The sequence below is a fragment of the Chlamydotis macqueenii genome, chromosome 7 (genome assembly GCF_036417535.1).
Source record: "Chlamydotis macqueenii isolate bChlMac1 chromosome 7, bChlMac1.mat, whole genome shotgun sequence".
Taxonomy (NCBI): Eukaryota; Metazoa; Chordata; class Aves; order Otidiformes; family Otididae; genus Chlamydotis; species Chlamydotis macqueenii.
In genome coordinates, this window is record NC_141562.1 from 33,155,200 (window position 1) to 33,227,288 (window position 72,089).

At 39.6% G+C, this 72,089-nt stretch overlaps 1 protein-coding gene across 3 annotated transcripts; it reads right to left on the reverse strand.

The window, feature by feature from the left end:
- Positions 1-41,369: 41,369 nt before the first annotated feature.
- On the reverse strand, positions 41,370-57,726 carry FAM204A (family with sequence similarity 204 member A). Of its 3 annotated transcripts, none has more exons than XM_010119692.2 (8): positions 57,690-57,726; positions 56,749-57,036; positions 55,703-55,793; positions 55,099-55,132; positions 54,531-54,633; positions 52,649-52,738; positions 42,075-42,181; positions 41,370-41,728 (listed from the first exon to the last, which is right to left on the reverse strand). In XM_010119692.2, the coding sequence occupies exons 2-8, from the start codon at positions 56,998-57,000 to the stop codon at positions 41,677-41,679; spliced, it is 729 nt and encodes a 242-aa protein (XP_010117994.1). In that variant the 5' UTR covers positions 57,001-57,036; positions 57,690-57,726; the 3' UTR covers positions 41,370-41,676. The 3 variants fall into 3 exon arrangements, with proteins under 3 accessions (XP_010117994.1, XP_086608621.1, XP_086608622.1); XM_086752495.1 differs by lacking the exon at positions 57,690-57,726 and adding an exon at positions 57,216-57,594; XM_086752496.1 differs by lacking the exon at positions 57,690-57,726 and having other exon boundaries at positions 54,531-54,630; positions 56,749-57,061.
- Positions 57,727-72,089: the final 14,363 nt, after the last annotated feature.

The window sequence follows — 72,089 nt, forward strand, 5'->3', positions numbered from 1 at the left end:
AAAAAAAAAAAAAAAAAAAAGCAAAATGCTTATTTGAAACTGAAGTACCAAGTGTGGAGAGCTAGATCCTAAAAGCTGTAGCTTGCAACTTCTACAGCTATTCCCAGAGGCAGCCTGACCTGAATCATTTCTCGTTTTGCTCACAGCGTCAGGGCTGTCCCACTGGGGCTACCCACAAATTCCTCATCGACCCCCTCTCGGTGGGGCAGGACTGCACGTTCTCCTACAGGCGCTCCTCAATGCTGAGCTACGCTCGCTGCCACAGAAGCTTTAAAAAAAAAAAAATCAAGGCATTGAATATTCAGAAGTGCTGGAAGCCTTACATCAGCAAAAGACGGTACGACCGGGCTTTCCATCTTGGAAAGAACACTATGAAAATATCTCGGTGGGAAAATATGGCACGGTACCAGCAATGCTGAGGGGAAGGCGCTTGGTGCTTTTCCGGGAGCGAGCGATGCCAGCTCACAAGGTCAAGAACTGTAGCATCCAATCCTCCAAAATCCTTCGCTTTGTTTTGGCCACTTGGTACAACAGCAGCTGTGTTCACCTGCAGGTTATCACTGTAAAAATATGATGAAGAAAAATATTGAAAGAGTTTTGCTAGAATCGGGGAGAAATCGTCGGGCTCGGTTTTTTTAAGCCAGGAAAAGGCTTTTTGAGGGCGGCGAACAGACGTGGTTGTCAAATACCATCTAGTGGCGGCGGGGCAGAGTGCAAGTGCGCGGCACCGCGCAACCTGCGCGCATCCGGCCGCGCTCCCGGCCCCGGCTCCAGCTTCGCCGCAGGAGAGAGGGCAGCAGCCCGAGCCCGCAGGTACTGAGCGGGCCTCTCCTCCTTCTCCTCTTCTTCCTCCTCTTCTTCCTCATTCTCCTCCTCCTCGTCCCGCTGAGGGCTGGAGCGCGCTGCTCGGGGGAAAAGTCCTGCTTAAACCTGACGGCGCCGCGGGCCGAGTTGTCTCCTCACACCAACCTGCATCTGAAGCAAGTCCCCAAAGCCGCTCCTTTCTAATCTTGGGTCTAAGGAAGGACTGAACGCGCAGCGCAAAAGCATCTCTCTTGCCTACAGCACGGCAGAGCTCGCTCCTAAGGGCGGCTGCAGGACGTTTGGTGTCTCGGCGCCAGCATTTTAGGCAGAAAGCCTGAAGATTTATTAAGCCAGAGCTCTTCTTTTGTTTTCACTGCAAATCTTTTTATACTGGGAAAGGAGGGAGTGACATGAGAAACAATGCTAGCCAGTTAGCTAAATTGCTATTGCAGCTAAGTTTTACTTGAGTAATAATTTGACAAGGAGGCTCCCACAGTCTGGCTTACTCTGCATGTGAATCAATCTTCCCGGAGCCCAAACCCAGCGTGAAGATGCATCCACAGGTCCTGTGCAAAAGGGAGAGCCAGGGAAAGCTGGGCTGGCCGTCCATGAGCATTCCTGTCTGATGACCGATGGCAACTCTTGGCCACAATACGCCAACGAGAGGGCTGACAGGCCAGTCTCTGTACTCGCACGGACCTGAAGACTCATACACCTCCTGGGAACACGGGTATGCCACATTTTCAGAATGACTCAATGTGTTTTTCAACCTGCTAGGACTCTCCTAAACCAATGCATTGTTTTCCTGTTAGACTAAGACACAGGCAGCCAAGTACTCAGTGAAACCACTTGCCTGAAGCCATCCCCCATCCCATTTAGTCTCATTCATCCTATGCCGCTATTTACAGATATAGGCCCCGATCTTGCAGCTAGCTGGACCCCTGTGGATAGACCCCTGGGCCTGAGCAGAGCTCCACTGACATTAATGAGGTCCTGCTGTGCAGAGCTGGTAGCAGCATTACATCAATAACCCATAATAAAGTCTAATCAACATTAAAGCTGAGCGGCCATCTGGCCAGAATGAAGTGTTCAGTCATCCACCTGCACGAAGTGCTCCCGTGCCAAGAACGTACCGGGGGGAGAGAGTCTCCTTCCAACGGGAGACATAACCTGTGGATGTGAACAGGGGTTACAAGCATAGATCAGCAGAACAGACCCTATGGCATGCGCTGAGGTTTCAAAGATCTTAGCTCCCTACAAATCCCACGTACTGACAGCGACTGTAGGACTTCAGACTTAATGTTGACACTTCAACATTCAGCATTCAACTTGTATTTTGCCCTGTGGTTTTCTGGGTTTGGGCCACAATTCCTCATTTTAGTTTTTATATTATTTTTACTATGATAATTTTGGTCTAAGAAATCACTTTCTATTCAAAATAAATTAGATAAAACCACTCAGGACAGAGTGTCCTTGTTCCTTAGCTGCTTTTGTTTTGGCTTTATTTTAAATGCTCCGCCGGATATTGTTATTTCCACACATTTCAGAAGTACAAAAGGAACGCAGGAGTCAGACTGTTTATAGGAACTTGAAACACCGATGCGACCACAGACCTTTGCGGGAGCCCAGATACCACAATGACAGGTGCAATATAGGAACCACCTGTGTAGATTACTTCAGACTTACTTGTTGTGAGCACTGAATTCCTTGTGTTTTGCATTCAGAAGGAACTCTCGGGCTCTAATCCAGTATTCATTTGTGAAGCTGATAATTATGGCATAGTTAGGGAAAGGAATTATTCCACACAAGTGCAAGGTCACCGCTGCAGATCTGGCTGTCTTCAACGCCAGCACGGCAAGATAAGCGGCCTTAGCGGTATGACCAAGCAGTGCACCTGCTAACAGGAGCTAATGCACGAGAGCAGAGACAAACTCAAGGTTTTTTTTATGGAGTATTTTGTATTGAATGTCTCTTCCACAAAGAAACCAAGATCTCTATTTTAGGATCACCTTTATACAAAGGGAAGCTGGTGGGAAAATCATCGGCAAACAAAAATGAGTATGAAAAAACTTTAATTTGCTCATTTGTGTTCAGTTCCTTGCAGTACTTTGGTTTGGAATCTCTAAAAGGCACATTAAACCATACTTCACAGCTTGCAAATCAAGTGCTAATTAAAACTGCATTAACCCTAATGGATTGGAAAGAAGAAATCTAATTGAGAAAACTTCTGTTTACCTAAGACATGCTGGAAAAACAAACCATCCCATATTTCTCTTCAGTCTTCTTTTTCTCCTTTCTCTCAGCACGCACACACAGAATTGCCTCCTCTTACTCGATAATTTACTGAATCAACCTTTTGGGGGAGGTTTAAAGCATGCCAAACCTCTCTCACAGCACTTTGCAACCAACCTTGTACTATCTGTTACTTCAAAATACGTGCCGCCACTCTCAAAATCATGCCTGAAACGGGCTTGTGCTAATCAGCGGCACAGGTGCTTGCTGCTGTCTACCCAATTACTTCATTATCTTCTCCCACTCCGAGCACCAGTCTGTATTTCCTGTACTGAGTGTAGCTATTGCTCTCACTTACTGGGACCAGTCCAGCCATTCCATAAATTCCCTCTAGGTTAGGGCAAGTCTTGTCTTGTCTTCCTTGATTTCCCACATGGATGGGGCAGAAGGAGCACTGTGGAATCTACTTAATGAGAAGAGTTCCTAGAAGCACTAGTGACAAATGACCTTTTGTTTGAGGTGGGAGGAAGCAACCATGTATTTTTGGTGCTGTTTTTTCTGTTTGTTTTCCTTTTATGTCCTCATACACACCTCCATGGGATAGGGACGTATCTAAAACCGAATTTCCAAAGCTGTGCACCCATCCTCAAAATCAGAAGAACCTGAGCTTGCAATCTGATGGGGAGGGGGGAGTTAAGCTGTAAGTAGCCCCCCAAGGCTTGTTGTCCTAATGAATACCAGGCCACAAATCAGTGAAGGAGTTTTTAGGAAAACGTTGTGATTTTTAGTCCTTCAAGTATCAGCAAATCTGCCAGAAGTTCAGACAGCTGTTTATAGCTTGTTAAGATGTTGCTTGTTTACAAATTAGATTTTTGCTTTGAAAGCCCTGCACCTATCAGCTTGCTAGTGTCACTCATCGATAGAGAGGGTGCTTTCCCTGCCAGCGAAGAAAGGCTGACGTTAGGTGGTCTAGTCTGTAGTGAGCTTAGTTGGTTTTACCCCCTACCATTAGAAATATTCTGCATTTTTCTAACCTCCCTATTTCAGATGGTTTTGCCCTCGCTTTTCTTCGGTGTTCACAAATTCATTTGCTCATAACTGAAACTGTTTCAATACAGAGCAAATGTATTGCCTTTGCATTTTGGATATGCAAAATACTTTTTGGCTTTTTTCTAGAAACAAAGGCTAGTGTCTGGAAAAAAAAAAAGAAAGGAATATGATATAAAAGAGGAGTTTCTGTTTGAGAAGATTTGTTTTCTCACTGACAGCTGTAAAGCCCCACAGGCAGCACAAATTGGCAAGGTTGTGAAGTCAAGGCCAGTGCCTACAGCATTCGGCAGCTTCCTGTGTCTTAATCTTTCTGTTTGGGGAATGAACTGTAATTTGTTTTCATTGACCCATAGCTTCAGTTGCAGAGTGTAGGATTACCTTAATGGACCAAAACTTGAGAGACATCAACTTTCTTTTTAGTCCTTCCAGTGCTGCGTCTTTTCTTGTGCCATTCAGTCCCCTGGGAGTTAGCAGTGTGTATGGTGCTTGCTGTCTGCCCGGCGGCTCTAGAGGAGAGAAGGGATGCTCTGGGGCTGTCTGCATGGCTTTGGGCTGGCCAAGGGGCCCACAAGTGTCCCCACTGCCATTCTCCTGCGCCTCTTGCTCTCAAACGCAGTTCCCCCACCCCCAGTCCATCTCAGGAGCCTGTTTCAATAACAATTAGGAATCCTGGCTAAGTTAAGGGCACCATAAATCAAACCATGAGCCGCCAGCAAGACCAATTTCCTGGCTGCAACTGAATGTGCTCCATAATTTTCTGTGCACCATTCAGACGTGCCATTTACCAAAGGCTGAAGAATTTTCTTTTTCATCAAGGAGTGCTACTGTGCATCCCTTCATACCATATCACTGTGTGCTTACTCTGAACACGGACAACAGATAGCCATGTGGGTTGGCCAGCTCATGTGAGACTCTCAGAGCAACGTTAGTCCATGGTAAGAAAGATGCTGTTTTGGTTAAAATGACAGACCTGAGGAACCAGTTTTGCTGTAGATCTTGGCCATATTACTTCATCTCTTTGTGCCTCAGTTACTACAATGGAGATAAAACTTTCTTTTTTTTATTAGATTAGCATCTTCAGGGCATAGATCGTATACTCAGATTCTGCTAAATAGGCCATAATCCCTAGAGCCTCTGAATTATCCCACCAATAATGCTACCTTTTCAAAAATCGATATATATTGCACAGAATAAGGAAAAGAAGTAGAATATTTTTCTTGATTTTGAAGCTCAAAGTATTAACAACAGGTGTAACACCATGTAGTACACCAACGAAACCTTGATTTTTTCCTTAAGATACAACCTCTAGCCCTGGCTCTCCATTACGGTTAGACAGCAGCTGGACATGTTACAGACAGCCCTGATGCAGCTTCTTGATGTCCTGGCAGAGGGAGCTTACAGGCAGATTTGCAAAGGTCTTTGAAAACCTACAGGTATCAATAAGTTCTTTAGAAAAATATACTACACACTTGTGGGAATCTGAAATACTCTGAGTCCTCTCCAAAAACTCATGAAACTCCCACAAGGCAGCAAACACAGACTCAGGGGAAGCTGCTATGCAACACTGAAACTAAGCCTGAAGCTTTTTTAAGGCATCCATGAGTCACTAGATTTGCACCGACTCTGTTTCATGCTCAATACAAACCAGGAAAGTAATTAACAAGTAAATCAAAGTCTTCACTCAGACATTTTAATTCACTTGAAAACTGAAGTCTCTTATAACTGTACCTGTCAGTTGTATGGGGCTTTTCAAAGAATCACACAAAAATTAACTAACTGATTTCCAGATCCCTTGCCCATCTGCCATTGAAATCATTATGGCATTGGTCCAGCAGACAGTAGAAATTTGTACTGCTTTATTCCAAAAATTCAGGAGCCAAAAGAAATGCTTTTTTATAATGAGTCATCCTGGGACTTTATCAAATCTTCTCACCTGGAGAGAATTTTCTGTCTTGCATGGGAAGTTCCTCTGGCAGAAGGAGAGATGTCTTCTGCCATTTTGGTGTGGAGTCCAAATGATAAAAATTATCAACACAATTAGCATATCAACATGCAAATCCCTATTGAAGAATGCACTGTTGACAAAAACAGCTAGAAGGCAGCTCATCATAATACTGAAAATGGAAGGAAAAAAAAACCAAAACAAACCGCAGCAACTTCTATCCCACCAGTGACTGTGTTGGAGAGAGACCACGGAGGCCAAGATCCACAGGATTTTGGACAATCTTCAGTCAGAGTTGCAAAACAAAAATCAAGGGTGATAGGAACCAGATTACCTTGGATATAAACCATGATAAGAGTTCTCAATTTCTGTTTATTCCTTGCATTATCATATTTAACGTCACATTTAAGTGGCACCCATAACTTAAGCCAATCCACATCTTTCAAACAACTAAACAAAGCCCCTCCCGAGAAATTATGGCAGTGGGCAATAACTTCAAATTAAAGGAAACAATAATCAAGATGTCCTTGTTTGCTGCCTGTCTTCTAAACAAGAAACATTCACTTCCCTTTGCAGGTTTTTCTTTTACCATGCAGGCAAATATGAGAACTGACGTCACATAGTCAAATATCTCTGAGATTAGCAGCTGTAAGAAAAACTCAGAGATCACAGGGCTTGTCATCAAGAAAGAAAAATTTATTTGAGATCCACCGTCTATTATTTACAAAGGGAGAACTGGTTGTTCTTTCGCTTGTCAGACAACAGAAGAAAGCTTTCTGTGTTTAGTTTCTTCCATTATGTTGTTCCCATACAATCAGCACAGTGGATGAAACAAGCTCCTGGAGTAAGCCCCACCAGGAGCAGGTGGCTTAGGAATGACAAATACTTTGAGACCTACTAACTGCCACAGAGGAAGAAGTGCTCTTCTCTCTCCAGTTGGGGCAGAAGAGGGGAACACTGCCTGTTCTCCACCTCCACGGTTCTAAGAAACTTTTTTTTTTTTCAGTCAGTATTAAAGTCCCCAGTAGAAAATTGATTTCTTTTTTTCCCCTCACTTCCAGTGATGTAGGAAACTCCAAGTGGAATATATAAAATTTCAGCAAGAGTTAAGATCAAAATTTCCCAAAATGGCCAGTGACTTCAGATGTTTCTAATTGCTCCCCAAACTCTTAGCTATTTTTGAGGCATCAGATGATGAGTCAGAATGAAATATTCACACTAAGACTGCTAGCAGGCCTCCTGGCATTCAAACTATTTGAATATGCCTTCAGGAAAAGGAAGAGTTAATGGAGTTACCTTGCATTTAGTATTCATCTTTTTTCAGCTTTGTCAGGTAGCAGACAACAAGCCCAGACTTGACTTGGAGCATCAGCTCTGTACTAGCATAGTCTTGTGGGTAGCCTAATGTAATATTAATTGACTTGACATCTCTGTTGAGATCAGTTACACATGTAGGATCCAAGTTATTTAACAGTTTGTGCAACTGTATTTGGATTTTGATCACAAAGACACATGCTGGGTTAACAGGGCCAGAGGCAGAGCCAGAATCATGTAGAGCAGAAGCGACCTGGGACTCGTACTTTAAGGCATGATTTGTACAGGGGAGAAAACAGACTATTCCCTTACAGTGTTCCAGAACAGGTATTTCTTTATAGTGACTTTATAGTGACTATGCATGTTGCATAGTCAACATGTAATCTTAAACTGACCCTAATTTGACTCGTTAAAAGACCAGGGAGCATGAACAGCAAAGAAACCTCTCTGAGTATCTTGTACCAGCTGACCGAATTGTGTCTTCCTCCCCAGAAAAAGACTTGGACCCTGGGCAGATCTGGGTGGGCTGGAGGTCTCTGGAAGGGAAAGACAGTTTAAATTATCTTAAAGTACAAAGCTCCAGGGACTGAATCATTGAGAATTCACTGGAAAAGGGATTTTGTTTCTCTCCAAAATGAGTTGCTTCAAATCTTTCCAGATTTTGCTGCATGCGCAAAACCAGAATTGAACTTTCTTGTCTGAAAGGGAAACAATCTCTCCATACTCTTCATAAAACATAAAAAAAACCAACCCTGCACATTTCTCATGGAAATTTCGGTTTCAGTAGGAACCCCCCCCACACACCCTACACTTTCCCTTAGATTACATTTTTAACCAAATATGCTAAGAACCTCTGTCTGCCCTGGGTTTCACTAAGCCCTGTGCTCTTTGCCCCTACATCTTGGTCTCTGGAAGAGACTTCCACTGTCAGCTGAGGTTCAGCCTTCCTGGACTGCTCAGGACCCTCATCCTTATTCACAGAGAGAAAACTTAATCACCTGAGAATTTGTTTGCTTGCTTAGCTGTGCAAGTAAAAGTGAATCATGTGAAAAAAAAAGAAAATCAGGCTGCAGACTTAGAAAGATAGGTCATTTTTACCTAAACTGGTTCACCCTGGTAGGAAACTTTGCTGTATATGTCATGGGTATGGGTTTTTTTTAAAAGGAACTCCTTAAAAAAATCTGAACAAAACTGAATTAAACCCATTTGCTCTGAAGTGGGTAGAGTGAAAAAACATGGCAGAGTGAAGCAGAATAGGAGCACTGAAAAATTAATTCCTTGTGCTGCTTGCTTCCCTGCTTTCTGTGCCTTATGCCAAACTCCCATGCATTTAAAATCCAATCCACTGCAATTACATCAGTCCTCAGCCACGCACCACGCATCTGTAGGAGCATAGTGAGCAAGAAATGGACTTCCCTCAGTTAAGGTGTCAAGGGAACAGCCAGCAGGTTGGAATTGTGTCCAGCCATTTGCTCAGATAGCACTGAAATTAAAAATACTTTCCACCCTTCACCAAGATCCAACTCACAAAGCTTTGTGATATTTTATCCTGATACCATTAAAACACTAAAACTTACAAAGAGATAGTATGCTGCTATACAAATTCACAAAATTTACCTGTGGGAGCACCTTTTTACTGGAGTAAAAACCTCCACACAATCATGTTGCTGTACCTTGGCGAGACAAGTGTCTCATGCTGAGATGAACCCTTAGAGCGTAAGTCTATGGAAGCGTGAAAGCTTTTGAAGTTGCATCTTCAGACCAGAGGCAAGCAAAGCTCTTGGAGACCCCACCAGCTCAGTAACTGCAATAGATTTAGACATATTGTTTGCTAAAAGAAGCCTACAGCTGGCTGGTTCTCACTGAAATCACAGAGCAGGGCCTCCAAAGGTCTGGTATCAAATGAAGATACTCTCGTGCTGGCCCCCAGGAGCCTGAGAAGCTCAGCCCCCACAAGTAGAGAGCAGCTGGCAGCAGCAGGTAAATCACTGTCAAATTGCTACAGCGGATGTTGCAGCCATCACGTCTGCCAATAAGTAAATAATTGTGGGGGAACACCTGGTTTTCATACCACCTAACATACCTGCCACCAGCGCTCAGAACACAGAGGCACATGTGGAAAGCAGAGCAAACATTTATTTAAAATCACTACAGAAAACATGAAAATATCTGGAGGCAGGGGAGCCTATGGTGCAGAGAGACCTGAAGGTAGCTATTTATTTTATGAACTAAAATGCTTTTGCACAGGAGAGAATGGAATAGAAGCAGGTGGTCTGGCAAGGCAAGAATCCAAAAGCTTTATTTCCAATCATTAGTTTGAGATTTAAATATAATGATCCATTTCAGTCAGTTGCTGTAGCTATCCAAGGTGCATGTGTAAGGAATAAACAACTACCCTCTATGTCCAAAAATCCCCCATTTCAAAGTCTTCAAGGGTCATTTAAGTCCCAGTATCTAATACTGTGGTTCGTAGTTGCGATAAGTATACATTGGGAAAGCACAGTCATGCTGCTGAGGCTGCATCATAGATTTCTGTAATTTGTTTCGCAGCAGCTTCTAGGTGATCCAGTGAGATCAGGCCTGTGTTATCCAAATACACACACAGAGGTTCATCACTTCCCGTCTTGTCATATCGGAGCATGCCTGCACTTTTTGCGTAGTAATATCCTTGCAGATACACCACTTCTGGTGGGAGAGCCTGGATGCTTGGGCCACTGCTGGCTGCAAGGGTTTGTGAGCCTCACCAGGGAACTGGCATGATCATGATGGTTTTCAGCTTGAGAATTGTAATTATCCGAACTGTCATCTACTGAACAAATCTGTAACCTTTTGTATGAGAAATGTGGCAGGAAAATCTTAAGTTTTGTAACTAAGATGAAAGGGAAATATTCCTCATATTACATTACAAACACAGCTGCTGCCAGCACACATCTCTGCAAGCAATGAGGATATTTTTGCCCTGTCAGGATTCAGTGGAAATATATCTCATACATAGCATATTTGCAGAGTATCTGTAGCTTTTGTTATCGTAGCCCCTCATAGTAAAAGCCCTAAGGTCATCCCACAAACATCTTCAGTATTATCTTGAGGTCCTTTTTCATCTACAGACGAAAGCATGAGAAATTTTGGGCCAACATTCGACTTCTTTGGTTCGCAGTACAGATGTAGTATCTTTGCTGAGGACTGTATTGTCATACCAGATACTCAAACCCTTTGAAAAGCTCTTGCTGCCCAAAGGGAGAATGAAGCTTAGTTTACAGCTAATTTGCCACCCTAATCTCCAAGCCCACATAACCTGCTGTAGCTCCACTGACTTCTGTGGACTGGCAACCATTCACATGTGGCAAAAACATAGAGCAGGACTTTGTTTTAAAGGGCTGAGACGTTGATTGCACCAGGGAGTTAAGCACCTAGCTGACCACTAGAACCACTTTTAATATCTTCTGATAAGCAAACATAAGTTGAGACAACAAAATAAATCACACTTATTTCCAGATACTCAAACTATATTAGCAAGACTGTATATCATCCTTTATCCAACTGACAACTGTTGTTTGGAAATTATTAACAGCTTAGCTGCAGGGAGGGTACCTTAGTCGAGGATCATCTTCGGTTACGGATAAATGAGGGAGTGGAGATGCCAAAGTAGTCTGCAGCTTAACTTTTCAAAGAAGGCTATCACAAGACTAAAGTTGAAGGAAAACTCAACAAGTGAAGGCACATGCATTTCTGTACTTTAATGTGGACTACGTTTATTCTTTTACATGACCCAGATAAAAATCACACTCAATTCTCACTGTGTCTTCTTTTCTAATGCTCATAAACAGAGCTTTTACAGTGCTTTGAATTAGATCTGTGATTTGTGAGCGACATGTATAATAATTAGACTGTGAAGATGTACAGTTAATCCATTTAAAGGTGTAAAGAAGTCCATTTAATGAACATTATAGTCACATTAGACTTGGAAACATCTAACTCTTTTGTTGAATAAAAAGAAGTTCAATGAGATTAACTTCTCTTAGTTGGTTTTAAAGAATACTCAAACATGTCCTACTCTGATAGTGTACTATTCCTTGGTGCATGGTTTCTGCATACCAATGTCTTCAGTGTGGAAGAGTAAGAATGAGACTGGGAGACATTCTATTTCAGTTAAATAATTACAAATTAAAGAGGATCACTTCTACTTTCTATACTTACTGTAGTACGATAAGAAGCTGAACTCCTTGAACTTGTAATTATATAACAGAAATGTTAATCTCCTGGTTCGGTATTCAGTTCTACTGCATTAAATGTATTCTTACAATTATCAAGTTTACTACATGGCACATAGACATTTCTATTGGGAAACCTATTATTTGATCATATCAGATTTTGACCATAAATACTGTAATGGAATTCTGTTTTCAAATCTCTCACTGCCACAAAATGACTAATGAGGGTTAATACACCTGTGTAGCTTGAGAACCTGAAAAAAAAATTCGTATAATTTCTGATTTTCAATTTATAATGCTAACTGAGTTTCCGATTATTTTCCACAGCTTTGTGCAATTAAAAAGAAAGATTTAAGCTAGAGAACATATAAGTCCAAAATACGCTAAGTAACTTGTAATAAAGAAATTTAATTTTAAATATATGTACTTTAAGCAGCTGTTCTCCTCTTAGGAAAAACTCATTTAGGCTTAAGAGTTACTGGCCGAAGCTATCTTTATTCCACAGCGTATTATAATGTGTGCTATTGGCTTTAATAGTTTCGAAGCACAATTTATATCCTCGTCCATTTAACTATATAAAACTATTTCAAGGGGTAGGGTAGCCAGTTAGAAAATAAAACAAGATCATTCTCTCACTGCCACTTGCATTTTTTTAATGAAGAAAAACTATCTTTCCAGCAAAATTCTGGCTCCCAACACTTGAATGAAGCTATACCTCTGTTAAAAACTGAAGAGAAATTCTGTAGAGAGTCACTTTGGAGAGATTTTAGCCAGTGAAATGCTTGCTTTCAGCAGAGATACATGGCTTGTTGCATACATCAGGCTACACTCTTTTGTAGTTTGCAGAGCAAAACATGATAAGATCAACAGACAACATAATCCTGGCTAATGCAGAGTGACTTTTCATGTACTGTATGGGACGCAGCTGAACATTAGAAATGCAATCCTTCCACCTGGGGAGGTTTGGGCAGGGGAAGTATCCTCTTGAGGGCTAACCCTACACCTAAACAGCATACACAGGTTTTGCCTACTGAGCACGTTGAGCCTTCCGGTCATTGCCTAAAAAGAGGGATTTTACCCTGTCCCAGGGAGCTGTGTATTGGCATCCTGTAGCTGCCATCATTATCCCCTACTCAAAACTCTCACAGCACCATTTGCAAAGCGCAGTCATGAACAGATGAAAAAAAAAAACATTTTAATTCCTAAATGTGTTAGTTTGAGTTTTATTAGTCAGACATTTCAGCAGAAGATTCTACAGGCAAAAAGGACAGGAGAAAAGAGAAGAACAAATGAAGAGCAGCCCATTCGGGACAAGATTTGTTGCTAAGGTTCTCTGAAGCTAATGCTGCTTTTGTCATACCCTGGATGTTAGGCAGTCTGGGGAGTCTGCAGGCACCTGACATTGAGATAACTGGGTTCTCACTGTAAAGGTCAACCTTAAGGTGCCTGTGCAGTGCCCCGATTCTTTGACTTACCGAGGAACAAGCACCCACAGGCCACAGGGACGGGGCTGTGCCCGACAGTTACCAGGGCTAGCTTCTGCTAACCCTGGCACCACCCCCGTGTCCCCTTTAGACCTCAGATTTCTCAACAACCATGTTCTCCTGTGGCATTTGATGCTCACTGGAGCAAACAAGTGAGATAAGGATAAAATCAACTTTGATTGCTCTGCATAGAAAATATACTTCCCTTTAAATTTCCTGCCTGCCTGAGTTATTGGATACACACACAATGCCCGGTCTAATGACTCAATCATGCAAGGCAAGCTACCCAGGCTGACCCGCAGAGCCTCTCGCCACAGCCTGACCTGCCTTCTGACAGAGTGTGCTTTGCAACGGTAGAGCTCACTCCATGTTTTTAAAGAGAATAACCGTCATCTAAAACATCGGCTGAGATCCTAAACCACTGGCAGTTTGAAATTCTCTTCTTTTTGGTATTTCCATCTTAGCTAGGCATATTAGTCCAGTATTTCATTATCCTCTTATTGTTAGCAAGTTTCAGCTACTCTCTAAACTAAACCTTCCCCATTTCAGCTGAAACATCCATGTCGTATGCACTGTGGTTCTGGAGGATAAGTTACTACCGATCTCCTTACACACACACCCCTCTGCATTTCACATGCATGCTTACGTAAGTTGGCATGTCTAACACAGACTAACCAGAACATTTCCCTTTTCTTTAACATTACTTCTTTAGTGATTTTTTTCTGGATTCCTGATCATCCATGCTCCTTTTCTCCCTCCCTACCTTTTTGAAGTGTGGGGCCTCTAAACAGCCGAGGCTTTATTCCCACTGAACAGAACTGAAGGATTACTTCTTGTGTCCTGCAGCCTCTTCTTCCGATTAGTAAACCAACAACAGTCGTTGGCATTTCCACAAGGCATTTTTACTTCCCTTCAATGAGTAAGCTGAGGAACATCAGATCTTTTTCTGGAAGATACTAAATAGTTTTAGTAACTAGTTAAGATCAGTATCCATATCACGAGTTGTAAATGTCAGTCTGTTTTCTCAGCAAATGCACGTGTATGATGCCAAGGTGTGGCATCTTCTAGCACCCTCCCTTGTTCTGATTACACCTGAAAAACTCATTGACTTTTATTCTAGGACAAGTCCAGTTTGTCCGAGTCACCGTATTGAGCCAGCTTGGGAAACTTGTCTCTTTGCTGCTGGGTCTGCCTGTTTTGCAAATAGCACACTTCATTCTTTGGGGCCAAGTGAATTCACAGGTCTGAGGAGGCCACGGCAAGTCAGAGAGACCACAGGGACAGGAACACGCTGAGGTAGCTGAGACAGTGCTGTGGCCATGAGTAAGAAAAAAAAAAGTGTTCTGGCAGTGACTGGGGATGATTCAGCTTCACTGTGAAGGGCAGAGGTTCTCACCAAGTTCCCAAGGTGAAGTCAGTCCCATGCCAGGGGGAGAGCAGGCAGGGAGCAGAACCTGCCCTCTCCCATGACAAATGCTTCCCTTCCTGGTCAACAAAGATACATCAGTAAAGAGACAGAAAATGTCACCACTCCAGGTTACCAGAGTCATATCTGGCTACAGCACTGTGAAACTGCGTTTCTTCTGTGACAGCAGAGCCCCACGCGCTGAACAAAGAGCAGCAAACAGGCAGCAACAGCGAAGCAGTAGATATTTGTTTTTAAAATACAGCTAGCAAATACTTGGAGAAAGTATTCCAGTCTCATTATCTTGTAATAAAAATCATATTTCCCTCATACATACATTCTTACTGTAACATCAATATATCTCGATGAGGTTACAAGGCTGTTCAGATAATGAAACAGTAGACATAAATGTGAACTGGCACATTGGGAAATATACTGCACTGCTGCTTAAATATAGCAGACAAAGCCATGCGAAAGAGGCAACAGAATATAGCGCTGTAAGATTATCAAGATATAAATCCAAGTACGCTGCCGTGGTGCTGCTAGAATATGGGGAGAAAGTTATTAGAAACAAAATGAATTCAGTAGCGCCTTGAACTCACTATCATAGTCTGGGGCAAGTTAATCACTTCATCCTCATCCACTAACACATTTATCCACCTACTAATTCTCCACCTAATTAGAGAGAAATTCAGAGCTCTACTGGTCAGGGAGGCAGGGATTAGGGTTAAGAAAACACTTGTATTTGAAACCCCCTACCTCTGCTGGTTAGTGTGAAAGATCCTATAAGAAACTCCCACCCTAGCTAATCCATGACCCTCAGCAGGGAGGAGTGTTAACAATTTGGTTTAAAACTCACACTCTCAGACAAATGCATCAAAAACGGCTTTTCTTCTTTGATTTATAGGTATTACTTGTTTTTCCAAGCTCCATTAAGGACTCTTCATCATGTACTGCAAGGGGCATTAAGCACTGAAAGTTGTTCCCAGCTCTGTATTATTCAAAGGCAATTTACACTAATTATTGGAGTCCATGGTGTTACCCATACTCATAGAATGATCCATCTCAGCAGGCTAAAGTACTTTTGAAATGTTAATTTATTACTGAGGTATAAAAACGTCCTTACATTAAAGCACAATTCTTTCTTAAATGCCAAGGGTTTTCTATTACTGATATATTACGTACTTACTGTTTATCTTAGATACAAGAATAAAGATATAATTTAATTTACTATATAATAGTGCCTATAAAAGCCACTATTAACACAAATTGCACTGCACTTAAACTCAGTTACGACACTGATATTATTCTTGTTTTTCTTGTTTAGCGATATTCTCAACGCCCATGCAAACAGAGCACGCAGAGCTACTTCATGGAGGAAAGCTTTTCAGACACACAGCTGAATGGCAAAGTGAAAAAAGTGTTTCACCGATTCAAAAATTCTCTCATTCACATTAAATTACAGATATTAGTCTGATACCACTACTCCGAGGGCAATCAGGGAAAATGCATTCATAAACCGGCATGAAAGAGCTCCCATGCGTCAAATGCCAACAAATAAAAATCCACTGAAAGTACCCAGTATTCAGTTAAATTCTGGCACAAAACCCACTGATTTTAGCAAGAAGATTTTGGCCAGCGCTGAGCACCCTGCCTCTTACAGGTTTTGTTTTTCTTGGTTGCAATGTGTAAAAATACAGCCATACAAATAAAAATTTATTTGACCTTGTGTTGACAAAAGCCTTTGAACAATCAAGGGGATTATTTCTTAACTAGCTCAGCCAACAACTTTTACTTTACTTGAAAAGCCGTCAGATTGCATTCAGTGGTAAGAGGAAACCCTGCCCTGGAAGCGTCAGAGTCTTGAGATGCATATGAAGTTTGTGGCAAATGAAAAAAAAGGCCCCTTTGCTTTCCTAAGTCCTATCCAAGGGCCCAAAGACAGTCCTCACCCATGAAATGTACACTGTAATGAATTAAGACCATCTGCTTTACATCCGAAATATCTAAATAACATCACATAAACAAAGCTTGCCGTGACAGGCTCAAATCTTTTTTATCCAAAAATTATTGGCAACCTAGAATTTGTTTGTGTAGCTGAAATACAAGACACAGCTTTGGAACAGCAATACTCTTATTCCCAAACTCTGTCAAGATTTCATATGATCTTGCCTCAGATTTCATTTACCTCTCCAGGTCTCTGTCTGACCACCGGAGATACACTTCCTTATAAACAGTAGTTCCTGAAATGAAACGACTTATGAAATAAAGTGTTATGCCAACATAAATCTTCATCACCTCTAACACAGTCTGTTTACACAAAGAAATCCAAATTCCAGAGTGACGGCTTGGACTCTGAGGCTGGTCAGCCTACTGCAGGTACTCAGGAGTCAGGTGGTTTGCAGATGAGTCAGGCAATTACATGTGGGAAGTATTGTGCTCACTCGCATGCCTAAATTCCACACACAGGACTATAATTTGCATGCACAAGAGTTTGCATACATTAGGAAAGGGGTTTTTTTGCATAAAAGGGCTGCTAGGTGCCAAAGTAATGTCTTGTGTACAAAACCACAGTAATCCTACCTGCAAGTCAGACCTTTAGATAAACAAACTTGACATAAAAAGCAACTCTTAGGCTATGAAAATCTGCTTTAGAGGAACATATGTTCTCACGAAACATGTAATCATCAGGAAAATTATTCACATCACAAAACACAACACCTCACAAATTTCTCCTATAAAATTTATGTAATGAATTAGAAGTGAGGCATATTACTGTTTTGCAGCAGAATCGGGAAAACAAGTGACACCAGCGTTCATCTGATCAGTCATGTTTAATCTTCATTTAGTCACAAGCCATGCATTATTTATGCTATATATTTTATTTTAGGAATAGGTGAGCACAGCTAATCCTAGACTACTGAGGCGTGGACCGCTGTAAGTTCTCTGGAAAGATGCCATCCTGATGTAAACACTGATCTTAGAGAATAATCCCATCTATCTGTAACAAACTGACTTTTTGGTTTGCAGATAAGCCTGCAAGTTTTTCAAATTTTTATTTTAGTCTTCACTGAAAGTTAGACAGCCTTTAACAACTGTGAAAAAATCAACCCGATTTCTCTTTTGCTAAGGTAGCCAAGTCCCCAGCTTCTGGGAGGAAGGATGGATGATGCTGATGAGCAGCAGCTCAGAAGCAGGGACTCAGATGGGCAGCAGCAGCACACGGTAGTTTCAGTTTTAGCTGAAGTCCAACTAGGGAGAAACACACTGAAGCAGAGAATGTAAACACTAGTCTTGTCTGAAAATCTTACGGTATGTCACACTGTAGTTTGCTTCTGCATTTTAGTCCAAGCAATTAGTAGAAACCCCATGTCTCACAGAGACCTACTAATTGTCTTGAACAAAGGAATGGTTTGAGAGATAAATATAGCTCAGGTGTCATTTTAGGCAATGAAGTAAATTGCACGTTGTTCCAGATTCAGCTTTATCCAGATGGAAGTCTAGAAAAATAATACTCTGATGTTCTGCAGACTGTTAGTAGTCACTGACGTTGGCTCAGCGGTTCAACTCAAGCACAAAAGGTCAAACTGAAGCAATTTGGGATGAAGGGATTAGGAATTAGAAGAAGAATTTAGGATCTATGGAAACCATGTGCAGATCTCTCTGTAGGAAATACTTTCTATGTTTGAAGTAGTGGAAATTCCCTCAGAAAATAACACATGAACAATGTCCAACCAAATCCTCAGCTTGTCTTCTAAAAGCCCTAATTTAAAGATATGGGGATACTGGGAACACACCTAGGACGTTCTACACATCTCGAGCTGACTAAACATTGAGCAAATGGTGACATTTGGGACTTAGGAAACTAGAAATCAATATTCTGTTTCCCCTTATAATTCTTCAATTCTTCTCCATAGTTCAATGCCCCCTGGCTTTTTTTTTTTTTAATGTCAGCAATGGATTAGACTTTTCTGAGGAAACAGGGTTCAAGCTAAACAAAAGGGAAAATTCTCCTTATTTCTCAAGAAAGACAAGCAGCTTCTCCCAGACCTCAGGTTTATGCACTCACTAAAAGCACTGGCCCATCGGTTTTCAGTGGCTGTAGCTCAGTACAGAGCAAAGATTTCATCGTAGGGCCATATGAAACATTTCAGGTTGCTGGAGAGAACAGATACAGATATCAGGCTCTCACTTACATTCCAGTCAATCAAATGGCTGCCAGATCAGGTACTTAATGAAAATGTTTTGTCTTATTATGCAGAAATAGTTTTTACAAATAAAGTAATGAGAAAAAAATGTTAGTGATTTTAGTTGTATTCATTTGATTTTCAGCCATAGTAATATATTTTATTAAAAGAATACGTTTGCCTCAGAAAATATCAACAGGTTTGCCTAAAAGCATCAGGCCAGATATCCTGTGTTTTGTAAATTCATCAGGATATTGCTGTGCTGCCATCCAGATCACATAGCAGCTATGCATTATATATGCAAGACCAGAGGCACCAGGCAGCTCTTTTTCTAATTAATACGAGTCAGAGCGAATTGTTAGGAGGAGGGAAATAGACTGAAAATGAAAGAAAAGGAGATTTCCGCACAATTGCCTATTGCAACATGAATACTCAGCTCATCTGCATAATATTAATGATACCAAATATGCAAACAGATGTTTCTCTCATTAAATGCTGTATGCAAATAACACTAGGAGGAGTGGTAATGTTGTTTCAGGGTTGAGAGATCACGGGGGGTAATTAAAGGTTAATCCAGTTTTCAGTTCACAGACTGTAAGACTTGAGTGGTTGTAAAGAAAAATTGTCACTTAACCTTCAATTCATTACCCGCAGCACATGGATCTTTCTTCTAAAATAACAAAAACATATATGTATTTATCTGCACTCTAGTGCCAAGGTATGGTGCATATCATTAGAGAAGAACAGAAATTATTTGTTGCTATGAATGCCATTAAGTAGCTGCTGGAATGCATTAATTAGGGAAAGCAGAATTTGATCAGAAGTTCTTAGAGCACAATCTAAACGCTGTAATCTCACTAAACATATTTCAATTGCTGAGATATTGTCAATTGCTAATAGAAAACCATCTCAAGTACTCATGGAACAAGTCCCCTACAATAATTAAAAACCTAATGTTTGAGATTCCACGCGAGTTTTGCTGTAAGCCCTGTGAGTTGGATGGTACCATCAGCAGCAGGCTGCCAACCGTCACTTTTGCTTGGAGTATCCCGCTGGGCGGATTGAAAGCGGTAAACATTTTAGCACTTAGATCTGAGTTCAACACGCCAGATGAGACATTCCCACTCCTTGCTCATAGGAGAAAATAAAGTGATAAGTGTCTGCGCTGCAGTCTAGCCATGTTCTTCAGCAGCAAGATTTTGTGCTGAGAGGAAGGCAAGGCCAGTGTGAACTACAGTAGCCACAGGTGGGAAGAAGTAGAAAGAAGCAAAGAAATATCTTGATTTGTGCAACTCTCTCTATATAATATCTGGGTGAAAATCGATGTGGGCCTGGGATAGCGAGAGTGAGAAATCAAAGAGGAGATGACAGATGGCTCCGTTTGGCCTTGGATCCATGGTCCATAGCGTTCTCTGCTTCCATGGCTGCATGGCATGTTTCACTATTTTAGTGTTTTACTTACAATTCTGCTTCCAGAAAACTTGCAAATTATTTCTTTTAAATATGGAACAAGAACAAGGGCTTATGTGTGTCTCTCCGGTGTGTCTCTCACCATCTGGCTGTCCCCACTGCTTCTCTCACTCCTCCCCCAGTAACACACACCACTAGACTTTCCATCTGTGCCTCACCAATTCTTCGGGTCTGAAAACCAGTTTCCTTCCCCTCTGGCCTCTCAAGTTCCCATTTGTGCAGTACATCGCTTTAGAGCCTCACACACCAAGAACCATGACCACAGCAGCCTAGCCTCAAACTTTACCTTGGTTTGCAGGGCTGAATAGCTCAGATTTGGCCCAAAAGCTTTCAAAAAGCACTGCATATGATACACTCTCAACTTAAGCTATCATGACTCTTCTAGCTCTAGAATTTCATTATGGAATTCAGTTTTAAAACTTCTTGTACCAAAAAAGACATTTAAAGTATATAATAAGAGATAAAAATAATCAAATTTATATATCTTTGTCTGCATTCACATGGCATCCTGTGGCATAAACTGTATTTCATAAAAATTCCCTTTCTCAATGATTTTCACAGCTGTTTACAGCCTGCTTCCATTTGAAAATGGTCTCATAGCCAAGAAAAAAAAGCCTGTGAAAATGTAACTTTTTCTGAAGTTGAGCAGTGCAGAAGGATTTTTCTGTACTTTATTTTGTCTTGAATGGCTGCAGTAAAACAGAAGCATTATCTTTCTCGCCTGGAGTGCGCCAGAGCTGTACTTTCCCTTGGATAGAATACTTTGTAAGGTTACTATAATTAGCTAGTCGTGAATTTCAGAGCAACACAGGGGTCGTCTACAGCACCACAGAAAAGATTTTTAAACATCGAAAACTCCACTTGCTCTGCATACCTCATCCGGCGACACGAGCTTGGTATGAGACCCATGGCAGAAACAGCGCACAGGGGGAAAACCCTGCCTACAGCTGCCCATCCTTTCCCGTGGCCACCAGCCCACCTCCGCAGCAGATCGGCAGCTGCTGCCCCTTCCGAGCCGCCTGAATAAACAGCTGAGGATTACCCTCTTCTGAGAGAACACCCTCTGGCGCGGTCGGTTCTGTGTCACCCCCGGGTAAAGGGAGCGTAGGGCAGAATGTGGCACAAGCATAAAGGAGAGGCGGCCGGCAGGTGCAGGGGTCCCGCGGGGGCCTGTTACAGGCTGATAGCATTGAAGCAGCCTTCAGCCCCCCTGCTTTGATCACTTCAGCACAAAGGTGGCTTCCACGCTCGTTCCTCGCCCAGCATCAAGACCTGGAGAAAAAATTCGGACTGGAAATCTCCCAGTCACTTATCTCCAGACTCCATCAGAAAAGGGGCCTGTCAAAATCTCATCTCTGGCTTATCGCCCACAAGTGCTGTCAAAGCCCTCTGGCTCCACAAGCAGGTGAAGATTTAAAGTTGTATCTGTGAGTTCTGGTAAATGCCACCTGATCCCTATTAAAGCAGATTACAAGTATCCTCTTGAAACCTCACAATGCATTTACAAGGAGAACCATACAAAAAAAATTCAGCCATTAAATTTTTCCTTATCGTGCTCAAAATGTATTTTCAGGGCAAGTGAATGCAGGTAACCGTGCAAGCAAATCAAACTGCTGAGGATTTGGTCCAAAGTTCACAAGACTGTAAGAAAACGTCTAACGAATTTAGTGGGTAAATGGATGCGTGCAACGCTGAACGGCGAAGGGCACTCACACACGCATGTGTGCGCACACAGGTCCTGACGGCTGGAATCACATTCCTACATCTCTGGTTACCTGGGAGAACGTTTGGCTGAAGGACGTAAGCCCTGGGATTTTGGCATACACAAAGAGAATAAATAGCTATTAAAATCTATTTATCACGAGCAGAGTTTTGAACGTCTAATTGCTGCAGTTTGTTAGAGGAACAAAAAGATCTTCCCTGGCTTCAGCCATATCCAAGGGGATTAATTTGTCACTCTTCAAAAACAACTCATTGGAGGAATACCCTCTTTGATTCTTTATTCTCACATTAATTAGGAGTAATAAGTACACTAGATACACTTGGTACTTAAAAAATTAGTAGAAATAAATCTGCCAAACATCTCAAGAGGGCAACGAACATCTGGCTGTGCGGGGCGAGAGACTCGGAAGCGAATCTCGTTTGCGGGACAGCCCAGCCACGCCGGGCCGCACCAGGGCACTGGCCTGGGGCAGCCCCGGCGCCTCCGGCCGCCCGCCCGCCGGGACAGGCCGGGGCTGAGGCCGCCGCCATCCCGCCGCCTCAGCGGCCGCCGGCGCGCGCCCTCTCCGGCCCGCGGCGGGAATCGCAACGGCCGCCCCCGACGGCCGCCCTTTGCGGTGCAGGCTCCCGCACCGTCCCCTCCAGCCCAGCCAGTGCACATCTCACCTGCAGTGGCCTCAGCACGGCGTCCCTGCGCGTCCTCCTGAGACACCAGAAGGCACCTGTGCAGAAGGGCTGGTGGTGGAGGGGGGGCTGCCAGAGGCACGCAAGGCCACACGTGGAACCCAGCTGGTGTCTTCACCTTTTTTTAAGGCACATATAATGTTCTGCAGTAAGGCCAGGAGCACCACATCCTCCATGTTGTACCTCCCAGCCTGTCCCTCAGGTCCTTTGTGGTGGCTTTCCTCTTGTCAGCAAAGTTTCCCTGATTCACTGTAGTGGAGAAGCTGGCTTTAGGAGCACAGGGGAAAAACAAACAAACAAACAAACCAAAACAGAATATTTCATGCTGAAATATAAAGTAAAAGTCAATTTGATACTTATTTAAAAAAAAACCAAACATAATAACATGAGGTGGTTGAAAATATCTTCTCCAGAGAATAATTCTGACAGGATTGAACCAAACCGTCTTTTCTGTCGTTGGTTTTCAAATGGAAAACCCCTTGATGCTTTGGATGTCTCTGAGTCCCCCTCATAAGCAATTCCTCTCACGCGAGGACGCCCTTTCCGTCGGTGGGACCGTTCGCCCGAAGCCAGCCATCCCCTGGCTCTGGGGCCCAGCGCTGCTCCCCCAGCTGCCCAGCCCGGCCAGTCAGGACCCCTGCCCACGGGAGAAGGCCGGAGGAGAGTGGGGATGCCGGATTTCCAGCCAGTTTTTCCAGGCTGTGAGTGCTGACACCTCCACCTTTCATCGTGTCCTTAAACCACATGGTTTGAGAGGCGGCAGCCTTTATTGCCTGCTTGTTTAAGGTAATTACTACATGTATTTCCTCCCTGCTGGTTCTGCTGAAGCAGAAAAGGCTTTGGCCTTCACTTCACTATACATAATAAAGAAAAAAAATCTGGTTTATAAACACCACTTTTTCTATACTTTCAAAGGCAGGTTGTAGGGTGAGAGTCAGGAGAATGGTCCCTATTTGGCAAGCAAGCTAATAACGACGGAGTTGCTGGAGGGAAATCTCTTGTCGAGTCTCCCTGAGCTGGAAGGACGCAGAGGACTCTTTGTTCCCCTGGTAGGAAACAATAAACCTTTAAAGATACTCTGCTGTCCCCACCACTCACTCTCCTATAGAATATTAAAAAAAAAAAAAAAAACAAAACCAAAAAGCAGCCCAACTGAGTGTAAAGAGTAGATTTAACTTCAGAGAGGATGAGAATTTGTGACTTTTAAAAGACACTTAGTGTTAATTAAAATCTATGCAACCCAAAGAGATATATGGCACTGTTTTTCAAAGAGTGATGAAGTCAGTCTGATTAGCAAGTGTTTTATTACCATAGTAAAATATGCTTTTTAGTTCTTACAATTCAGTGCTTAGCACTGATGGAAAACAATTGTTTGTGCTCTATCTAGCCAGGAAGGTTCAAGTGACTTTAAAATACGAAAAAAAAAAAAACCCTTGATATGCTAAAAAAATACACATTTATGTTTGAAAGGGAAATCTTAAAAATAAGACTTTTTTTAAAAGTACATTGTGGAGGAAGACATATAAGCAATATGGAAATCTCTGTTTAAAACGTACCTCACAGTCAGCAGTGTGTTGATTTGAAATGCCTTGCCTTTCTAACTGTTCCCCTCCTCCTAATAAGCACTGCATCCAATTTGTATGTTATTCTGATGAAATGGTTTAAGCGAGAGAAAATGAGTAGTTTGAAAAATAAAGGAAAGTTCTACAGAAGAAATGAAGTGCTATCATTGAAATCTTTATTTATGTGAAAAGAAAGGGCTAAAACATTACCTCAGAATTCAAGATTACAACATCAGTAGGATATAAAGTAAATCCATTCTAGTAGTGAAACATCAGAAACCATAATCCTTTTTCAAAGACCTTTTGTTATTTTAATGTCTGACAAATTATGCTTTTTTAAAAGAAGAAAAACACTTAGATTTAAGAGGTTTCTTTTACTTCAGTAAAAGTAGTTTCACTATTTAAAAGTTTTAATTTTCTGTAACCAATAGTATTTACTATTCTGGCTAAGTATTAACACAAGAGTAAGGTTATTTTAGCCTCAATAGGACCAAGTACAAAGTTGCCACCAAAGACTTTTGCATCAAGTTGTTATGGCAACTTAGTGTTCTAAAAAGTATTAAGTTTTAGCAATGGGTTTTGTTTTGTTAATTTGGTTGCTTTTCCCTTCAAGTTTTGAAGTTGTGAAGTGTTATGAAAATGTTACATCATTATCATTCAAATGATGGGAGGTCTCAGAACATATTTAAAAGTTGCTTATGTTGCAAGACATTCCAGAATGATGTCCAAGGACCCCCATCCCTGCCTTTAGGGAGACCCCCCCCCCCCCGACCTCTGTATGAGCGCAGGAATCATTCCACAGTGTTCCTAGCATGAAGAAACAAGGACAAAAAGAAAAAAACTTCCTCTTTACCTCCAATGCACTAAGGGAGAGACAGGATGGGTCAAGGGCTGGAAGAAGGGACCTTTCTGTTGTGCATGCAGCATCCCTCTTTCATGTGTTCATGCTGAAAAGCATCCAGAACAGGATTTCTATTGGTATTCTGGACCCTTGACACCACATGAAGAACTGGAAGAGTGAAATAAGCTCCTGAGAGCTCTGCAGCCAAAGGGCGGGTTTTGACTGGTGCAGAAATTATTCCAGGAAGCCCATTTTAGGTCCTGTGCTACAGGTAAGGAAGAGACAGAATTATAGGCTTGAAAATCCACAATGGACAAGAGCTCAGGATCACAGATTGTCACAAGCCATTTGCAACAGCCCTCCTGAAATGTCCCCAATGCTGCAAGTTCCAACATTGAAGGCCCTCAGGTCCCTAACCCTAACTCCACCCCTGACCCCAACCCTACTCCATAGCACAGCCTCTCCCATCTGCAAATGCATTGCAAGCTACAGCTTCATCCTGACGCCAGTGCTTGTGTCACCTTGCCAGTTTGGGCAGGGGAGCACTGGAGCTCAGCCCAAATGAGTAGGAACCATTAGTCATGGAAACTGAGCTGAGTGTAACCTGGGCTGGCTTCCCCAGGCAGCCTCACAGGTGTACGGCCACATGTCTCTGATAGCTTCATCTCAGTTTGGGTTTGGGGGCTTGAATGTGTGTGGTGAAAGAGGAGGAAATAAGAGAGTAAATTAATTGTGTCTCTTGTGAAAAGGAGCCCTTTTTTTCCATATTGACAAATTTTCAGATTTTTTTTTAGTGAAGTTAGAAACTATGGGGAGATTGTGTTGGTTTTTTTTACCAAAATTTTGGCTTATTGTTTTTCCTCACCAGGTCTCTCAACTCTTTCCTGGGTTTTTTTTTTTTTCCTACTAGCCTCTTTTTAAATAGAAAGATGGATGGAAATAAACCAGGGCAACTGAAAAAAAAATCCAAACATTTTCAAAATTGTGCATTTAATAGATTTAGAAAGTAACAAAAAATAATTTATTTTTCAAATCTGAAATTCTTTTTACATTTAAAACAATATTTTCTTTCTTTTTTTTAAGGAGGTTCAATACCTACTTTGTAGTCATTTTCCTAGAAGGCAAGCAAAACAAGAAGCTTTGTCTACCAAATTCTGCCAAAGACTTCTTGTATGAACTTGGGCAAATCGTTTAATTTGCCAGTTTCTCAGTGCACTGTTTGTACAATGAGAACAATACTACTTCCTTTTTCTCATCCTTTGTCTTGTTTATTGAGATAGTCACTACTCCAGGGAGTACACAATCTCTAATTATGAACAACGAGCATAATAGCACCCTGATCTCTAGGACCTACCGCAATACAAAGAACTAATAATCATCCCAAGTCTTCTGTTCTGATGCCTGATCTGCAAGAGCTATGAATACTAACATATGCTGGAAAGTTCTGTTTAATTTTAATGTCTTTGAAATAAAATAAAAGCCTATTTTTTCCCATTAATGCCATTTATACAGGCTTACACTTTCCAGGAAGCTTCTGCCTTTACATGTCTTCCTTCACCTTTTCAGAACAGAAATAAAAGTCTCACTAAATAAAATAAAGATTATGAATGGCCAGTCTTTTCCTTCGTACCAGTTATTGTCACTCAGGAACATGCAGCAAAGGATGTCTATGTTATCATTTAGTTTCACAGAGATCCGCAGAGATCTGCCAGCTGCTGGCCATATGCTTAATCCTAAAAGGAATTATCTATGTTCTCTGTTGCCTGTACGTGTCTGATTCCCTGTTTATGTATTTTTACTTGATTATGGCATATTATAAATCCAGCTAGCTTAACTTTTATGGTTAGAATACAAATCCTCCAGTTTTTGAGGGTGTTTTTTATTGCAAATGAATTTCCCCTGCCATTGTGGAAAATTCATGCAGCAACAAATGGGATGAAAACAGTAAGATTTCAAGATGAAAACAAATGTATCCAACAGAAAACAAAAGGTCTGTGGAATTTAATTTACAATGACATCCCTTCTGTAGAGTTTGTCTTTTAACGATCTGATAGCCTTTCATAGCAGACAGAATTTCCCATCAGCTTCCACGGCTCTGTCCAGAACCTCTGCCCACCAAGTGACGTGTGTGGTTTCCACCGCAGAGATCTGTGGCCACCCCAGCCATCGCAAGGGTGGGAATGTCTTCCTTCACTCCTCTTGCCACCCTTTACGCGATAGGACTGCGAAGCAGGGAATGATGAAGTGAACTGCTCACAGTCAGAGGAAATAGCCGACCTGGGAATTGAGTTCCAGTTGCTCAACTCTCCAGCAGGAGCCAAACCACAGGCTATTGTTTGCTATTGAAGCCTGTGGACATCTCCAGATATTTGAAGTCAGATTTTATGAGCAGTCTCGCTATGCACATACCCATGTTAAAATGATACAACACTGTACGACAACAAGGCAGGCTTTTATACTTTGAGGCCATGATAAATCTTCACCACAAAAGCATACTAAAATGCCTTTTACATAGCAGGCTTATTTTTCAGAACGCAGGAACATATCCCTTGGGGATGAAGATTGTTTCCTTAGGACTCAACTTAAACATTCCCATGTGGTAAAATGAAGTAGGAGGATCCAGTGAAAGGAGCTCTCAGTTCTCATTTAATTTACTACCTAATACTCAGCAGCCCAAGATTTATAAGACACTACAGAACTGTCTACATGTTTCCCCTTGTGGCAGATAGCAGATAACTGTTAATAGACTTGCTGAGAAAGTTTATTTAAAGGAAGAACTTAACTGTATTATTTTTCATGGAGGTGTGAACATTGCTTAAGGAGCTTAAGTCTCCATGTGTAAGTATTATCAGATAGGTTCATGAGGATGCTAATGTGCATTAATAGGAAACTCCAAAACCAGCTTTCACTGGTATACGTAGATAGGGCCATTTTGTAAATAATGCCCTTTCTGATATTGCAGAGTTCTGGGATTGCTGAATATATTACTATTTCCAAGCATAATAATATTAACCCATGATACACATCCTCTCTATCCTCTTTCTGTAGCTTCTATAAAATCAACAACAAAACCACTCATGCAGAATCCGCTCTTCTCTACAGCTGCACCTGGCACCTGCCTCAGTAAGATCTTGTCCGCCCTTCTAGACAGGACCCTGCAGCCATTGTGGGAAAGTGAAGGTGCTGGGGGGCTCCAAAACAATTCTCATTTCCAGTTGTCAGATGTACCCACATACTTTCAAACACTGCTCTGGTTCTAACTTAAATCTTTACTGCTCCCTGTGAGGACAAGAGCAAGGAGCTCACTGGATGGGAGTGGGCTCCTGCGTTTCTTTGCGCTTAGCTGTGTGACCCCTTTCGTGCTATTGAGCAACCTTAGCATCTTCGGCCTTCAGCGAGAGGGAAAGGTGCACACACAACACTTCTCAGCACTTTAAAGGATTTAACCCGCACTGCACATGCTGTGTGGCAATGAAAACATGATTAGAGGAGCATATATTACATTATGTCCAGCTTTAGAGAAATATTTTAATAGAAGAAAAAGCCATACATTTTCTTTTCTTTTCTTTTTTTTTTTTTTTTGAATGTAAGCTTCACCTCCTGGTATTTACAACCTAAAGCCCTCCAATATTGGGTCAGTTAATAGGATCCAGACAATGAAGCTGACTGCAGGGAAAAGCAAGAGACTGTTAGAGCGAAGGAGAAGAAAAGACATAGCTTGATAAATGGTGATAAGTATATTAGATGTTAAAAAATATTTCATTTTTAATAATCCTAGGTGTTACTGACAACCCAGGTAAAAAGCAAAGTTCATTTCTTCAAAATATATTTAATCTGACAGTATCCCTTTAATTAAGTAGCAATTTAGATTTTCCTCTCTTCCACATACAAAGCTTTAATGAAACATGAAAGCCACAAAAGAAATTTGTGTGTGTTTCATGGCAAGGCATGAGGAATGATTTTCTGTTTAAATTCACAGACAGTAGCTATACAAATAACATTTAATATTTGTCAGAAGTATTATCTGCCTTTTTCCCTCACAGCATTACATTACTAAGGTAATAAGTGCATGAGAATACATGATTTCCTGGCTACTGTATTGAATATGCACCTTTAAACAAAGTTAGACTTGGGAATTTACCCATATCTTAAAATGCTAATCTAGCACTAATTAAAAGGCCAGTGAATAAGCTTTGATGGATTCTAGTTCATAGAATATGACAAATGAATTCAGATGGCATGCACGACTGCAGCAGAATTACAATATCGGAGCTGCAGCGAGCCGGGGGAAGCCAGGCAAGCCGTTCTCCGCACTGGTACGGGGGCAAGGAGGAGGGAGAGCTGGAGCTTGCCACGGCTTCTGTGGGTGCTGCCGTCCTCTCAAGGTGTGGCCAGCCACAGTCTTTGTTTCTCCTTTCACAGCTGCTTTCCAGGCTATGCAGAAGCAAAAATTTGGTTGCTTCTGCATCCCACCCATCCACCCTGTAATATATCCACCTCCTTGCTATTCACTGTGCAATGCTGAGTTCTTCAGAAGGGACTACAGCCACCTCGGGGAAGAAAAGCCAAATTGTACCATTTCCTTTCTCCCCCAAAAGCAGGTCATTTCATAGGCTTCTTCAACCCCTTCAGCCCCACACGTATCTATTGTTAAAAAAGCAAAAAGAGATCAGATAAATATTTCTAAATGAGATTCTGTGTCCAATATCTCCTGCAAAGGACTCTGTCTTGTCGATCTTCCTCTCTTAGAATCGGGACAAAATTCAAACCCAGCTTGTTACATGATTCGGAAGTATGCCCTGTGAGCTCTCACTTGCATGCCTCTTTTGAGCCGACTGCATGGTCTTCTTAGATCTCATTTAAAAATGATTTGGAGGTTGGGGTTTTTATGTACCATTACTTACCTGCCTGTGTAAAACAGATTCTGTGCTTGTTTCTTACACAGATTTTTATACTAATCATGGCAGAATTCATCATGTTTCTTCATCCCTTTTGGCCTTATAACCCCTTACAATTGCTTTCAGAGTGCTAAACACAAGTGAGGCTGACCTGCCATTTGAGAAACCTGGAATAAGATGAACACTTACTGTCCTGGAAAAAGAAAGCAGTAGCAAGCACCAATACAACAAAAACAGTTTGCCAAAGGAACCAGGCTGTATGATTTGGATTTAAAGTAGCAGGTTTAGAGAGCCATTCTGAAAAAAAAGAAAAAAAAAATTCTAAGAAGAGAATTGTAGAGTGGGAGGAGGTAGAAGCAACTATGGTTGGACAGTGAAAGCCTTTATTCTTCTGACAACATAGAGCTCTGTCCGGAGTATTTTCAATCAGAAAGAGTTGAGAGTTTAGGCATTGGTTAGAGCCACAGTATTCTCAAAAATACCCTGCAGCCCATGGAGGCTCCTCCATAGAGTCCTTCATGGGATCAACCACCACCTGCATGCCCGTGTCAAGTCTTTTTCCCTTTCTCTCCCCTTCAACAATGACAAAGGAAAGCTGTTCCCCTCTGCAACATAAGGCACTGTCAAGATCAGATTTCTGTTTATTATCTGGTCTGAACATAGTAGCAAACACAGCAAAGAGCTTAGCTATAAGCAGGTAACACAAGCAAAAGGTTAGAGAACAAAAATATTCTTTTTTTTTCCTGATTAAAAAACAAAAGTGAGAACATCATGGCTGTGTCCCCTGAAGAATTCAGGTATTGCAATGTTGAGAGGTTGAGTCTGGACGCGTGAGGTCACTGCACAGGGATACTGTGTCCCTGCGGTACTGCCCGTGCGCCACTATTGCTTAAGGGGGACCTCAGCAGCTGAACTGTGCAGGCAACAGCTTGAGATTACACCAATAAACCTAAAAACAGGCATGTCCCTCAGACCAGACAGGAGGTCCTTCCTTGGGGTTCTCCTTATAGCTAGAAGTTGAACTTTGCGCATCCCGTATGTGATAATACAGACAGAAAGCAATCAGCCTCTCACCAGGGACTAACTTTTAACCAAAGCAGGCATCAGAGTAGTTAAAGATTTTAATTTTATTATTTTTATCAAATTTGGACTAGAGTCTGGCGGACACCCTTCTCACAGCTGAGGAAATAGTCCAGCTACTGAGGAACTTGGTGTCTCGGGGTTGACTGATCCTCCCTAAAAGTATCATGTTGGTTTGTATAAATAATTCAATTTCCACTGGATCAAAAAGAGAGTGCCTGGACTTAGGAGTTAATGCACAAGTTCATTCACAGCCTCCCTGTGAGGCAGTGTCAAAGTTTGAGTGGCGTTATATATATCCTCTGGCAAAACCAGAGACTGCAACTGAGCAGTGTCTTTTAAAAGATCAGCAGCGTTTTAACAGTGGGCTCTGGGATGGCTCTGCATGTTTAAAAATCTGGCTCGGAGCACTTTTTCCAGGGTCTCACAGTGAAATGGTGCCAGTGCTGGATATTGAACTATGATCTTCTGAGGAATGTCTCTCCAGATTTTTACAAACAAGGCTTAAGGACTCTCAGAAGATTTAATGGAGTGGACACAGCACTGCACTAATAGGGCTGCACAGATTTGGGATTGGAGCTGGCTGGTTGCTAGCCAGCTTGGATTGAGGACAGGATGATCTTGGTCTGGCCTGCAAAAGACCATGGAAAAATATCCAGAGTCCAGATCTGTACCTTAAAAACAAGATCAGACTGTCCTTTCAAGGGGGTGGGGTGCAGGAGAGGGTTTTTTCCAGACTGTTCTTTTTCCTTTGTGAGGGTGGATCTTATTAAAAGCAAAGCTGAATTTCTAGATGAAGAAAATTCTCCCTCTCACAAGTTCTGCTTGATCTCACTATCACAAACTGTGTATGCACCCCTAATATGTTCCTTGACTGCCACTTCTATGTTCCCCTGCTCTTCGATCAGAGATAAATAAACCAAAGACAGCATGATGCCTGTTATCTAAAAAGATTCAGGTAGAGCAAGTATCATAGCACAGTCAGGGTACTTGAAAATTGTGTTTTCCTGGAAAGGGCTTTTGCTCGCCTTCTTGGATCATACACAGAGGAAGTCCAAGGTCTAGGGGGAGAAAATAACTCTTAGTAACAGAATGTTTGAACGTTCATACAGGATTAATTACTTGTTTTATTTTTTTCTTTAATTTTAAATGATTGTACTGCTAGCAAAAGTGAAAAGTAAAGACTCTGATCTATGCCAGGCACTCAGTACATGCAAATACTCTGCAAGTTTTTCCTATCTTGAAGAATTTCAGCATAGACTACAAAGGCAAAGTGGACTGAACCGATCCCCGGAGAAAACATGTGCAACTCCGCTTATGTAAAAAGACTGCTTGCTTCAATAGATCTGTACCCATTTATCCTCAGGATGAATTCACACATTTTTTCATTATTAGACGGACACCTTATTTCTAATGGAGACTATGTGATCTAAGCACTCACACTTATTTTTCTAAAAGTAAAATCCCATGCTTATATGATGAATTGCATTGCTGAGCAGTGCTGTAAATATCAACATTAACATTTGCAATGCCATTATGCTAAACCTGAAATACTGGGCTATAGAAGAGATTTCAAACAAAGCTTCTGTTCAGTCTTGGTACGGAAAATCTTTTGTCTGGCATATCGCACTAGCAAATTAGTGCAACAAGGATTATACGGCTCTTGATATTCATCAAAATTAATGAATTTCACAACAAATAAACAACACGGGAAGAATTGTGAATTTCTAACACTTATTCCCAAAAACCTATTTAAACAAAAATTTGCATCCTAGATGTGATAATGCCTCATAAATTTCTAGTTAACATTTACTTATGGCAATAATTAAGTCAATTGAAAATACTCAATCTGGGACAAAGGCAAAATATGTAAGACCTAAGGGTTATGAGCAGTGGAAAATAGGTGCTTCTAGCACACTACTTGTGAATCACAAGGGTTGCTGCCAGGTTCCCACTGTATAAAAGTCAAATGTCAGGTTGTCTGTGCTTGCTATGATTAATGTGAGATCAAGTCTTTGTATCCTGTGAGTCACATTCTCCACAGCCTTCACCAACTTTCCTAACCTGCCTGTGCTCTTTTTGGTAAAAAAAAAAAAATTAAAAAAAAATGTATTTACCCAAATACTTTGGCCCTTGTGAGTTAGCAATCCTAGCTCTGCGTGCATGGTCAGTGCAGTAGGAATGAAGCACGTTTGACTAAGGGGCAACACAACTCAAGTTGTATTTTGTTCACGTTGGGTGAGCAGTACACGTTCTGTCTACACCAGGGGGAGCTCAGATACGACAAGCAGAGGTTATGCTGTAGCTTTATTTTCCACATCTCGTGACCACAGGGAGACATTTTCAGTATATATTCAGGATTACAGAAACATTCTCACTTGATAACTCTGCTAACTGATGACCTGATCAGTTTGCACAATGCATGAACAACTTCTTTCTAAACTAAGGAACTCTGTTGATGAAGGTGCGCGCACTCACAACTGGCACTGAAGATGTGTCGTACGGGGTCTATTTGGTAGTTTTTCCAGTTCTTACCAGTCTATCTACACTATCAGCGATGGTGATTGGTGCACCTCTGGGACCAGTCATCTGATTATCATATGGGAGAGCAATGAAAGCAACATGCCAGCTGTGATAAGCTCTCACTGGACAATATAAAAACATTCCTGGGAAAGTCTTTTTTGTTGTTACAGCAGTAATTGTGTTGAAATTCACAGAGCTCAGATGCTGAAATATAAACAACATCCAGGCAGCCTTGAGTGAGTTGTTTAGCACCTCCCTGTACCTAAATAACAGCAAGTCATGCACTCTCAACTTGTGTAAGCCAAGCATCTGGTTTTTAATAGACAGAAACTATCTCACCAGTGACATCAGCGGAGCTGGAAGAGTTTCCACCAAACATCTGCCTTTTTTTGTTTCTGGTCCTCCAGTCTTTTCTGCTCTCAATTCTTTTTCTAAGGCTTCTTTCTTTTTTTTCCCCAGCTTCAATATACCCTTTTCCTTGCATCAAAGTAGTAGGGTCTGAAGCCTGGACGTCTCACAACACTCCCTGTTAGTTAAAAACTCCTCCGCAACCTGTTCCACTTCACCTTACTCAAGACTGTGAGAAAGCCGATATTCCAGAAACCTCAGAGCCAAGGCCCAGATCTTTTGATGGAGCCCATTAAATCCACTGGGAATCACATTTGGAGGATCTGTAAACATCTGATAGAACTCTGGCAACATGCAGGTGCTAGGACCAATGAATATTAATGCAGAAAAAAAGAGCTCAGGCACCTGCAAGGCAGTTAACATGTAGGAGAGCTCTTTCTATACAGGCTGCGCCAGCATTTCTGTGCTAGATTATGTTTAGCAGCACCAAACACAGCAGCGCCTGCTTCATTTTCTCCACTTAACAGTTGCCTTTAGAGTTTAAAGATTTATACACCCTTCTCCACTCAGCACTGAAACAGGAGCTAATATTCATTCCCCTTAGCAGACGCAGGTCCATGGCTCCAGTCCAGATTTGTTTTCATACAAATTTTGTCACCCTTATTTGTTCCAGTGTGCCAGTTTTGGAGTAAAGGCTCTTCTTGATTGAGGGCAGCAGAATACGATCCCCAGAGATTAGTCTGTGGCTAAATTGTGCCACTCATAATGAAAGAGTCTAGTAATACATTCCTAGAGCACAGGCTTTTTGTATGAATCAGGAAAAAAAGAAAATTAATTACATCAAATAATTATGTGCTTCAAATTCATAATTATATTTAACAACAATGTCCAGCACTATCATCAGACATCAAAATCAATGAAGGTTGATTCCAATGGAAGCCCTGCCAGACTAAAACTGAGTGCAGGGTCCTTGAGTACACTATGACCTGAGATAGCATCACGATAAGAGGTTTATTCCCTCCCTCTTTCCTCTTCTACAGAGACCTCATGCTTCCTTTTGCTCCCACCTCCCTGCCCCGTTCTGCCACTCCCGCAATTAGCCCTACACAACCATTTGTGGAGTTCCACTCTAAATGGGATCACAGAAAGGAACTGCTTTAAAAATAAGACACTTTCTCCTTTAGGAAGAAGAGATTGGAAAGGAAAGAGCAACTGCTCAAACACACCAGAGATGGGTAACGTGAAGTCCCAACCCCAATGGCAGGCAGTGCACTCCGGGGTGTGAGACGGGACGCAGGTATTTTTAAAAGCCTGCTAAAGGTATGACAGGGAACAGCAGCCCCATGGAGCCTGGAAAAATGTGCTGTTGCTTGACAAAGTGCACCCAAATCCCTTCTCTGAGCTGCTCTCTAAAAATTAAAGTGACCTAAAGCAAAGCTTATTTTAAAATGTTTTTTGTTAGAATAAACAAAAAAAAAACATAACGTGAGAAGCAAAGGAAATAATTCTTAACGCAGAGTATTCTGTGATGTCTGTATTTCTACAGGAAAGGCCCTTGGCACTGCCGTGGTGAGAGTGGAAGACATTTTATAAACATATTTCTGTAAAGAGAAAAGTATTCAAATTGGAAATGCCCGTTTGGCTGACTCTCCCACTTTGCAGCTTGTGTACTCCTTCAGCAGATAACAGGACAGCGCTCGCTAGCAGGCTGCTCTCAATGTTCTCTTCATTAACTCTGGGAAAAATAAAAGCTCCATGCTACATTCTTTGATGGTAATTAGAAGCTGAATCATGCAATGCGTCAACCCTCCCATGTTCTTTGGGTGTTTACAGTTTATACTACTGTATTATACCTAGTTTTATTTAGAGCTTTCTTAGAAACCTATGCTATTACAGAGAGTGTAGTATGGGGAGCTGGTGACAAAATATAATTGTGGAAAAGGTGTTTTTAGAAATTCCACAGAAGAGGAATCAATGTTAAAAAAAATAATAATCTCAATGCTGCTTGGTTATGTTGGGAATCATTTCAGTTCACAAAAGACTGAGGATTTTTTGTCACAGATGCAGAAGATGCAGATGATTTTTCACAGGATCATCACAGTAATCACAGAAGATGCAGATTATTTTTCCTTCTCTCATTGAACAGTTTGGTAAATTCAGGGGCTGCTAGTTCAGAATTAATGGTCTCTAGCAGCGGAGGCCAACTAGCACTTCAGTATTAAGGAAGATCCCACAAAGTCAGCAACCAATTATCTACAGTGAATACCTTAAAATACTATAAATACCACCTAGCTAAGAGATTCCACAGGCAGCATTACACTATACTCGATATCTAGATAGGCCATTTCAGATAGGTTGCCAGAAAGGATGAACAAAACTCCCTCATTGGCTATCAGAAAGAAGTCAGTTCTCATTTGGGTAAGAATCCATGTTTCCGTATCGATCTTTTCTTTTACATCACATGAATTGTATTCAGCTACAGCAAGAGTTGGAAAAAGCTAGTTCATTGAGATACACAACAGAGAAATACAAGAGGTCATTTCAGTCTGTGGTCACTTTATGTTGACTTGAAGTCACTTCATCTGTATGAGCCAAGCAGTCAGCATACACAGGAAACTCCAAGAGAAATGAATGTACTAAAGATGATGATTCAATAACTGACCTGCGTCTCTGATTTGGAACTCAACCAATGTCGTGGCAGGATGTTGTCTTTTCACTGCAAATAGCTTTCTCCTTCCTCAGATGGTGCCAGTCGCATTTATGAACATAATCAAAGAATAAGCGTGGTAAGAACCATCATATGCAAAGCCTGTACAACTCATTTCACATATAAAGTTGGCTGTTTGAGATTCTTAGTATTCATTTAACTCATCTGCTTTTTGAGGAGAAAATGTTATATTCCAGGCCTGATTCTAAGCAAAGAAATAGAACTCTCAACTCTGTTACACGCAATCTGACGGAAACTGGGAAGACAAGATTTGATGGTATAACAAACACAGCTGGAGGCAGATCAAAGCAATGCAGGCATTTTCCAACATGAATGATGACTTTTTTTTCAAATGGAATTATGGCTTCCACTTACTCTTGTGATGCTTGGAGCACCTGCATTCAATATCCCAGTTCACACTCTCAGTAGGACAGATGGTAATGAGGCACCCAGCTCCCAAAGGCTTTCAAAGAGATTTAGGCACCTGCCTCACATTTGCTCAAGACTTCTCACTCCATGTTATTTCCAGCTATGACAAACTGCACACAAACCAGATCTCATTTGCCACTTTGCTGCCAGCTTGCAGTTTGCCCTCAAATAAATTGCTCAATCTTTGTATTCCTCTTCTTAGCCACACCATTTGTGTAGTAAGAAACCCCACTCTATTATGAATATATTTAGTACTATTAAAAATGCTTTGAACTTACACTAGAGGTACATTATAAATACATGCATATCTAAATTTCCAAAATTCAAAAATAACAGGAAAAATACTTGGTGGTGGATTAACTACATTTGATCAATGCCAAAGAAAAATCTACTCTGGTTTTGCCGAGGTCATTTAGCGCTGCACAATTCTCATGAAGTAAATATTTTTGGAAGTGGGGAAATGCTCTGAGATTAAGCAATACATTACATTTTTTGATCGAATGCCAGAAGCCATAGGTGAATAGGAAACAGACATCAGTAATTACAGTTCGTACTTCAGCTATTTCAAAACCCCTTGCTTCAATGAGCAAGTATTAACTGGACAGACACTCCTTCACAAATTAGAGGTTGCAAAGGCTTATTACACACCATATTTATCTTTGAAACTCGTCCAACAGAATTAAACTAAAAAAAAATAATTATACAGATTATGGTTGCAGGCAAAAAAACTATTAAAACGCTAACAACTATATATATGTTTTTATCTGTCAAACTGTCCCTGCAGCCACTCTTTTGTTTAGGAGCTCAGGAATGCAGTATTAAGAAATAGTAGTAATTGTTTTAGTATACTCTTGTCAAACTTCAAACTGGCTGTATTTTATCACAGGAGTTGATAAACAATTTATTTCTTGATTTTATAGGCCTTTGAATGCAATAGAATTGCAAGAACATGAGTCTGGACTATCCCCAGATGCAAGCAGAAATGAAAAAGTATGACACTGACATGAGAAACGTACATTGATGAGTGCCTACACGGCTTAGTGAAACAGTGCACAGAGCGATCCACTTGACATCAACCAAGTCTACTGTACAACCAGAGGCAACCTAACCACCTCACCGTGTTACAGTACCTGAGTAACAAACTTTGTTAAGAGGCTTTACTGGCACATAACAGTGAGATAAGACTACACTGGCTACCCAAGATAGTACCATTATTACAGCTGGAAGAAATATGAGATTGTGGTGGAGAAAAGATCGGAGCAAAACTTCAGGTTTTCCAAGGCTTCTGAGGGGTACGAAGGAGCTTAAGCAAGGCTTTTAACTGTTGCCCAACTCAAGATATCAAATGAGCTCCTAATAAATATTTGGCTTCACAACAGATTTGTACTGAAATTAATGATGTAAGTACATTCCTCTAGATACATAATGTCAGACACGGAGATAGTGCAAACTTTTCATTTGCTGAAAGAATTATTATTACATCTCAAATTTAGTTCCCTATAAGAGATTATATATTTAAGCTGATTAAAAAGGTTTCAGTTAACTGGAACAAGCATTTGCATTGTTTTAACACTGTTAGAAACCAGGCAAAGTTAAATCTCAGAATGCAGTTTTACATGTTTGGCCAAAATTCACAGCACAGAGCAAAACTACTTCACAAAAGGAAGTGGCAGGAATACAAGACATCTTAGAATTAGACCAGCAATTTAGAATCATAGAATCATAGAATGGTTAGGGTTGGAAGGGACCTTCAAAGGTCATCTAGTCCAACCCCCCTGCAAGGAGCAGGGACATCCCTGACTAGGTCAGGTTGCTCAGAGCCTCATCCAGCCTGGCCTTGAACGCTTCCAGAGGTGGGGCCTCCACCACCTTTCTGGGCAACCTGTTCCAGTGTTCTATAACCCGCATCGTAAAAAAATTTTTCCTAATTTCTAATCTAAATCTACCCCCCTCTATTTTAAAACCATTACCTCTCGTCCTATCGCAACAGGCCCTACTGAACAGCCTTTCCCCATCTTTCTTGTAGGCCCCCTTGAGGTACTGGAAGACCGCTATCAGGTCTCCCCAGAGCCTCCTCTTCTCCACGCTGAACAGCCCCAACTCTCTCAGCCTGTCCTCATAAGAGAGGTGCTCCAGCCCTTTTATCATCTTCGTGGCCCTCCTCTGGACCTTCTCCAACTGGTTCATGTCCTTCTTGTGCTGGGGGCTCCAGAACTGGACACAGTACTCCAGGTGGGGTCTCACCAGGGCAGAGTAGAGGGGGAGAATCACCTCCCTCGACCTGCTGGCCACGCTTCTCTTGATGCGGCCCAGGATGCGGTTGGCCTTCTGGGCCGCAAGGGCGCATTGCCTGCTCATGTTAAGCTTCTCATCCACCAGCACTCCCAAGTCCTTCTCCTCAGGGCTGCTCTCAATCCATTCCCCGCCCAGCCTGTATTTGTGCCTGGGATTGCCATGACCCAGGTGCAGGACCTTGCACTTGGCCTGGTTGAACTTCATGAGGTTAGCATGGCCCACCTCTCCAGCCTGTTAAGGTCCCTCTGGATGGCATCCCTCCCTTCCAGCACGTCGACGGCACCACACAACTTGGTGTCGTCGGCGAACTTGCTGAGGGTGCACTCTATCCCACTGTCCATGTCGCCGACAAAGATGTTTATTTAGGAGGATGTTTATTAGGAGGATGTTTATTAAATGCACAGTTATGTGTTCATTTATTATGTATTCAGAGGATCTCTATAAAGCTGTATTAGGCTTTTGTATATTCCCCATTAATGAGATTTTTTTTTTTTTAACATGCTGTAATTCTGGGAATTAACTAATATTCTAAGCAAATACTTTAGGTAGATCAAAATACTTGAAATGTGATCATTTTTAAATTCAAACAAGTAACTCAATGCAAATATTCTCCATGCTTCCTAAATAGTTACATTATTAATAGCCTAATATAAAACTAATTGGTTATTTTAAGTGAAAAAATATTACAGGTGGCTGGATACACACTGGTGCGACAAATACAGTGTGCCAAGTTCTCAGACAATAGTTGTTTTTTGACGGTTTGAATTTCTTTTAAAGCACATTTTCGTGTCAAACAGCACTGATCCTTACAATTAGATCAAGATCTTTATTTGACTAATAAATACTGTTAATATTAAGTGCAACTACTACAAGAAAATGTATAGCATCATTCTGCTTTCCAGTATAAAACAAGAAGGAAGGTCAACTGTATCAAATACTAATCTGCCAGTTGCTTAAAAACACCCCAGAAGTTAGGACACAGAGTGCCTGTAAGTTTTGGACAGGAACATTTGGAACTGAGAAAAATCTTGATGAAGGTTCATGAGGTAATCTGTTTGTTTATGCAAGTAAACATGCAATTTACCTTGATAATCACTTGCTTCCTTCCACACCAAAGTTTCTAAAGCTAATACAGTTTGTAAACCATACTGTGAGATTTATGGTGTTATACTGCAGAAACCTGTTTAGTCCCTGATTTACAATCCTGGCAATTGTATTAAACTCTGTCATCGTAACCAATTACAGCTAACTGCAGATTACCATATTGCAGGCTCTCATCTTTGTGAAAGAAATACGATGTTCTGCTAAAAAATAAAAAGAATCAAACATCCTGAGGGCTAATGAACAAAAATGCACTATTCCATGTTGGATTGAAAATCTAAACTCTTCGAATCGGTGCAGTAAAACTTCCAATTGCTATTTGTTGGCAAGTTGTTTTAGCCTCAAGTACTTACATAGTAAATCACCATTACGCTAATACCATACCTTTGGCCTGAAACATATTAATCTTGGTGAACAATAACTGACATTTACATTACCAATTCAATTCAGGCATTGTGGTGACTAAACATATACGCAAGAGCTTCAGGGAGAGAAGTTCTTAGTTCTGAATGCGTCCTTACTTTTCACCGAGAACAATTTTGAAGAAACATTATCATAAATTCTTGTTATAATCTTATAACATAAACATTCAAATCCTAATTATCTGTAAAACATTCGACTTGGAATAAAATCTGCATTTGTGTCTTGGGTGCAGCTAACTGCACAAGATAATGTATTTCAGGTATTTTTCAGGAAAGATATTTCTATACTTTATCTGCTTTAAGAAACTGTGACTTTTAGAACTTGAGTTCTTGGGAAGGAAAGGAAAACAGGAATTTGAAATATTCTGAAGAATATGGCAGCAGGACATGACAAATAGTACCAGATCTTCCCAGGAGAGGGAGGATGGACCTTTTCAGTCATTTTTTTCTGTTTCCATTTACTAAGCCCATAAATGCATGCATACATAACAGTTTTAAACAGGTAGGGTGTTTTTTCTTCTCTTTACTTAGTATCACTCCCCCTCCAACTTTCAAGCAGTCAAAGACATAGTACTTGCTGCACTAAGTCTGCATAACCTTAACAGGAAACCTTCTCCTTATACCCACACATTGTAACTGCTGTGCAGCACAGAACACGTTTGGTCAAAGCATTTTATTCCAGCTGCAGACAGTTCTGTACAAGACTCCAAATGCATTATCTTGGATTTTTGTATTTTGGAGAAAAATATTATATTTAACATAATATTGATGTTTAAATAGTATTTTTGCTACATCATAAGAGAGAGGCAAAGCAAGATATTGCAGTCTAACAGCATTAAGAAAAACACAAGGAATTTGATATGTTAGGTTTTGGTCGGGTTTTTTTTTTGTGTTTAGATTTAAGAAGTTGCCCACAAAAATTCAAGTAAAAACAGGTACTTGACTCGTGAGAAAAACAGGATGAATTACATGTATCCCATGTTGCTTTTTGTTTCCCATCTTTTCTTGGCTTCAAATCTAAAAAAGAGGACAAAAACCACATTAGGAATCGTAAGTCCGTGTGTTTCATGTAATCAACCACACTATTAATAACAATAAAAGAGTATTTTTATACTGTAATAAAGATATGAAGGCAAACGTAGCCATATAACCAATACACTAATTCTGGTAAAGCGTCTGTATGTAAGTCTGATACACTGCTAACCACCCACGCCCCCCCCCCCCAAATCCAACAAGGTCAAACTAAACAAATAAGATTAGCACAAGCCTATTTCAACTAAGAAAACATTTAACTGAGATTGTATTGTATACATGTAGTGCCAAAGAAACCACAAATGTTTAATTCCATACTCAAATGACTTACCCCCAAGCAAGCTTCTTTTTCTTTCTAGCTTCTTGGGCAGCCTCCGCTTCTTGCTTGGCTTTTACAAAGTTGCGGCAAGCAGCAGCTTTGGCAATTTTCACACCAAGCTACGATATAAAAAGGAACAAAGGAAAATTGAATAGATGCAAATGGCTCATACGAAAGTTAAGCCTCACAAATTACTTGGTCTTCTATTGTTTCTCCAAAGTCAATAGATATTAAAATATATTTCAAATATTAGGCTGATGCTGTACTATTAGATCAGACAAGCAAGAATGTCTCTTGAGAGAAATACAAAGGAGTGGGATCCTGGGGCATGCAATCCTTTTCACCCAGTCCTTCTTTTTCAAGAACAAAGGCAAAGGGCAATAGCCCACTACATCCTTTTGTTTGTTTGTTTAGATAAATATATACGCATAGAAATACACACACAGGGCAGTCTCAGCTGTGTTAACACAATAGTATCCGGTCCTACCAATACAAAAACCCAATGGTTTTATACATGAAGAACAGCTACTATCACACATTTTCCAGTAATACCAGTAGTCATGTTTTAATCAGTCTCTCCAGAAAGTAAATGAAATGGTATCCTTAGAGTCCATCCGGAATTTAGTCTTCATATTACCAGCTTTTAGATTATTAGGGTGACAATATGCATGCTTTTCAAATAAGGTCATAACACGCCACAGGTGAATACTACTTTACTTTCATGGAATCACAGAATAGTTTGGGTTGGAAGGGACCTTTAAAGGTCATCTAGTCCAATCCCCTTAAGTTTCATAAACTTATTCACACTGTGAGAACTAAGTTCACTTTAGTGAATATCAAGGGAGGGGAAAAAAGAAAAAAAGAAAAAAAGAAAAAAGATGGAAAATGGTACTGTGAACTATGACTTGATTATTTTCCTGAATCAGCATTCATAACTTGTTCATTGTAGTTACATTTTGTGATTGCTGTCACGACTTGACATTACTTGCAACTAAATTATGAATTACAGAGGAATTCTGTCTCAAAAGTTACCATTCTTCTCCAAGACAAACAAGTAATTCATTTAAACAGAACTACTACAAGCAGATGTGGACGAACACGATATCTTCCTATCCAGTCCAATACCTACTGAAGTCAGATAACATGGTTCTGACTGGGTATTCTAAATTTCCCAGAAATGTCATGGGAGCATCAAACAAGAGAGGTATGGGAGATCCAAGTGCAAGAACACTCCTTAACACTTTGGTTAAAGTTCCATTATTAATGGTAATATATTTCAATAATCTGCAGCACCTATACAGGTAATTCCTATTTACTCTGAAAAATGTTTTATCCAGGTAAGATGGGAGAGAACTCAAGAATGCATCTTCAGGTGTACAGGCACTGACACATCTTCTACAACTCTCCCATCTAACACCTACCCTGTACGTAGGTTGATACTCTGATCACTTTGTTAACAAAGCAAAACATAGCAGCATCAGGACAAGCTATTCTACCTCACAATCCTTCCAGGGTTCAAGAGTCAAGGAAGCAGCCTTTCTGCAGAAGGCTTTGAGAGTCTACATACGTGTAAGGCGATAAGCACAACATCAGTTCATGCTTTGTTTGAGGCTCTAAGCACTGGCAACACAAACACTTCACAGGGTAGCATAATATTCAAAAAGGAGAATATGCAAAATAAATAGTGCTAAACAAGTTTTTCATCTACTATTTGCACATGTTATAAGGTCATAAATATGCACCTATGGAATCATCCTAATGCACAAAATTCATGTGAGCAGATATTTCAAAACTTTGATATTATTAGCTACATCCCTTTTCCCCTGAGCATTAACATTTTATATAATCAGTAATTCAGTGCCAACATCTGAACTGCCAAATCTCAAGTCAAAGACCAGAATATAACATTCTCTTATTTGCATTGTCACTTAGTATTTAAGGGCAGCTATTAGCTTTAATAGACGTGCAGTATAAAAATGCTTGAGAAAACTCACTTAAAATATTCAAAAAATGTTTACTTGTCCATTGAAACAGGACTAATTATTAACTCAAAAGTAAAGCAATCTGATAGCTGAAGTCAGTCAATCACCAGAACCATGCCTTTGTTTTTGAACTGTATTTTACCGCCTAAAATACCTGAAAATTAACTCTCACTATGTGATGAATAATGGCATCTCCTTAAAATACATTCTAGTAGCCCATTGAACACTTATACATATACAAATATACACAAGTGCTGCAGAAAAATCTTTTGATCTGTATTTCTCGGAAGACAGAATGAATTCTTCCGTCTTTGAAAAGTACAGAAAAAAGGGGATAATAATATCCTCTGTAGTCTACATGGAAGTAAAAGGAGAAACATTTTGCAGCATTAATATTATAATTCCTAGGCTAGAGTCGAATTTTCAAGACCAAAAAAAAAAAATCACATATAAACACACACAAATATTTTAGTCAGATTAAACGCCTTCTGCTCCCACCCACACCCAGACATACATCTTCGCTCCCCCTCCCGCCCCCCGCAAAAGAAATCCATAAAAGCTTGGTCAATGGGTTTTACATTTAAAAAAAAAAACATTTCAGGTCATCAGATAACTCAATAAAATACAATCTTAAAAGAAGTAAGAAAGCATGAATAAAAATATATACAACAATTTCTTGTGTAGTCAAAGTATCAGCATTTTCCATATAGAACATCCAATATTTTGCTGCATTTTAATTAAGGTGTCTAAACATTATCACAAAGAACTGCAAATTGGTCAGAGCACGCAGTAAGGAAAATTAAGCTCTAAAGGCTTTTTATCACCATATTTCAGGAACCAAGGGTGTAAAATGTTCTAATTTGGGATATATTAAAAGCCATAAAAGGTCTTTCAAAAAGATTAATGGTACTTTGCTTGGATTTAAGATAAGGGCTTTAGCTGGTTGGAAAAGCAGGGCCCTGGCTAGACCCTTGAGGCATTCATCTTTACAGCCACTTGGAAGATTTGTAAAAGCGTCTGCATAACCTCAAGCAAACGCACTGCGACATTTTTTTTAAATTCCTTTCAATTTTTCAGGTTTAAAGTGTGTAAATCATATTGGGTAGTAAAGCTAATATAATGGTTCATCCTTGTAACACTATATATATATATATTTTTTTTTTTTAAGACAAACTTAAAAAACAACTTAGTTTCTACAGGACAAAGCCCCCTTTCCATTTTGAAGTTGACCAAGAATCATGTCAAATATCTTACTCTAGATGTTTAATGTGGCATAAATGAAAATTCCTTATCGGTTATTTTTCATAAATTTTCTACTCATCAGAAATTGTTACCTTGTAACAAATTTCTGAAGCTTTACTTCTTTTTGAACAGTTTCAAGGCATTTATTTAAAGATACCAATTATCATACTTTAACTTTTTATGGAATAACAGGTCTCTATGAAAAATATTTATGCCATTCTCTTTTGTTCTTTAATTAAATGAAAACAGATGTTTTCTGAAGTAAAGCGAAACCATTACTGGAGTACTTAAAGTGTTAAGGTCTTTAATTTTTATATCAGTTTGGTCTACAATTCCTGATTGTCTTTACTCAAGCTCAACATTAATGTCAAGCAAGTTACCTAGGAGACGAAAGAGATCAAAGAGACAAAAACCCCTCAAATGTCTGATTAATCAAGCCTGCAAACAGCTTATTTCTTTTAGCCTGCATGCAAGTATGAAAATGAGATTCTGGGAGCCGTACATTGTGCAGATTTGTTCATTCTTATCAGAACAAAGCCAGCGGCAGCTTATTTCATGGATCATTGGCACTGTCATCAGTGCTACACAGAACGGGTGACAGCTCCTCATTTTGAGGCTTGAACAAAATTAGCAAAAAGTCGGCACAAATTAGCCTCTCATCTTTTTAGTAATATGACATTATTCATTTACTTTTTATCCAATTTTTAATTTTTTCCTTGTCAGCTATCCCTTTCTAGTGTTTCTTGCACAGCATCATAAAACACTTTTAAAACAAGCAAAGAAATGGCTGAAGTTGAAATAGTACGTAAAGTGCAAGCAGAAGAGTAAACATTTTTATTAAGTTGCAGCAGAATCTACTGTAACTTCCAGAAAACTTCCTTGAAAAAATCAAGGCATTTAGCATTAAACATCATAAAGCAAAGACGTTTCATTAAGATAGGACTCTGCAATGTAAACGCTGAGTGATGCAAGTAATAAGACAACAGATTCAAGAACTGCTCCAGAAACATTTGGGCATGATACACAAAATGCTAAACCTACAGACGCCCTAACAAAACATCTATATTCAAACAGGTCCGGAAATATCCTATGATCATACCGGAGAAGCCAAACAGCCTTTTAATACAGTGTTACAGTTTCTCATCCAATATGAATCTAGTTTTCTCAGGCTTGCCTTCAGCAATGATTTTCTCCTTTTATGTTATGGAATGTTATCCATTGCTGACGTATATAAAATATATAAAGCAAACAAGAATACTGAGTGGATTTTGCAGTGAAAATTGTCCCCTTTCAATGATGTGCTCAACTTCCACTGTAAAATACTTTGTAATACCTTTGTTGTATTTTTATGCTGTGTGCTACAACATCAAATTATATTTGGATGACACAGTAATGGAGGAAGGACAGAAAACTGTTCTGATATTAAGCTCTTTGCTAGATTTAAACATTTAAATGCAAGTAACTTCTTCCATTCATGAGAAAACACAGCATTAAAAAATTAACTATAAGCTGTTAGATGCTTTACATAGCCCCCTTATAAGAAAGGCAGTTTTAAAAAAAGAACTGTAGTACTGTTTTCAGCAATTTCTTTATCTCTGTTCTTCTAAGTAAGAAAGCTTATTAACAAGCTTTGAACTTAAAATCACATTTACAATAATGTGCCATCAACAGTTTTATAAGCTAATTAGAAAAAAAGATTAATTAATGACTGGCTGCTAATAAAATGGCAATCATGAAGAAAGAAACCAAGGGTGCTAAGCTTCAACTACCACCAATTAAGAGCTAATTACAAACAAATTATATATGTGTTTTGCTGTGGGCTTTAATTTACTAAAATGGTTTTAATTAAAAGAGAAAACATGCTGATTAATTGAACTGCAGAAAAAATCTACAGTATAAACTGTGCTTTGTCTGTCTCTTTAATTAGACTTGTAACATCTGAAATCTTTTTTTAAGGTTTGTTAAGGAAAAGATATACATAATTAAGGAAGCATAAGAATGTAATTCTAGGTGATAACCCTGCCATGTTCCAAAGGTTAAAAGGAAACAACCTCAATGAAGAGAGATATTTGGAAGCACCTCCACTAAGTGTTAGTAAGAAAATCTTTCAGAGATAAAGAAGAAACTCTTCTCTTTTTTTTTTTCTCTCCCCAGGTCCTTCAACAGGGAAGACTTCCAAGTTAATTGGTGCTTGGTTACATTCCATGTAAAATTGCATCCATCTCTTCAGGTACCTAAAAGCATTATGATAAATTGTGAACGTTGCACAGAATTTAGAAACTAAACTCTATTTTACCGATAGAAGAACATCAAGCACTATAACCTGTCCATCTGGAACAGTAACGTGTGTGAGATCTCTTGTTCAACCACATCCTACACAGAACTTCAAATGGAAAACCAGTTCCAGAAGGGTTCTCAATGGTTATGACATACAGCATTGCTCGTGCACTTCCCATTCTACGGCTAGAAGGTACGGACAACAGACACTAATTTGATCATGAGGAAATGGTCAAAACTGATGCAACAAATTTTGAAGACAACAGCAGGACTGATCTTCCTGTAACATAAGAATGATCTCCCAGTGAACAGCAAATTAATGTTGTCAATTACAATGCAGATCTTTCATTTAAGCTTGATTGCAATACCATAGTTTCCCTATAAATTGCAGGTTTTTTCAAGTCTTTCACCAAAATGCCAGAAGCCACTAAGCTAAGTACTTAGGAACAGTGCTGTCAAAACGCCTGCGCTATTTAGAGATTGACAACTACTCCAGTAATTTAGCAGACTAAATTACAAAATATTTTAGAAGTGCCTTTTGACAGGTAAGTCTAACATGGTTGAGATAGTTTTATCGCATTCAAGTTACAGTCCTCAGGCTAATGCAGTCTTCGACAATGTGGCACCTACCTACCAGGCAGTTAACACAAAACCCACAAGCAAACACAAAGTTTGAGGTTTAGTCAGATTAGTTCTCAGAATATTGGAGCCATAGAAATCTGTATTCTGCTTCTGAGACACTGCACAATGATTTGAACACAAAAACACTATGAAAAATTCTCTCTAGGGGAAAAAAGCTCGGAAAATATTTTCAGGTTTATGTATTAGGGGTGGTGGTGGGGAGAATCTTTAAAAATTATTTGGTTTAATTAAAAAAAAAAAGAACTTTTGCAAGTATCACTCCAAATTGAAACTGATTTGCAAAGCAAAATTACCAGATATCTCCACATACCATCCTTACTCAAAAGGATAAACATCTCCAACCACAGACAGTCACAGTGCTCTAGTTTATCAACATTTGCTCTTCAAAAAAAAAAAATCTAGGCAGACTCCCACAAACACAGTAGAAACATTTAAAGTACATTTCGGACATTATTCCAAAGAGGTTTTCCAAAAGCATTAGAAACGCTGACATAACTCCAAGTGTCTGTTCCCAGCTACATACCCAGGTACTTGCTACTATTAAATCTCAACTACCCTACCCGATAGCATCATCAAAAAAACCACTTTATCTCAGCCTAGCTAAGTATCCACAAACTTCATTCTCTCAACAACTTTCATCCGAGGTTCAGAATTTTTGGGGTAACTCCTATGTTAACATTGACATCTCTGTTGGCATCTCCCAAGTTAAGTCATCAATAAATGCCGTGTTCGAACAACAGCTTTGGGTATGCCATTCTACATTTGAAAAAAAGAAACGTTAAAACATGAAGGACTCTACCAGTGCTGAAAGCCCTGGAATGTTACAACAAAGACAGCAACTGGACTACAACAGTAAACCTTAACTGTGCATATTATATCGTGCACACTGCAATGAATTGCTAGTTACTCAACAGCCCTACGTTGTAGATATTAAAGAAATAATTCAGTCTAACAGCATTTAAAAATCTACAGTGAATTAAGATGAAGCAGTATGACCCACCTGATGCTCAACGCAAATTTATCAAAGGAGTGCTGGTCTATGTACTGTCACTGCATCATAGCACTGAGATGCGCAAGCTCGACTGGATTCTAGAAGCAGTCAAGCTAAAGAAGCCAAGTTACTCTGTACAACATAACACAGACATGCCCGTATCCTGCGGGAAGATTTTCACTCTTATAAAAAATAATGCAATCAAGATTTTCAGGATCACTAGAACTCTTAGTGAAGCAGAACACCTCACAAAAGAATATGCTGTGGGGATTGCCAAGGATGCTGCATTTAAAGATCTGCTACCCTGGTAACTCCCAAACTAACTACAGTCACTTTGCTAGTCTACAAACTAGGGTGCCAACAGGAGACAAGGGGTAATACTTTGTAGTGGGGTTTGCCAAGAGATTAGAGTGAATATCATCATCATGCAGGTATTTTTTTTTAATAGAAATGCAACTGCCAATAAAAAAGTCACATTTTTAGTCAGTCTCAAAAGCTACATATGAATCCACACATGCAGTTATTAGTAACTAATTACAGAGCCTCATGCATAAAGTATCCGAGTTCTAACTTCTAACTCTCAGTCTAAAATCTTAAAAGCTACTAGGTTAAGAAGTTTTAAAATCAGCACTTGTGCATATTCATCAAAACAGAAGAAAGTTAACAAATAACATACTCCCCATCGCCTCCCTGACAGCAGTACAGTCACATTTTCCTTAAAGAACCTGCAAGACCACCACATGGAAATCAAAAGACCCAAAACACAGAAGTATCATTTAGTTTTTAGGATGTAGGTTTCAGTGATCCACTCACAGCTGCTAGATTACGCATACTGCCTAAATAATAACTGATTTAAAAAAGAATCTTAAATTTAAAAAGCCTTTTCTCACTGGGTCATAATGATAGCATATTGACAGCATCACTTTGGCGTTCCTTTGCTTTTTAGGACATGTTTTTACTGCCTATTCTCATCATCTGTTTATTTTTTTGCTTCATTTTTCTAAATACTGAAGCTGCCCTATCAGTTTCACAGGCTTATAAATGTTATACATCAAAAATTAGTTTCACTTATTAAGGCAGGAAACGGCTTTAAGAACTCTGGGATCTGTGCCTCAAAGCAAAAGCTTTATCAGCAGGTTCCAGTCACTGCTTCTTGCAAAAGAAAATGGTGCCGATTAAAACCTCATACACCTGATTTCAAAAAAGAACACCTACCCACTGAACATTTTTCACATGGCTGCAAGAGGGGCTGTACCCCAAACAGAAGGCAGCTGGTTCTCATACGCTCCCTGCCCCCAACCCCACAACACTGCTCAAGAAAATTGAAAACTATACATAAAAAGATGGAGTTGAGATAAAAGAACAATAATTCATCCACTTATTTTTCTAGACTTCAGAAGTGGTGTACTTCAATACAGTCATAGTATAGTTCCATGCCTGACTTGCTCACAGTGCTGTGTTGCGTTTGGAAGTTAGAGAAACACAAATAACCACATACTTTACTTAACTTCTAAGCGGTATTATGTAAAATGCATTTTAAAAGGGACATTTCTTTGAACTGCAAACAGAAGGAAAATAGAGATGGAGTCAATACTACACAATACGAGAGCAATGTTTTATTAATTGCACTTGCATACAGAACAATGATTTTTGAATCAATCTCTTCCATAATAAAATAATTTTCTACAGCTCTTCACTGAATCAGAATTAGTCACTGTTAGAATAATTTCCTTAGAACAAAAAGTATTTTAAAACATCCATTAAAAATACAGCTTCTTTAAATCACCAAGAAAAATGAATCTTGCAGTGGGTAGTGTAGCACAGCTTTACAACAGTAGAGAACCCCAGTGAATTTACATGGATTCTGCCTCGACCAAACTCCTCATGAGATCAAGCCAGAGTCATCTGCGTTTTCCTTCTTTCAACACACTATTTATTCAGATAAACCCACTTAACCAAAACCAAGTCAAGGCTGTGAATACTAATAATGTTTCAAGCATTTTGTTTTCAGAATTACAACATGCTAATATTTGAAAGTCAACAATTTGGAGCTAATGTTGCACAAATAATAATACATTGCTGTAGCACCTGGGATATGCTAGATGTCGTACAATCCCATGGCTACCGAAATCGGATAACAGTTTATCATAAATATTACAAAACCTTAAAACTTCTTACATTAATTTGTTTTTATAGTCAAACAATTTGCAGTAGAACCTCAGTATGTTTTATTGATTATGATACTCTAACCGCTTTAGAGTAGATGGGATAATGACATTTGTGAAGGAGAACAGCAAGTATTTTTCACGTCGTACACATGAGAGGTAATGTAACAGTACCACAGCGAGAAGCTGGCCAGACTGAAAGGGAACATTAGGACACATTCCTATCACTGTCAATAGCTGTTATCTTTGCGGATTGAAGTTTTGTGATTACTGGTGAAAAGGTAGATAGGAGTCTAGTTATTAGAAACCGCCCCCAGTCACTACATGTAGGAGTTTAATGGTTGTGTAAGAACACCACCCACCGAGGAACAGTTAGTTTTACCTAACCATACTTAGAGAACCTTAAGAACTCTATTTCCCATTTCAAAAGCCATTTGTTTTTAAAGCCATCACAACACTGTATTAGATTCATTAAAAAGATTTAAATCTGCCATTTTATATTAAAGCTCAGCTTGAAACCTTGTACTTAAGAAACATTTTAAGTATTTGTATGAGAATGAGAAGTACTCAGAATTTGTCTTTTTCTTAATGCTTTTCTAACACTTTTGAATTTTGCTAGTACATACAGTGAACAGTATACACAGTTTTATATACTAAAAATGATGACAAGGAGAAAAAAAATCCATTTGTTTATTTTATAAACATAATTCTAAGGCTACAGCAAGATGTTTGACATCCACCTACTCTCATTCTTCTTTAGAATTCTTCCAGTCATCAATTCCTGAGCACATGAATAGACAGCAAAAAAAAGGACTGGTACACAAGTTTGGGTGTATCTGTCCTTATTTGGGTATGCCTTGCTCTAAGCTTGCTAAATCTCTGCTTTTCTTTCTCCAGGCTTCTCAAGCTTATTGTGGAGGGAAAACAAAAATCTGAGGTACAGGAAACTTCCTACTCCTGTTTTCTTGGCTTGCCACATGCAGAAAAATCAAGAGCTCAATACAGATGACTAGTTAGCGACTCCTCTGACTTGTGGAATCGGCGTGAAGGCTTTAAAGCAAAGTTACTTGGGACTGTTCATGGTTGTATTTTCAATGCATATATATATATATAGCTACGGTTGTCCAAGCATTACTAGATCAGCAGCAAAATCCTCCAATCACTGACAGAAATCTGCTTAGGAAAGATGCCCCAAACAACCTTCAATGCCATTTTAGTTATGACACTTTTTGTACAGATGTACAAAACTAAAAGTTTTGTCAGAGCTTTTGTGAATAGCCCACTTACCTCGCGAGTGGCTAATCTATCACTCAGCTCCTCAGCCTTATCAATGTCACCTTCAGCCACAGACTTCTCCATGCTAAGTTCAAGGCCAGACTAGAAAAAGAAAAGCAAATATCTTTAGGACAAATAAGAACCAACACACTTAAGGAGTGTCTCTCCTTTCTAAAAATATTTATTTCAGAAAGTTCTTTTAGACACCACACAAACCTATAATTTCTATATAACACAAATCACTTTGTCTATGTATTGTAATGGACAGTATAATTAAGAATTCACTGAAAGGCTGCCTGAGCACAAATCATTGCATTAGTTCCACCTTATGTGCAGGATAATACTGCAGGTTAAAAAAATTACACGGACTAGTTTATGCCTGTCACAATAAAAATTGATCTGAAGATCTGGCTTATCTCTTCCATCCCTGGAGCTTTCTAAACAAAATGGGAAATATATGTGTCAGGTAACATGAAGAATGGCAATTACCACTGTATCGTTACAGTTCTAAGATCTTATCTTTATCCAAAAACTGAGTTCTGGCATGGTGCCACGCCACTGTGCTAATAAATTAAAAATTCTAGCAGTCCTATGGAAAACAATGAAAAAGCTTCTGAGTTTAACCTCTGAAAATCAGAAAATAATCTTTATGATCAACATACCACAACTTGTTTAACAACAACATTTACAAATAATATAACAATAAAAAGTAAATATTTACTGGAAATTATAGGTGGAAACTTCTGAAGGACTACAGAACAGCAGCACAGCAGTAGGCACTGACTTCAAAATTTCGCAAAAAAATTCTCTCTTATAACAAAAGGCAATTTATAGCCTCATTGTTTTTAAACATTAGTGATGCTAAAGAAAACACATTTGAGAGTTTCATAACATATACTTTTTTAACAGATAAAAGCTAAAAAGTAAAACAAATTATTGAGAAACACTGATCTGCAAACACTGCACTTGAATTATTCAAGTGGGAGTTGAGAGAAAAAAAAGTACACAATTGCAAGTTGCAGTGATAGCCAGTTCTGTTAGCTGTCTTTTCAGAGCTTTTTTTCGATAGTGGAACATACATCTTATTAAATCCAGAACTTACATGGCGAGCCTCTGCATTTTAACTCTTTAGGCCTCATTCCAGATCTATCCTGAGCAGCTTAATGACAACTAATTACCCACCAAAAGTAAGAACTCAGACAGAAGCAAACAATATATCAACAGTATCTCATGACTTGCATGCAGAAACTTACTTTAGGCAAATAAAAAAAAAAAATTTATCATAGAGGAGGCTAACTGAAGATTTTATGTCATAGAACTTATACAGGCCTTCACTAGAAAAACTACAGAACAAACAGTGCTATGAGGAACTCACAATATAATGAGTTTCTTAACTTGTTCGGCATGTTGTACTAGTTGTTTCAAGTGTAACTAGTTACACAATAATATTTATGAGCAGAATGTGTTATAAATCCAGTAAAACTGTATGGTAGGTTTGGTTCTCAAATTCCTATAGCCACTGGTGTCAACTAAAGGATTTACTTGACACATTTTAAAGTCAAAACATGACTAAAAATCAAAGTAAAACAAACAAACAAGAAGTCAAACAATGCATATAAAGTCTTCTCTCTCTCTCACAATAATAGAAAACAAAACCAGACAGGAAATAAGCATGGATACTGCCTCAAAAGAACACACAGCACACTTTCAATCCAAGTATGATTCATGTCATATCTCAAAGGCAATTCATTAAGAATGTGCACAAAATTATCCTTCTTCAGAGTGACCTGATCATTTACTCACTTTCAAATAGTCTCAGTTTTGTTCCTATCTCAGTTAAGGCTGAGTTCTTTTACTGCCAAGTACAAGCTGACATCGCTTTGTATCAAGTCACCTTTTGTGGAGCTCTGCTAGCCACAGGTGATTCAAATCTGTCATTGATTCCGAAGTATTGTGTAAGTTCTTTCCATTTTTCTTCATTTGCCAACTGCTGACTACTAAAAATAACAAAAAAAAAAGTCATTAATAGAATCCATTCCCTTCCCACAACTTACAATATTCTTTTCAACACTAAAATAAATTCTTCTACTGGGCAGACATGCTTTTTTCACCCATTTAGTTTTTAATGGAAGTAAAATTAATTATTCCTTCCCCTCTGTAAGTGTAACTCCACAATCTTGAAAGCAAGCTTACAGAATCATGCAATCATTCAGGCTGGAAAAGACTTTTTAAGATCATCGAGTCTAACTATTAACCTGACACTGATTTTCAAAATCAAACCATAAACTTTACCAATCACCGGTATCAAATTCAGCCTCCCCAACACAGACACTGAACAGCTTCAGCAGGTACTTTACACGATGTTCAAAGCTAGGCTTTGGCCATGATCATGGTCAAGCTCTTTACAAGTTTGCCGGATATTAAAAAAGAGACCTCAGATGATCACATTGACCTGGTTATACCTCTTAGTCACTTCATCGTTCTTTTTCTGTTTTTCTAGGAGGGGAAAAAAAAAAAAAATCCAAGATTACACAGTAATACCCTACAGCATGCAACAAAGTTAATAGAACTCTAATTGGTCGTATTTCCTTTGAAAGATTGACACACCAGGATTTTTACCCAGTGATCATGTGGATTTAAACCACTGAGCTGTAAGATTTTTCATACAAAGAACCTCCTACAATATCTGTGAAGAAGTTTAACCACAATACACAAAAATACATTTTATAGAACTTTTGAAATACCCAGTTAATATTGATTTATAATGGCTAAGTGTAAGTTCTACCTTCTTTTTAAAGAGAGGACAAATCTATTACTTGAACTTTAAGTAGCAGTTTACAACCTAGTCCTACAAATGAAGTACCAAACTGGAAAAAAACCTACATAATAGCTAGAATACAACTACTCAGTCATTCAATTCTTGTTAAAAGAAGAAAAAAAAAAAATAAACCACACACAAAAAAACCCCAACAAAACAAAAAAACCCCAAACCAGCAAATCCCACTTGCAATGTATTTGATACTAATTCCACTTAGAGCAAATAAATTCTGTCATTATATAAAACACCTTTTCTGTGGCGCTTTCTTTTTCGGCTTTTGTTTCCTTCATTTGCTTGGGTTTTCATTTCATGGTTTTTCTTCTGAAGCTCCAAAAATTTCTACAAAATTAAGAAAAGGCAAATCAGTATTTTAATTTTTTTTTCCCATTTAAAAAAAAAAATACATGATGTGCTCAGAAGTGTCCCAGGATCTATTACATTAGAATTTATGCATTGAGAGCATCCAACCCTGATGGTGTTAAACTAGAATCAGCTCTAACCTTTCCTCACCTCTACCTTTCTGTCCTCCCTAAATCCCAGGACTATCCAAACCCAACAGTTTTCTCACGGGACGTGGCACTGAATACACTTATGCTGGTTGTGCACTCCTGAGCTGTTCAATGTATTGCTACTGCCTAGCTGGTAGTTAAGCAATACTTAATCCAAGTATTACTGGCAGCATAGTCCTTGCACAGCAGGCTACCTACATGGATCAATGGATGGAGAAAGCTAGCTATATTTTTTAACCAATTTTAACTCAAAAGTCTAAACCATAGATTGCTTTGTTTGTATTTTTTTTTTCCAGTCTTTACATGCAACACAAAAATCAGGAGATTATAAGCAACTATGAGTGTGAAGGCCTACAGTGAACCCCTACAGAAAGCAGAAGGGTACACCTCCACTTCACAGATACACATCACCAGTACAGTGGCCAGTCTACTCAGCTGTAATTCCTTATCAACGCTAAAAGGAGTTATGAAGAAGCTCAGAGCCCATACACTACCCAAAACACAAGTCTTTAGTTATCAAACCATCTCCCTGCTGTGCTTTCAATCACCACTGCACTGGGGAGAAAAAAAAAGTTACACTCATTTCCTGTCTTAATTCCTGCCCACCCTACTTGAAACGATCTAATGTATACTACAATGAGCGCACTTTCACCATATTTTATTTAGTGCCAGATTTGTACACTAAATATTCAACAGTATGCTATTTTAATTTAAAAATTAGCCATTCAACTTTGGGCACCTTGCTTTTATGCTCTGGATATTTGCAGACCTGCAATGATACCCACGTTCCACATATTTAAAGAAATTCCAGAAGGGCACGTTTGAGATTCATTTTCTCCATCTGTCACTGATATCATAACAGGTTCACTGACAGCATTACTTTCAGGTCCATTCTCCTGGGATTCAGAAAGCTGAACTCTTTCAGTATCTTCTTTTGCATTGTCCTTCGAAAAGGAGCTATGAGATTCATCTCCCTCATCAGAGCTTAAGTCAACATCACTTTCATTCAGTCCTGGAGGTAACAGTCCACTCCACATCGTCCAGTTTAAACAAGTCCAAGCCACTTCAAATCACTGCAAAGACACCAGAGTTGTGTGAGCTTACCCATTCTGAGATAAAAACACAGTTAGCCTGCAAAAGAGAGAAGCAGAAATAGCAAAATGCATAATCAGAAATATTTTAATTTCTCTTGAGAACAAAAACTATCATTAGATATTTTAGACAAGCACATTAAAAAGCTTCTAATACTTACTATTTCAGAGAGAAGCAGACGATTTAAGCACACAGGTTGATGCTATTGACTTTTTTTTTTTCCCTTCGTTGTTTCAAGTTTTGTCCCTTTGCACGTGTTTATCGCTGCTTGCAGTTTAAGGGCGATACCGCAGGAAACCCCTCCTGCCTCTGACCGCGGGCAGCGGGGGAGCACGTCCAGCCCTTCCCAGGACAGCGCAACCGCCTCCCCCGGCCCGCTGGGCACGGCCGCGTACGAGCGAGCTCCGCCAGCCCCGGGGAGGGAGGACGGAGGGAAGAGCCCGCTCGGGGAAGGCGGCAGGCCGGGAAAAGGAGGGCAGCCCGCTCCGTGCGAAACGAAGCGCCGCTCCAAAGCGAGGTGGGGGACCGCCAGCCCCCCCGCAAACCGGACAGCACTACCGAACAACCCGCGCACCCCCCGCCGTCCCTCACCACAACCCCAGCGCCGAGATTCCGCCCCCCCAGCCCTGTTTACCTGTCCGCCATCTTGGCACCTACGGAACACCTCGCCCGCCTATTGGACTCTGCCCCGCAGCCAATCAATGGGCGCTTTGCTACCTCAGGCCCGGCCCCTCTGGTCTCCATGACAACCGGGCAGGGCGGGCGGCTGGCGAGGGAGCCGGCTCAGGGCTTGCGGGCAAAGGGTGCTGCCTTCCCGGCCGAGGGGTCCTCCCCGGGGGGAACAGAGCCGCTTCCTCACACTCAGGAGGGCTCCCGAAGGGTCTGACGGCCCAACGTGTGCGGGTGAGGTGGTTTTGTGAGAATTAACAGCAGTGCTGTGGGAGAAAGACAGGCGACAAGTTTTACAGCAGTCCTAGTTGCCATAAAGGGGTATGGCGTCTATTCCAAAAGTAAACCTTGTAATTTATACAATGCTGAAGTGTTTATGCTGAAGCAGAATGACTCAGGTCAGCAACCTCATTCTTCAAGGATGGAAAAAATCCTTTTAAAGTTCCCACAAGTGTCTTGGATTCATGTGGTAAAGAGAAAACATCAAAAATGCCAGTCCCAGATCTCGCAAGGTTGTTTGTTGTGGATTGTCTTCCAGCATCAGAGCTCATGTTTTCCTTAAACTGTTCCAAGAATGTGGAAAAGCTCTTAGAAACTCCTAAGGAATTCTGAGCCAAATAGCACTGGGCTAGATGCTTCAAAGGTGAACAGCAAGTCTGTGCAGAGCATTCAGTAAAACTTCTTTTGAAGATTCTCTTAGGCCTTGTCCCTTCAGCTTTCGTAGGTGAGACAGATGAAACAAACAAGTATTTAGGAGCAGCCTGAGGATGATTCAGCAACAACATCTTGCATATAAGGAGAAACAGGAAGAGAGGCACAGAGGAACTGCGATAAAAAGGTGAAGGGATAAGGCTGACCGCTAGCACTGAAACGTGTCTGAAAGATGTGAGGGTTCGTTATTGAAGATGGATTTCTGAGTGATGATCTGACAGGTTGAAAACTAAATCTCAGTATCAAGACTTCTGAGAAAGGAATTGCTGACAGCAAAGCAGGACACAACCTAGTTATGGACAAAGAGTTCAGCTATGAGGGGAATAAGAAAGGGGCAAGACTTTAAGTCTTACAAAGATGGATAATAGGGAATATGGCCTTGAGTAGGATTTCTTGGTAGATCACAGCTTCTGGAATTGGCTGTGCATGGAAGAAGGAAAAAATAAACACCTTTCTCATGGAAATAAAACAGATCTTCAGATTCATTTCCTTTTTATGCCATGATTTTACATCCTCAGATTCATTTCTAAAATCAATTAATTCCGTAAGTAATCACTTTTTCATGAACTACATGTAAATTTCACACTCAGCTTGCTAACTAGTTTTTCCTCTCATCTGGGAAATCAATTTTTAAGAGATTTATTTTATTTACATTTAATAATTAATTGTGTTTGGTATACAGATAAGTGGTAATTGATAAAAGTATTGATATTGGATATTCATTGCCATTTGTTCTAGCAAGATGCTAGACCATTAGGCTACATAATATTTTCTTAATGTGAGCTAATCTGAGAACATTTCAAAAACTGAAAGATACGTGACATCTTTATGACCCATAGATGTATATGTTTGGTAGGGATACATTTTCAGAAGGCAAGTTTAATTTCATGACGCATTTGTATCCAAACGTTGTGCTCCTTATTTAGTATCCACAAGCACAAATTGACATTAGTAGTGGGTACAAATAAAATACTCAAATGCTCACCTGCATTTCATTTTAGAATTACAAATTTATTGTATTTGTAATTTTAAAAGCCAAATTTAAGGATAACCTCCAGTTCTCCCACAAGAAACTCTGACTTCACACAAGTTCTTCTATTAAAAAAAAAAGGTGGAAAGAGCTCCTCCCTGGCTTTCAGCAACCCAGGAGGATTTGTATTCAAAAGGTCAGTGGTAGCTGAACCTACAAAATAGATTGTTGGCTACTTAACAGAATTTGCAATTTACTAACAATGTGTAGAGCCTTTTTACGTGGGGAAGAAGGGAGCAGACAGCACAGCCTTGTGACCAACACTCATGTCCCTACATCAAACTTCATGAGGGCTGCTACTGTATGCAAAACTTGCTTCAGTATTAAATTCCTCTCGTGCCAGTTTTCTGTTCCCCATCTAGCAAATATTCAAATAATCTGATTTATTTCCTTTTGGGCAACTGATCTAACTTCCTTTCTCTCTTAAATTCCTGCCCTGAAGACCTGCCAAACAATGACTCTGGTGAATGAAACAAGTCATGCCTCTGAGATTCCCCTGCAACACCAATCTAGTACAAAACAGTATTACAGCTTACATATTTTTTATGCTATTATTAATAACTACCTGAACTGTAGAAGGAAGGCCTACTGCAATTAGATGTAACATCATGTTTAATTTGAATCTTTCAGGATCTCTCTGAAGAGAGGTTCAAGTTCTAGGCGATTGTATCTCTGTTCCCCACCTTTGCCTTCTGCTGTTGGCTATTTACAGATACTACTTTGAGTCCCAGTTGTTACAGTTTACTTTGTCAGATGGCAGATTGCCTTGTGGCAACAGAAATATGCGGATGCTGCGACTGGAATCTCTGTAGAGCAAAGCACATGGTCTGCTCAGGAACTGAACACAGCAGCTCTGGGGATTGATCTGTCTATTGTTACTGTAGAGTAATGGAGTATTAGCGTACAGCGCTATGGTGCTTCTAGTTCGTGCCGTCCTGAGGTAGGCTTGGGGAAGACTGCTTGAGAAAAGGATATGCTGTATTCATTTGGGTAACCAATCTATGCTTCTAGTGCTGTTTTTACTCCCGGTACTGTTCAGAATGGACTCTGCATACCACCACCACCACATTCAGCAGTGTGCACCGTGTCAAGCCTAAATAAAGCCTTTTTCCACACCTTTGCTTGTTTTCATGTAGCAGCATTGAAAGAGAGTGTGCTGCTAGTTTCTGGGTAAAAAATATTGATTATGATCTGCAAAACTCAGCATTGCTTGGGTTCTTTTTGAAACGCTCTCTTAATGAGCATCGGAAGTGGTCAAATTTGTCAGATACGTGGAAAGCTAATGCCTGTGTACGTGCTTGGTCGCTACGGCAGGTTCTCGCAGTGGAATTCTCTTCTTCAGGCTGGTTAGAGGTTAGATTGTTAGTCTTCAGGGCATGGTGGAGGCTTGAACTATTTCCTCGGAAATATGCTTGAAGCTGTGTTTAGCTAATCGTAAATAATCACGTGCATGCTTATTTCCACAAAATATACGCGGTTTGCTAGTACAGAAATTGAATCTGCTACAACAGAAATTATGCATTATTAGCTGTTTCTTGTTTTTTAGCAGTAAATGAGGACATCAGAAACTTTTTTTTTAAGCATGGAAATATGCTACATTTTATCCTTTTGAGACAGTGTTTTGGAAATATGTCGAAATGATCAAGAACTGAATTCTTGTTTAAACATAATAGGAAGGCCTTATTGTATTAGCAGATTATAGTCATTGTGTTAGTATACTATCTACCTTGTATTCATTTTTGCTAACATAATGAGAAATTTTTCTAGCATGATTATATTTTAATACAATAAAATAGGGTTGGAAAGGAAAATTAATATGATTTTAAAGAGAGATGTAAAGACAATAAAATAACCTCTGGTTTTTTTCCTAAACTTTTAATTTGTTGCTAACTTAAAAAATACTTTTTATTAATCCCTTAAAATAATTATATTCAAATGAGCATTTAAAGTCGGTTAAAAGGATTACAGAGGGGTTTTTTTCCACATACTGTGCCATATAAGAACCAAATTAATTCTTGCTAAACAAACATTACAAGAACCATCATAGAGACAATTAATGGAAATCTCCAAAGAACATTATCTAAGACTGTACATTAAAGTATATTAGTAAATATTCTATAGTATATATTGTAAGTAGTAATGACGTTTTGTAACTTGAGCTCTCTTTACCTCATTCAAAGTAAGACTTTAATCCAGGCAGGCCCTTTTCTGAGCCCTGATTGAAAGCCCGTTAAAGGCACTGGAAAGATTTCCATTGCCTTCATTTAGGTTTGGGTTAGGCCAAGGCTGTGCGGCGGAGAGCACTGAGCTGTTACATTGCGACACAAGCTGCCTGCCTGTGCAGACACTTGGCTGATATACCAGAGATTGTCTTCTGTCAATTGATCTAAGTCTCAAGTCCCCTTGTGTTCTTATTCCCATGTTCTCAGGGACACTAAGCAAAAAGATGGAAAGGGATGTAACGAAGAATAGTATTCTGAAGAAAGATGGGCTTGAGTATAATCCCCTGAGTACAACTGAGAAGCTTTGCTGTGTGCTGCCTTCTTAGTCCTTCTACTGCTGCTAGCCAAGAAGAGCTCCACGGTCAGTCTGCAGGGCTCTTTGTTATGCAGCATCAGAGCAGGTCTGCTCAGCCGCTTATAAATTCACGTGTTTGAGAGCACTACCTAACTGAAAAATGTGGGATCAAGCCCTGAGCTTCTACTCAGAAGACGGTCATACTGTCATTTACTATGAGCCTGGATATACAATGGATACTATGTCCCTGCTCCTCTGAGGTTTGCATTTTGATGAAAATTCTGTCCATAGATACAGGAAGAAACGTCTGCGGTTTTAAGCATCAGCAGCATATGAGCAAGTTACTTTGTCTACTTTTTTAAAAAAGACATCTTTTTAGCACACCCTTAGTAATCTGGGAGGAAGTAAGACCTTTTGTTCAAAATTCCTGACTGAAGCTTGGAAGATCTGCATTCAGTTATCATTCCTCAGGCTTCCTGTGAGGAATGAGCATTGTATTTTCAACTTCTGTTCATCACAGGTAGAAAGAGTTTTCATCATCCTTGTCCACTGCAAGCATAACCCCTGCAGGTTTTGATCCCATCTGGACTGTTCCAGGCATTGACAGACACTGGCAAGGGCTGCATTGTAAGCCTGAAACTGCCCGGGCAGCTTTCAAAGGGTCAGCCTTCATAACATGTTACCTTCCCCTCAGCTAGGGATATCTGGTCAAATTACTAAACCACCACAGCTTTCAGTCCTGTATTTTGTGTGGATTAATTCTGATTATGACCGTTGAATAGTATGGCAGTTTAGAAACTGATTCAAAATCAGATCAGATTTCGCTTTAAGGGTGGTGGTACTGCGAGTGTGAATAGGGAAAAGGGAATGAGCACAAACAGGTAGAGAAGTTTTAGCTAACTGATTTTAAATTGCCACTGAAGGTCTATGACAGATTTTAGGTATTATATCAGGCTAAGGAACAAATGACAATTAAACTAATTAATCTTGTGGGGTAGATCTGCAAAAAAAGTGTAAGCACTTAAAGATACTGATAGTCTGGGCTCTTAGAATGAGTTTTTGCAGAAGGTAAAACCATAACCGAGCTGTTGTAGAGGTACCCATACCAACATTAACCTAACTTGTTTGGGTACCAGCAATGGTGGGGCAGTGAGGGTATGACATTCGCTTCTCATTAAGTGCCCTAGCATTTATTCAGCTCCTTGGGACCTGATAGCTGTCGTACTTGCTGACCTGACCTCTGTGTTGCTACAACTACGTTTGTTGCTTTGAGTATAGAATGTGTTTTATGGGACCTGCAGCCATATAATTCACTGCAATGTAGACATCACCCCTAGCTGAAGGTCTTCATCTTGTATAGGATGAATTTTAGTGATCCAGATACATCAACCCTAATTTTGGTGTAATGAACACTAAGTCCTTATACTGGATTGGGATCTTGGATACTTTTCCTCTGCTGTGGCAAGAGAAGAGGAACACCCTTCTACCATATCACTAAATGAAATATTATGTGACTGTTTTTACACAAGGAGAATCAGAAAGCAGTTTTCTTAACCTCTCTGAGAGTTTTCTTAATGTATTAATTGTCATTTTTTAGAAGTGCAATAGTGAGCCTTACAGCTAGGAGTTCCTTCATGTGACACTCAGATATGGAGTCAGGGCAAGGTACTTAATCTCTCTTTGGTTTAGTTTAGTAAACTAAACACTGTTTTTAGTACTTTTCAAGGATATTAGGAAAAATTCATTTACAATTTGTGCTGCAATAAAGGTAATTGGAAAATCTTACGAGAATCTTGATCTTTTTTTTTTGTTTATTTTGTGTTGATTTAACTGTGAAGGGCTAGTTTTGATACTCCATACCGTATTTGAAACGTGCTATTGTTTCATTTGTATAAACAACAGCTGATTTTTCAAGCTACTGTAATGAACCTGGTTAGTCTCTATGTATGCCAATGCCCTCTACTGGTTTGAAACACAATCGCTCAGCAGAGGGTATTGCTGTTCTCCTTTATTGAGGAAACGGTAATATTTAAATTATTTTCTTTTGAGAGTGGTAGAATTTTGGTTGTATATCCAGGCTCTCCGCGAAGCGCGAGTAGCTGCATCATGGGCAAGCTGACATCTGGATGACTGTTGTGTTACACGTGTAATACTGTGCCAGATTTTTTGTTGCTTTCTGCGTGTTTGTGTTTCATAGGATTTGCTATTCTTGCCGTGAATGACAGGCTCATAGGTAGCTGTCTTGAGAGGGAGGAAGACACTTACCTGAGACTCGTTCAGTGCAAAGCTGCTGTGTAGATGTTCTGTCAACACAACGGCCACCTCTCTGAGGAGCCTCTCTGCTCTTCAGCCTGGTCCAGGGCCTACCTTAGAAGGCGAGGGGCAGTTGCGTTGACAGGTTGGGGTATAAATAACCCTTGAGACACAGGAGCTGCAAAGGTAATGAAGTGCCTTGAGGAAAAAGTCTTAACTATCAAGGGATGGATCCACTCCCCCCCGCCACAAACCAGAGGTCACGTGGCTGAGGAATGTGTATCCAAAGATAATGCTACCTTCAGAGAACTCTACTTACAGGTAAGTAACTCTTCTTTAAAGGAGGTATCTTTGTGTGGCAGACTGTTTATGGGAGCAATTTGAATTGAACTTTAAATGAAAAAGGCATATCTCTGTAAGTGGTAATAATTTTAGTCATCTCGCTGTGGCTAGGGGTTGTGGAATTCATTAGCACAGATTAACATATAAAGTGGGTGAGATATCTAATAGCAAACGTAGAGGTTTAGGGACCTTAATTCATCACTGAATGAACAGCGTGTACAGTATTAGGGACTATGAAATTTTTAATTTACACAAAGTGTCCAAGAATATAGGGAATAAATTTAAACCCAAAACAGATAATGGAGCTGTGCCCTGCCTAGCTGGCAAGTTGAATTGTTTTTACACTGAGTGAAGAAAGCTAATTATCCCAAGCACAAGGAGACTGCTAAAAATAATAAGATTATAAAGAATAATTTGCTGATATAATTACAACAAAATTGGGTACACACAATCGTCAGATACATGTATTGCTTGACCTGGGCGAGAAAGTGAAATAAATCCTTCCTCTATAGCCTTCGTAAATTTGTTTTTATCATCTCCAAGTGGTGTTTGCACAGGCAGCACAATTTGCATGTGTAATGTGGCTGTACAAATTGACAACAAGTAAATTATTCAAGGAAATAGGCTGGTCGTGGGTCTGAACTATCTCGCAAAGCCTATTCATTTTGAAGAATCACTGAGACGTGAAGCTCATACATCAACCATTTTCTGACAATCCTCAGACTTATTGTCTCCTAAAATGTCATTATGGCTATTATTTATGAAGCTAATTCATTTATTAATATATATTTAACTCTGACTTGTCATGCACCTTAGCAGGCATTCTGTGCACTGCATATTTTTGAATAGATGAAAGAGTTTTGCATGCTTTAATGATTACTGTAAGCTGCTATAGATTTATAGAATGCAGCTTTATTATCTACTTGCATTAATACCTTTTTGTAACTTTTTTTTCCTTAAGGCCATCAAATATAAATGGTAAATGACATATCCAAAAGATTGTATAAAAAGAGATTTTCTCAGAGTTTGTTGAATTTTAGAACAAAATGAGGTACCTAACTGTTATGGCCTAATTCATTTTTAAGAGTATGTAACAATTATGTTGATTTTTTTTTTTTATTTTGCTAAAAATATAGGATGAAATGTATAAATGTAGATGTTTATTATACCTTTCTCTTTCAGGACAAGTAATCATCTTTTGATTATACCAACAGGGGGAGTACAGTTCAGAGGGGGGGAAATGTAGCAGATGGAAAATAGATCTACCCTGCTATGGTATACGTAGAATACAGATAATTTCCCTTATATAGAACAGTCCTTAGGAAATGAACAGCACAGAGAGTATGGATAATGAGGTTGCCCATGGTCCGTGGATTTTTTCATCTTGATTAATTTATCTTTAGGGCATATTAAAAGACATAGGGATCACAGTAACCCTTCTCTGGCATCTGCAGAGTGTCAGGAAATTAAAAATTGCAATCTACTATGAGAAACATATTTGGGGTAGTTCTAAATTTTATTACACATACAGAATTCAGATTAAACTTGTAATTATAATAACAAATTGGGTAATTTAAAAGCATAGTTATTATGGCTGTACAGTCAATTTTACTATTTGGAAAGGCCCATGATCACAATTTGAGGCTACTGGTCAGTAGCCTGAGAACTGATTTGGAAGTTATGAGATACTGCTTGTGGTAATGATACCACCCACAGATATGATAAGTCATTTGGTCTTGCTTTCTCAGTATTTCCATCTGTAGGATGGGGATAAAAAGTTTGACTTGTTTCCTGGTAGCACAAAGGAATAACCCATTGGGGTAAAGGAAGTCTCTGGTCAGAGTTGTTCTTTAGTGTTAAAATTAGGAATTGTCTTATTTTTCCCCTGTTCCCAGGGCACGCTAGGTAGTAAAAGCGAGGTGATTATGTTACACTGTGAAATGGATGGTCTATGAATAAGGAGATATTTCATACTGTATCTTTTCCTTAAAGTCTTGCAAAACTATGTTCTTCATCATCAAAACTATTTCACCTTAAGCAGAAGGAGAACACTAGAAAATCTTCAGTGTTTAGAAGTCTTTGCAAAACAGAGAATTATCAACTCCTTAGGTAGCATTAAAGTCTTTTGAAGTTAATGTTATAATGGTCAATACTATATACAGTCATACTGGAGAACTCACTCACTTCTTTGAATTCTTCAACTTTTTTAGAGTGGTGATAAGAGCACAAAAAGAGGTATAGGAGCAAACTCAAGTGACAGAAATAAAGACACTGTGACAAACCAGCTCAGTTCAGACAAGAGCAAGGAAACTAGACGTATGATTCTGAGCATATGTGGTGAATAACTAAGGCTTTTTCATGTCTGAAAGTCAGGAAGAATAATAACATCCTCTGCTTTGGAAATAGAAGCTTATGTTTTCAAAAGTGTGCTGTCACTTTTGATACTTGCAATTTCAGGTGCCTGCCTTGAAACGTCTTAGAAGGTAAACCCAGACTTCCAGAATATTATTTTTTTTTTATCTGAGCCTAGTAAAGTGGTGTAAATTTGCCCTATGGTAACTCCAGATGTTTTAAAGTTGATGAAATACATTACTGAACTTGTGCAACTTAAATTTAAAGATCTTTTGCTACTTGAAAAACTTTATGGTACAAATATTGGGCAGTCTTTCCTATTTCCGAAGAAAAATTATGCTTGCAGTCAGACTTGCGGTCATCCAGTAATCAGTGCCTTCATGATTTTTTAACTTGGTGACCAGTTTCAACTAAGAGAGGTAGGTACACAAACTCCCTGCAGGTTTGTTGATTATAGCTGGTTAAAGATAGAGATTGAAATTAATGCTACCACTGAATTAATGGTGAAGACTGATTTCTAGCATATTTTGTGTTAGTTTACAATTAATAAGAGTGTTCAGGTAATCTCAAAATAACATGTTAAAGAAGAAAATTCCTTGTTTCCTTGTTTTATTTGAACATGTTTAGCAACTTCCCAGCTACAGTTTTCACAAATGAAACAGAATTTGAAGAAGAGATTGACTGAATTGTTTAAAAGGAGCATTTGTTTTCCTCATCCAACAAGAGATTACAGATTTCTGCAAAGATACTGCATGGCACATCAAACTCTAGTTCATGCCATTACTGTGTCCAGTAGTGGAGCTACTTTTTTCTTTCCTGGAGATCAATATTACACCTGCAACATAAGATATTCATTCATCTTTATTCAGTAACCTGTAAAATTCAGAGTGTAGAGAGGGTGCAAATCTGCTTGATAGTTCTGGACAAAATTTTTCAGCTGTGATTTTCTGAGTGGCTCAGCTGAACAGCCGCAGAATGATGTGCGAGGAAAGTGCCCCATCAGACTGCCTGTGCGGCTCTCGCTGCTGCTCCTGATGACACTAATCCATATTCCACTTCTAAGTTGTCTGCTTCTCAGGGAAACGCTGCTGCTTCAACATCTTTTACTGCTGATCCTGCTTTACATTTTTGGAACAACCCAGGAATTCTCACATCCTCCTTTATAACCAAGAAAAGTAAACACAATTTATTGTTTCATAAAACAAAACTCGTGAACCGTAAAATCGTTACGTATTCTAGTTGTAATGCCTTGTGCTGTGTTTAAGAGCCTTAGTATATCCTGTGATAGTATTTGCTGGGCTACTACGGTATCAGGCCGTATGGATAGTCTAAGAAGGGACCAGCCTGAGATTCTTCCAATGTGTCGGGTCTCTGTAGCTACAATAGTCAAGTCATTTTACTGTAGGCAGTATGTCAGCGATATGCCAGGTGATACCCAGAGGACTGCCTGTAGCTGGTTGCCTGGTAATCCCTTGAAAGCTGGAATTAGAAAGGACATAGTATGAGCAGCTTCTAGATGCCACAACCAGCCTACCTACCTCTACCCCGAAATTCCTTTCCTTTTAACTATACCAAATGCGGTTTTTGGAGAAGAAGTTTTAAACTCTCTTATAAAACAGAACAAAACAAAAAACAGGCTTATTCGTTGTGTAGCACCGTTCATTCTGATGCAGTCACCCAATCAAGCATTAGCAGCCATTATGCAGCTGAAGGATGCTAACCATCAGGATAACAATACGCTGGGTTGTAAACAACAGTGCTTAATCCCAATCAAATTCCAAGTTAAGTGATTGTATTTGCCCCCTAGACAGATAGAATCATAGAATCATAGAATGGTTAGGGTTGGAAGGGACCTTCAAAGGTCATCTAGTCCAACCCCCCTGCAAGGAGCAGGGACATCCCCAACTAGATCAGGTTGCTCAGAGCCTCACCCAGCCTGGCCTTGAACGTTTCCAGGGATGGGGCCTCCACCACCTCTCTGGGCAACCTGTTCCAGTGTTCTATAACTCGCATAGTAAAAAATTTTTTCCTAATCTAAATCTACCCCCCTCTATTTTAAAACCATTACCTCTCGTCCTATCGCAACAGGCCCTACTAAACAGCCTCTCCCCATCTTTCTTGTAGGCCCCCTTGAGGTACTGGAAGACCGATAACGGTTTCTTCACTTTTGTTTTAAACATTTACACAGAATTGGCAAGTGCTGATAGTTTCAGAAATACCAGTTGTGTATCAGCAGTGGAAGTTGATATGCTATGTTGTTAATTATGTTTGCAAAGCATGTTGGGATTCTTCGGGGTAGAATAGTCTGTGTAAAAGGTAAGGTAACTGGTGTGTGTGTTTTGGAGGATGAAGGAGTCTACTGAACACACATTGTTAAGTGGGTGCTATTTAATTTTTTTAAAATACCTTAAATGGCCTTTGATTTGAAATAAACACTTCAGAAGACATTATTCATTTAAATAAAAGAGGAATTAATGGTTGTAAATCAACAAGCATTTTGTAAAATGTTTCTTCCAAATTCTACATAGAAAGTGTCAGGCAGATCATAATAATTTAGCACATTTTAACCATAGTTTTATTGTATCTCATTATTTTTCAGCAGTAATTTTCCAAAAGCTTTGGATTTGGAATGTTGTTAAAAAATTAGATGTGGTACTTGTGCTATGTAGAATCAGATTGTTTTTTCACTGGATGTTGTCTTGCCTGTTTGCAGTTTACACAGAGCTGGTTTCCAAGAGAAGCATATAGTTTAAGCGATGGAGACATCGTCTGTATCATCCCTTATCTCGTAACACCCAATCATTTCTTTGTAAGTACTCAGTATATTTTCTTCATCCCTTTTTTTTCTTCAAATCTGCACAGCATTGATCTGTTTCTTTTTTTTTTTTTTGCTGAGGAAATGAATGTTTTGATAAGGCCCAATTAAATCAGTGCTGAATAATCTTAAAGTCTAAATTTAGTGTTCCCACTCTAAATTCTTAGTATATCTAGTTACATGTATTTCAAAGTGTCAGAAAGCTCCAGTCACACTTTTTTATATATTGAACTGTGTGTGCACAGCAGAAGTCTATCTGATGTGGATTTCTGGGTGGTTTTTTCAATGTTTGCACCTTCCTTGTTACCCACTGTTGTATTAGGGATAGGTATCAGTGAGATTGATTCTTGTGGCCTGTTTTGGTGTATGAATCAAAACCAGTCTGGTTTGTATCAGGCCCTTAATGTAACTCAGAAATACTAAAACTGGCTGGCCTCTGCATTTAGGGTCCCGAATTGAATTCAGTGCTGTTAATCAAGAATCCCAAAGAAGGGATGCCTCTTTTGAGTGGCTGGCAGCGCTTGGCAAATTAAGTGTTGTTTCCTAAGAATGGTACGGATTTCTTCATTAACTGGCTGCTGCATTTTGCACATGGTTGGATCAGCAGCAAGATCTATGCAGCTGTGCGTAGTTGGCAGACAGGTGTGTAATTTTTGCATTTGTTCATCAGCAAGAAATAGGTTTTAACAGCAATCTGACAGGAAGGACTCAAGTGTGAAGTTAACCTTGCTGTTCACACTTTTTTTTTCTGCACATCCACTGTCAAATTCTGTTTCATATTGTAAAGCTTGATTGCCTCTCCTACGGTCCTGTCATGCACTCAAATAGCCAACTTCTTAATAGTAAAGAATTCTTAAAATATTTGGTGTTTATGAGAATGTAGAGTAATACTGTGTGTCTTGGAAGTAAGCAAAACATGCAGTAAATGAATCATGAAGTGAAAAGAGTGAGATGAAAGTGGTACTGAGACAGTGAGCTCCTGTATAACTTGTTTACGTTATGTTGGGTAGTGACAGGTTTCTCTTTAAACGTGGAACAATCTGACTTTCTCCAAAACTCAAATGAGGTTGTATAAAGAATTTAATTTCTTTTTTTGTTGCCATTATCTTAAAATTCTTTATATTTTTGCAGTTTGAGACTCTGATGAGGAAACCAAGTCAAAAGAACAAATTGCCAAGGTCTGGAATTTTCTGTTTTCTTCTGTAGCAGCATGGTATGTGACCAAGAAGTAAGATCTAGAAATACAGCAGCCTTCTCAGTAAGATTTGCTTAAAATTGTGTCTCTGAGATGCTCTGCAAGACATAAATTCTCCCTTCAAGGTAGCATCATAGTATACTTGACTTTGGCTGTGTCTTAAAAGATGAAATTCAAAAGCAAAATTAATTTTGGAAAAGGATTTGAATGCTTGAGGATTAATTAGAAAATTTTCCTGCAAGGTTCAGTTCCCGAGAATGGCGTGTCTAATAAATATGATACTTCATAAAGCTTGCAGACTGTTAACAGATGTTTAGCCCATATTGGACCAAGAAAGTTGATCAGTTGTAGGAACTCATCTTACAACAGAAAAATGTTTTGCCTTTACAGTAGTGGTAATCATACTGATGCTTATTTGTCTGAGCACTCTATAGATATTTGGTTTTTAAAATGGGAGAAATATAAGCAAAAAGGAATAGGAGAGGAAAAACCAATTACCTGTCCAAAATCCCATGCATTGGAATAAAAAAAAATTATGCACAGCAGTCACTTTTGGAAGTCATATGTACTATATTTTATCTTCCCAAAAGTTACAAATATACTTGAGATTGACATTTTTAAAAACATGCTGGGACCAAGATGGATTAGGGAGAAATTATATATTTAAGAGATGTCTTTACTGAATAATCCACCTCCTTACCGTATACTTGGTTTCCACTAATTCACGTAGGAACTGTTTGGAGATGGTTGCTAAACTCAATCCTGCCCCATACATTATTATTGCAGGACTGTACTATTTGGTATACTAATCTCAATAATATGTATGTATATATTTTCTTAAACTTCCAGAGTCATGTTTCTAAGTATTTGAAGCATAGATCCCATAGGATTATCTAAATCTGACATTTATCTGAGTAAAAGCTAACACATAAAGTGTCATAGCTAATCACATGTTTTTTATACTTTCATTTGGAAAAGAAAGAGTACTGGAAGTGACACACTAACAAATAATACATAATCTGTACACGTGAAGTAATCTTTACTGCTTTGTTACTTCTTAAAGATGTGACATGCACCGCTCACAAATACAGCTTGTTATCTTTGTGGTTGAGAATCATGATATTTATTGTAAGTAGCACAATAAGTAAAT

Bases quoted from the DNA above. Each gene is read 5' to 3' on its own strand.
- FAM204A (XM_010119692.2), bottom strand. From the start codon at position 57,000: ATGTGGAGTGGACTGTTACCTCCAGGACTGAATGAAAGTGATGTTGAC. The intron at 54,634-55,098 runs GTATAACCAGGT...TGTTATTTTTAG, and splicing joins AACGATGAAGTGACTAAGAG to TAGTCAGCAGTTGGCAAATG. The intron at 52,739-54,530 runs GTGACTTGATAC...TTCTTTTTCTAG, and splicing joins CTAGCAGAGCTCCACAAAAG to TCTGGCCTTGAACTTAGCAT.